Source organism: Gossypium raimondii, chromosome 9, assembly GCF_025698545.1.
Source record: "Gossypium raimondii isolate GPD5lz chromosome 9, ASM2569854v1, whole genome shotgun sequence".
NCBI classification, from domain to species: domain Eukaryota; kingdom Viridiplantae; phylum Streptophyta; class Magnoliopsida; order Malvales; family Malvaceae; genus Gossypium; species Gossypium raimondii.
In genome coordinates this window covers 21,797,571-21,869,659 of record NC_068573.1, presented here as the reverse complement: position 1 = coordinate 21,869,659, position 72,089 = coordinate 21,797,571, and the positions used below count along the sequence as shown (strand labels likewise).

At 33.1% G+C, this 72,089-nt stretch overlaps 1 protein-coding gene and 2 long non-coding RNA genes across 3 annotated transcripts; 1 reads left to right on the top strand and 2 right to left on the bottom strand.

The window, feature by feature from the left end:
• Positions 1–164: 164 nt before the first annotated feature.
• LOC105798688 (cytochrome P450 CYP736A12) lies at positions 165–1,862 on the bottom strand. Its single transcript, XM_012628851.2, has 2 exons — positions 1,141–1,862; positions 165–1,035 (listed from the first exon to the last, which is right to left on the bottom strand). Exons 1-2 carry the CDS (start codon positions 1,828–1,830, stop codon positions 244–246), a joined length of 1,482 nt encoding a protein of 493 aa, XP_012484305.1. The 5' UTR covers positions 1,831–1,862; the 3' UTR covers positions 165–243.
• Positions 1,863–36,352: 34,490 nt separating this feature from the next.
• LOC128032473 (uncharacterized) lies at positions 36,353–39,582 on the bottom strand. The gene is made up of 2 exons (XR_008188668.1): positions 39,279–39,582; positions 36,353–37,435 (listed from the first exon to the last, which is right to left on the bottom strand). It is a non-coding gene; the product is annotated as an uncharacterized LOC128032473 (long non-coding RNA).
• Positions 39,583–39,919: 337 nt separating this feature from the next.
• Positions 39,920–52,902, top strand: LOC128032472 (uncharacterized). Its single transcript, XR_008188667.1, has 2 exons — positions 39,920–40,068; positions 52,268–52,902. It is a non-coding gene; the product is annotated as an uncharacterized LOC128032472 (long non-coding RNA).
• Positions 52,903–72,089: the final 19,187 nt, after the last annotated feature.

Genomic DNA, 72,089 nt, shown 5'->3' with positions numbered 1-72,089 from the left:
CAATAACTTAAGTAATGTAACGTGTTAGAAAATTTAGTTAATTACAAAAAAATCAATTCTATTACCAAAAAAAGTTTGATTATATTTATTTGATTTTGAGAGATTTTATTAATTGTGATGCGTTGCCAATATATATAGTGCGATAATGTATAAAATACATACAATTTTCAAAAGGCCCCAATTTTATTATATGGATACATCCTGTTATATTACAATAGAAATATTATCTTGAAACTTGCATTTCTACATACGATAAATAGGCTTGGCACAAAGATTAGTCTTCCTTGGCACCGAAGTACCAAAGTTCTCGGTCATGTCCAATTCATTTGGCGACATTCCACTAGGCAGCTCCCAATCAAAACAATGCACCAATTGAGCTAGAATAAGTTTAACTGTGATTAACCCTAGTTTCTTCCCTGGGCATACTCTACGGCCTGAACCAAATGGGATGAGTTCAAAATCATGTCCATGAAGTTCTATATTGCTATTAATGAACCTTTCAGGAAAAAACTCTTCAACATTACTGGACCACACATTAGGATCTCTCCCAATTGTCCAAACGTTCACTAAGACCCTTGACTTTTTTGGTATGTAACAACCATCAATAACTATGTCCTCCATTGACTCACGAGGAACTAGTAAAGGTGCAATAGGATGAAGCCTTAAAGTTTCTCTCACAACCATATCTAGGTACTCCAATTTTGGTAAATCAGATTCCTCCACCATTCTTTTCCCGATAACACTTTCTAACTCTTGCTGGAATTTTCGCATTACACTCGGATGCCTTATGAGCTCTGATAATGCCCACTCCAATGTTGCAGCTGAGGTGTCCAAGGAAGCCACAATCATATCTATTGTTATGGCTTTGATGCTATTCCGATCCATTATATCACCATCGGGATTCATTTGCTTATTTAATTCTGTAAGCATCATACCAACAAAATCATCTTGCTTTTGTTGCTGATGGTCGTTAATAATCATCTCAAGGGCTTTGTCAAGTTTTTCACCAAGTGTCCTTGTACGGGCTTTGAGTCCCTACATGGTTGACAATAATCAACACAATTCATTCAATGGTTGTTCGTAATGTTTATGGTTGATTTGTTTTGATATAGTATATTAAAATACACACAAACACAATACCTGTAGGTCAAAAGCACCCAAAAAAGGCACAAAATCTGCAAGATTGAAAGCTCCTGCCAAGTAAGTGAGCTCACCAATAAGGTCCTTGAGGTTAAATTCCTCATACTTCTTCACAGGCCCCAAAATCATCTTCAGAGTCATCTTTTCATTAAGATCCCCCACCTTCTTACTAATGTTAACCACTTCTTTTGCTACTGCAGCTTCTTTCAAAGATTCAATGAAATGCGCTAGCACCTCCTTCCTCGATGGCGCAAATGATTCAATTTTCGATGCATTAAAAAGTTGCTGATTACAAAACTTCCTCACACTGCGCCAATATGGTCCAAGTTCTGTGAATGCTATTCCCTTTTTGCCATTGTAAATTGATTGTAGCACTTGAACTTTTGGTCTACTTGCAAAAACAACATCATGTGTCTTAAGAAACATCTCGGCAACTGGAGGGCTTGAAACGACAACAGTTGGCACAGAGCCTAGCCTTATGGACATTATAGGACCATGTTTTTTGGCCAAGTGGTAAAGGGATCGGTGTGGAAGCCTGCCTAACATGTGGAGGTTCCCAATGATTGGCAAGGGTCGAGGACCAGGAAGGGCTTTCCCTTTTCCTTTGCCTTGTTTCGAGATGTAAAATAGAATGTAAAAGGAGCAAAAAATTACAAGGACTGTAAGAAGAGTTTCCACTGAAGGATCCATTGTTGTTAATCAATTAACCTAATTGATATGCCTCTACTGCATATCCCAATTTATAGATATTTTCTATATTTTTTAATATAAATGGAGAAAAAAGGGCACAACTCCCCCGCCATCATATTTGATTTGAATATTCTTTACTTCTTTCTATCAGAAATTATTTTATAAAACTTTTATCACTTAAGTCATACCACTAACCAATTAAAATAATTTAAGAGTATTTATTTTAGGTTATACATTTCTCTCAACACACCCAATATTTTTTAACATATCAATGTTTTAGACTATTGGTAATGAAATTGAAAAAGGTATGATAAGAGACCAAAAAATACATGAAAGTAGCGTTTCCTTACATGACCCGTAATCAATGACCCATGTATATTTATATAAAAAATTGTTCTTGGGTACCCTAAAACAATCTTGGATGTTGAGTGTTCCACCATAAAAAAATATAAATTAAATTTATACATTAATTTAATTATAATGTGCAATTTGATATATGTTTTTTGTGTAATTATAAACATAAAATTTATATTATATTTTATATATTTTATTTTATTCAATTGTAAACATTTAAATAAATGGATATATACATTTATTTTCATATTAGATTAATACGATTGTTTTTGTATATAACATTCAACATAAAACAGTGCTAATTCAAAGATATTATTAATTATTTTTAAAATCAAATTAAAATTTTATTCAGAAAATCAAAGATAATGTATAACATTACATATTAAATTAAAATTAAAATTCACATATAATTATGATAATATTATGGATAATCAATTAAGGTAAATGATATGCGTCTAACGTCTATCGCCTTTCCCTTTTATTTGTAGATTTATATATCAATTATAACAAATAACTATATAGATTCTTTTCCTGTATATTTTGTATATAAATGGACAGGAAAAAAGAAGGCACAACAAGTCAACAACTCTTCGGCGATCGTATTTAACACAAACCTAGGACGTTGGCTGTTTGACCATAAATTTATAATATTTAGACAGCAGATTATATATATATAATACGTATGTAGAAAAAATTAAACAATGAAGTTGATAGCTATTAACTATAAAGTTTTGCTTTTAAAATGTAGAAAAGCTCCAAATATAACATGTTAAATATTATAAATAATGATTAAAAGATATATCGAATTGTTAAATAAGTATTTTAGTATTTAATGTGATGATTAAGCTTACTGGATGAGCTTGATTAAATTATTAAGTAATTTAAAGGTGGTTGAACTAGGTACGTTTTGAGCCTTGACAAATAGTATGAATGCAAAACTGATTGTTTCGAAATGATATTATATAACATGATTGGTTGATTACTAAATGTTGTTGGTTGTTTGTATAGCATGTGTTATTATGAAATGAAAGTTTGAATGTTTTAATTGTATGTTTTAGCGAGATGCCATGGAATGAATTAATTGAAAGTTGCTATACATACACTGGAAAATTCCTTTTGTAGCATGTTAAATTGCTTTTGAAATGATTATCAAACTGAGGCATGTTAGAATGTCAATGAATTGTTTGTGAAATCAAATTCTTGACAAGTGTTTCCATTAAATGGAAATGAATGATATAATGAAGGCGTTTAAAGTATGGCACTGAAATGTTATTGTAATAGACACATGTACTTGTTATATCTTGCATGACATAATGTATGTGCATAGGGTGGGATATTGTACATGACGGAGGAGTTCCGTGGAGTAACGACAATAGATTAAGCCCGTATTAATGTTGTCAATGCACTGCACCAGGAGTAATGAGGAGAATGATGATTATATCACATAATGATTGGTAGTATAACTTCATTGTTTATAATGGTGGCTTAACTACAATGAGCACAATTCGAAATGTTTGGCATTTGGTACAAGAGTTCTGGGGAACTCGTGGAGTGTAGCAAATGGTTAGGTAGGAATCATTTTTGCATTGTATTATGTCAATTGCACATTCGAATGATAACGTTTTACGCTACGTATTGTGTTTCATTAATTTGTTGATTGCTATTTGTATGAATAATTGAGTGTTCTTACTGTTTTAGACTCACACTGAGCTAGTTAGCTCAACCCTTAGTTTCAAACATTTTAGGTAATGCTCGAGACTAGGAACAGACCCAGCATACGGACATACAACGAACTTCGGGCTAAACATTTATTTTGCTTAAAATTTTATTAAGGTTTATTTGGTTTTTTGGACTATAGAATTATTTGGTCTGTAGTTTCCTAAAAAAAATATTAATTCAAGAAATTGAGCAAAGTTAGAAATCTGGATCTATAATTAGGCACAAGTTAGGGGGTTAGGAGGTATGATTTTATATAATATATAATTTTATAGGACTTTCAATGTAAGTCCAAATTTGACGTGAAAAGGTCACTAAATAGGTACGTATATATATATGAAATATATATTTGTATATGGTTATGTAATGTTTGTGTACGGAAATAAAAATAAATAATATAATGTGGACTCTTATAACATGCAAATTTTATCGATAATGCATATCTATGCATGCACGAACCCGTAAGTGAATTAAGAGATTTATGATATTGTGAGTTTTAATTAGTGCAAAATGATATTATTGGGAAATGCTAAGTGCGAGCTCAATAGTATTGCGAGCCAATTATATTGTGTAATAAAATGTGATTAAATAAATATGTTTGCAATGCAAACACTTGAAACCGTTGGATATTATTGGCATGCCATAGGATTGTGAGTACTCACCCTTTTTATTATGTGTTAGGCATGGTAGCCCGGAGATAGCGTTGCATAGATAAGGGAATGCCGAGCATAGCTCCATTCACCGCAGATAGCGTGGTGTGTTTGGAGAATGTGAGAAAATGTGCTACACTTGCATGGAGATAGCGTATGACTGTATGAGTGGTCTAGTGTTTTTCAGAGATTTGTTTATCTAATGAGTATATAATTTGACTATGTTTCATATTCACGAATTGCCAATATATAATTGTGTTGAGTATGAAAATTGTGTTATATGTGAATTGTTAAAATATGTTTAAATGCTAACATGCCTGGTGTGTATATATTTGTGTTGTATGAATGTGTAATCACTCAGCTTTCCCATGCTCACCCCCTTACTTTCCTTTGCAGATAAATAGTTCCCGAGTTAGCGAGGAGGGTGGCAAATCTGTGATCCATTGCAAGACAATTTTTTTAGAGCATGTGTGTTTAGATTTTAAACTACGAAGTGAAGGCAATATGGGTCGTTCCAAGGGTTTGGTACTAGAATTTGACTTAGACATAGACATTTTAAATAAAATTTTCAACGGGTTGTAAATGGACATTATGGATTGCTACTTCGTTTTTGAGATTTTTTAATGTTATAACCGCTTGCTTGATTGCTTGATTGGATGGTTTTATTACTTCCTTAATGTGATGATAATTAAATGAACTAACAAATTTTTGCAGTTAAGGGAGATTGTCGAGTATTAAGGTACACCACCTTATACCTTCTGATTGTGTGAATTTAATGATTAATTTAGAAAAGCATGCACTTAGGTCTAATTTCCTATACGAAATATTTTTGCAAATGTGTGGTGTGTACGGTTGGTTGGTATGGTTCGTAAAGTTTTAAATGGAGTCACCTCTGTGGCTAATGTGATGTTACGAATTTGGGTCGAACCGTCCCAGTCGGGTTTGGGGTGTCACATTAAGTGGTATCAGAACTAGGTTTACAAAAACTCGAGTAGAGCCTTAATTTTTGAGAAATTAACATTTTTGAAAATATAAACACATTGAGTTTTTTTGAAATTAAAAAAGAGAATTGTTTTAACCTTTTCGACAAACATCACATTGTATGAAAATCAGTCGCAAATGGGGTAGGAACTAGAACACATTGCCTTATTTGAAATTGTATTCTCAAATTTTTTTTTGCCTTGGATCACTTGCCACTTCTCAATTTTCTGTTTTATTTAAATTTATGTAAATAATAGATTGAATGTCTCCTAGATGCAGGCATCTAGCTATTAATGCACCGGTGGGACCATCGTTGGGGCAAGCTGCACCTGGAACTGGTTTCGAGCCCTTGGTTCAAGCGCTGATTGGAGCATTTCAAAGTATAGTTGGTGGGAACCCTGTCCCAACTGCCAGAAGGTTGCCACTCTAACGAGTCCGAGCTTTGGGTGGTAAAGAATTTCGGGGAGCTAAAGGAGCTGATTCAACCATTGCTGAATATTGGTTGGAGAGTGTTGAAAGCATCCTTGAGCGGATGGGATGCTCAGATGGGGAGATGTTGGGTTGAACCTATCCCTACTAAATGGTGAACCTCATTGCTGGTGGAATACGGTAAAGACAGGGACCGCTACTGATTACCTAACTTTGGAGTTCTTTTTGGAGTCTTTTGGAAAAAAGTATTCGGTAGAGCAGTATCTGGATGCTAGAAAATGAGAGGTTTTGGATCTGGTTCAAGGTAGTATGTCTGTGGTTGAGTATGAGTCTGAGTTTGTGCGGCTCGACAGTATGCTTCGGAGATGGTGTTCTCTGAGAAAGAGAGGTGTAAGAGGTTCTGGTTTGGGCTAAATTAGGACATTTGAGTATACCTAGCAGCATAGAGCACTGAAGCCTTCAATGATTTGGTAGAGATGGCTAAGGCCACCAAGACCAATTATATCTGAGTCCGGGAAAATGGTTCCAACCAGTCAAGATCTTCAAAAAAGCCAGGCAAGAGAGGCTGTGATTTCTGGAAGTCTGATATGGGTGCTCAATGAGACTCTCAACTGAGCCAGACTAGATTCTAGAGCACCGCAGTAGTTTTTAAGGATACATCGACTGAGGTAGCGACTTGTGAGCATTGTGGACGTAGGCACTTAAGAGTGTATTGGAGATTTTCGGGGGTGTACCTTCATTATGGGTCAATGGAGCATCGATTACAAGACTGCCCAAAGAGAGTTGAGTTGTCTCAGCCTACCGTACTAGTTAGAGGCCGAGGCCAAGGTCGTGGTCATAAAGAAAGATTGATGGGTCAGAGGATAGTTGCCTATACAGTAGCTGCACCAATTGAATCTCGTGAACCTGTTCGTGTCTATGCTGTGAGGGAGCCGCAGGACCGCGAGACGATGAATGTGATTTCAAGTACATTCATTTTGCAATCATTTTCTATATTTTCATTAGTATATTCAAGTTCCATCCACTCGTATATTGAGACTGATCTGGTTAGTGAGTTGGGGATTCAGTTTGGGTGATTGTTGATTGGTTCTCGAAGAGTGCACATTTTCTAGCAGTGCATACTAATTACTTGATGGAGAGATTAGCTATGTTGTATGTGGCGAAGATAGTCCTCCTTCATGGTGTACCGGTTTTGATCATTTCTGATAGAGATCCACTTTTACCTCGATATTTTAGAGGAGTCTTCAAGGAGCATTGGGTTTGAAGTTTAACTTTAGAATGACTTATCATCCTCGGACAGATGGTCAATCAAAACGAGTAATTCAGATACTCGAGGAAATGTAGCAAAAGTATCATTCTGACCCATCACATACTGTTTCGATAGAGGAGATTGAGGTTCGATCTGGTCTTACCTATGAGGAGGAACCGATCGAGATCCTAGCTCGTGCGGTTAGGGTGTTGCGTAACAAGAGCATACCTTTAGTAAAGGCTTTGTGGCGTAATCACAAGACTAAAGAAGCTACTAGGGAAACCGAGGATGCAATGAGACGTCAGTATCCTTATCTATGTAGCTAGGTTAATTTTGAGGATGAAATTCTTTTTAGAGGGGGAGAGTTGTCACATCTCGAAAATCGGGATAGTAGAATTGGATATTAGATTATAGGTTTGAGAGAAAAATCAGATTTTGTGTCATAGTAACTAAAAAGGATAAAATAAATAATTAGTTAATAATAGTAAAAAATAATAAGAATTAAATAAAATAATTATGGTATCAATAATCGTGGTATTAGTAAAAATAATAATAATAAAGACTAATTTGAGAATAGTGGTTAAACAGGAGGTTAAATGTGTAAAATAAAAATTAGTTGTTAAAAGAGGAGCTATTAGAACAAGGGAGAAATAGGAGAGAACTTAAAGGACAAATAGCCTAGTTTTTAAAAAGAAAAAGTTAGTTAGGCTATAAAAAGCCATTGACATCCCATTTTTCTCCTTTTTCTTTTTTTCATTTTAAAATTTTGTTAGATATAGAATGGAAAGTTTTCTCTCAAAATTTTTCATTTCTTTAGATTTTATTGTCATCCAAACACACCCTATTCTTTCATTTTTTCAAGAAAATCACTCTTTCTTTTCTAATTTCTCACCTAAATTTAGCTCATTTTTTCTCAATTGGTACAAATTCGTGGAGGTTTTCGAGTTAAAGGTAAATATATTATTTTCTTATGTATTAATTTTTATTAGGTGTTTTTAATTTAAAATTTTCATAGACCTAAGCAAGAAAATTAAAGATTCATGGTTTTAAAGCTATCTTTTGCATAAAAGTAGTGAATCTCATAATAAAGAACTAAGAGGTGTTTTTAAAGTGATTTTTAGTATATTTTGACGAGATTAAGAGGTTTACAAATTCAAATTATCAAAATCTTTAACTAATTGCATGAATTAAATGGTTTTCTTTTGAGAATGAGGATGAACAATGTTTTCCGAAAACATATTAATTAAAGAAATTGAGCAAAGTTAGAATTCTAGATATATAGTTAGGCACAAGTTAGGGGGTTAAGAGATAGAAATTAAGGATTTCATTAAATTAAAAAAGAAGAAGAAATTAAGCGAAATAGATTGTATGAAATAAGCCAAATAAGTTAGATTGTTTTTTAATGCTTAGTAATATGTATATTTTTGTGCGAAGTTAAAAACGTTGATGGAACCTCAACAAACCGAGATAAAGGCAAGCAAAAGTTGTTTAGTTCGATGAGCTGTGATGAGCTACAGGTGAGTGCATTGACATGTCGTGTTTTAACATGAATTGCAATATCTAGACAATAAAAGTGAGGCTTGCGAACCCCCAATTATGATTTGCATGCAGTCTTGTTATATACATTATAAATATACGCGTGGATTTTCTATTATACATAAATATGTGTGAATTTTATTATATAATATATATCTATGCGTTTATAGGGTTTTGTTATATAATATATGTATATATGCAAATTTGACGTTACAGGGGTTTCTAAATAGGTATGTGTATATATGAAATAATTAAACATCTTGTTATATAATATATATGCATTTATGATTATATATAGGTTTTAAGGGTATTGTTTCATATAATATATATTTACATAGGGGTTGTATCATATATAATATATATAGGCATGGCTGGTTATACATATAATAAATTATGTGCGTGGGCTTTATTATATATAATATATATACACGTGGTTTTTGTGTTATATATATAATATAATATATATGCCTGGTTCTATTGTATACATTATGTATAATTATGGGTATGATTTTATATAATATATAATTTTACGGGGCTTTCAATGTATGTCTAATTTTGACGTGACAAAGGTCACTAAATATGTACGAATATATATAAAATATATATTTGTATATGGTTATGTAATGTTTGTGTATGAATATAAAATAAATAATATAATGTGGACACTTATAACATGCAAATATAAAATAAATAATATAATGTGGACTCTTATAACATGCAAATTTTATCAATAATGCATATCTATGCATGCACAAAATCGTAAGTGAATTGTGAGATTTATGATATTGCGAGTTTTAATTACTGTAAAATGATATTATTGGGAAATGCTAAGTGCGAGTTCAATAGTAGTGCTAGCCAATTATATTGTGTAATAAAATGTGATTAAATAGATATGTTGACAATGTGAACACTTGAAACAGTTGGATATCATTGGCATGCCATAGGATTGTGAATACTCACCCTTTTTATTATGTGTTGGGCATTGTGGCCAGGAGATAGCATTGGAGAGATAAGGGAATGCCAAGCATAGCTTCATTCACCGTAGATAGCGTGGTGTGTTTGGAGAATGTGGGCAAATGTGCTACAGTTACTTGGAGATTGCGTACGACTTTATGAGTCATATGGTGTGTTTTGGAGATCCAATTATCCAAAGAGTATATAATTTGACTATGTTTCATATTCACGAATTGTCAATATATCACTGTGTTGTGTATGAAAATTGTGTTATATTTGAATTGCTAAAATATGTTTAAATCCTAACAATTTTGGTGTGTATATATATTTGTGTTATATTATCGCGTGTAAATATGTAATGCGAATGTGCAAGTACACACATCAAATCAGGTAATAAAGTTGTAAGAGAGATCATCTCCACAAGGATCAGAATGGATTAAAATGGTTAAGTAAGTGAGATCGTCTCCACAAGGATCAAAATGGATTAAAATGGTTATCACTATGAACTATACTAATTAAGATATAGAAAAATGAACAAAATAACAATTTGATGAGGAATATTAATGTATGAAATATTAAGATCAACTACTAAATAAATTGTTGTGGCAAATCTACGAGACAAAGCTGGGAGGATATATGTTGTTGAAAGGGAAGTTTGGAATTATTCAGATTATATCTTTATAACATAATAATGTCATGGCAAAACCTTAACCAATTTATTATTCAGAGTATAACTATTGCAGACTGCTTCTTTCAAGAGCTAGACTTTAAGTTACCATTCCAAGACTTTGTATGTCTACAAGTCTCAAGAACCATACCTAACACTATCCTTCCTTTCTCTGTACAAAACACAACTCTATGTCTAGAGTGCTACGAGTATTCATTCAAGTACTCACTCGTATCATTCGTTATGATCCAACTCACTTAACCTTTCGAAAATTAAATCAAGTCTAAGAAAATGTCATGCGTTCATCTATGTCTAGAGCTTGCAACATGTATTTATGATAACCCAAATCGAATGAAATAGTAGATCTACTCAAGATAATACTATGGTCATTAAAAGTATAAAAATTCATCCAGTAATTCCAACCCTATGAGATTAGTTCATGGCTTGGGAATTAAAATCCAAAATATCAACATCATTCAACATCATCATCCATAGTTTAAAAATAAAAGAAATCAATTAATTGAATAAAGATAGAACTGCATGAAGCTTTCGCCACACCAGCTTTAACTCCGATGCTACCAATTGTGCAAGACCCAGGTTGAATGCATCATCCCCTTCCTTGCATCTTTGCTCTCTTCTTAAGCTTCTACCCTCTCCCCTTTTTCTTTAAAATTTCGAAGAGATTGTTCTGGAGAGAAAAACTACTCTTCTTCTCTTTCTCTTTCTTCTTTTATAGGGTCGGTCCCCCTATCTCAGCATACACATTTGCTCCCTCTTTTTCAGGTGAATTTATCTGGTACACATACAGCTGGTTGAGAGTGACGAGGATTGAATATTGCATCAGCATCTTCCTGGAACTGTCATAGCATTTTTGTTGACAATCTGTCCAACCTTTTGCCATGGAAATATTTCACTTCATTCACTTCCTCTTTTTTCTCATTGTCTTTGTCCTTCTTGCACCTACTGCATACAACAACCGATTCCTTTCTTTCCATCAATAAAAGTAACATATAATGTAATTCAAGGCACAATCAAAGCTTTATTATGCAGTATTCTAATAATAACCTAGAAATGCAAATTTATCCACTTAAGTACAAGCAATTCATTAAGTTTAAAGGCTTGAGATATAAATGTATGCATGTGTACTCACTGAGCTTTCCCAACTCACCCCCTTTCTTTACCTTGCAGAGAAATAATTCCTTGGTTAGCAAGGAGGGTGGCAAATCGGTGATCCATCGTAAGGCAGTTTTTTTAGAGTATGTGTGTTTAGATTTTAAAATTTGAAGTGAAGGAAATGTTGGTCATTCCAAGGGTTTAGTACTAGAATTAGACTTATACATAGACATTTTAAATAAAATTTTCAACAGGTTGTAAACGAACATTACGAACTGTTTTTTTTTTTTGGAATTTTGAACAGTACAATTGCTTGCTTGATTGGATGGTTTTAACTTGCTTACATGTGATTATAATTAAATGAACTAAAGATTTTTTGCAACTAAGGGATAATGTCGGGTATTAAGGTACGACTTATACCTTCTAATTGTGTGAATGAAATGATTAATTTAGAAAAGCATGCACTTAGGTTTAATTTCCTATATGAAATATTCTGCAAATGCGTGGTGTGTAAGGTTGGTTGGTGTGGTTTGTAAATTTTTAAATGGAGAGTCACCTCAGTGGCTAATGTGATGTTCCAAATTTGAGTCGGATCGTCCCAATTGGGTTTGGGGCATCACAAACCCCCCAAACCCGACTTAGTCTTTATGGCCAAATTTCAAAAGCTACAACCGTCATGAATAAAAAATTTTCCAATCAAGTGCGATAAATTTATTTTATAGAAAAACATAATTTAGTTTTAAAAAATATCGTCATAAAAAATCTTTATTAAAACATGATTAAAATAAATAAATGCTCTTAATAATTTAGGTTATTTCTCATTGATATATTTGATAAGAAAACTTGTCTTGCGTATTTTCAAAAATTATTTTGAAAAATTCTATACCCAAAAGTTTGCAATGGATTAAATAAAACCTTAGAATCTTTTATTTCACAAATTATTTTTGTTTAATAAATCATTCTATGTGTTAAAAACTAGTGATAAAAAATTTAAATTCAAAGTTCATGCATGCACCATAGTTAACATATCAAAGTACTTAAAACATAATTTAAACAATCCCAAAAGAGTTTACATTATTTTAAATTAATCCGAGAACCTCCTCCAATTGTTGCATCCAAGTCCTATCCATGAGTGTTATCTAAAACTTTTAAGAAAACTAAAGGAGTGAGGTAATAAGTTCAGTGTGAGTTTTATATCACGCTAAATAACAAAAATCACTTTAAACAGAACAAAATTATTTCCATTCACATATTAATCAAATATGCAGACTTTTACGCACATGGTTATGTCAATGCAATGTTTTATAAAAATAAATATGAAAAATTTTCAAAACATCCTACCCATCATTTCTACACACCAAAAGGAGTTTTCCATAACTCATCCGTCCAAAACACACCAGCACATATGTGGACAAAGCCACCAAATTTGCAGACAAGCTGCCAAAACATATAATTCTGGTAGAGCCACGAAAATTCCAATCAAGCTGCCAAATCACATGTGTGGATAAACCACCAAATATTGCAGATTATTAAACTGCCACATCTTCCTCATTACAAAATAATCTCAACCCCATGAAATGTGACATGGCATGCAAACTCACTCTTAATTCATTAGGCATGTTAAACATGCAATCATATACAAATAAAATATCAATAGTCATGGTAAACCATGCTTTACAAAATGAACACATATAGGCCATGATGTCACATACCATGAGATTAGAATAAAATCACATTTCAGCAAAAAATAACATAACACAACAAATATTTAAGTTTAAAACAGAAACCTTAAATCCATACATAATATTTTAATAATATTCAAATTTTCATATAAATAACTTGATCAAAGTCATTATTTCCACACATGACACTTGAATAAAACACACACCTTAATCTTATCCAAAACGTCAATCCTAACCCAAACTCGAATACTTCAGCTCCAAATGAGTTGAAACTAAAGTAGTACCTAACAAAATCAGATTGAAAATTAGAATCACTTATGTCCACTTGAAAGATATTGTCCAACAACCAATAAGAAGTAATTTACACTACATACTTTAAAACAACACTTACCCTTAAACCTCTTCCACCAAAATCATAACTTCGATTCCTAAGAGACTATGATTCCCAAATTAAACTTTCAATACAAAATGATCACTTGATTAAAGAATATCAACTTTACTCCAAAAGAAATATCAAAAATAAAACTTCACCTTGTTACTTACACATTTATTTCCAAAGATTATAAAGAATTGCTACTGTTATTGATAATCATGGTTGGTATGAGGATCTAAGTATTGAAGAAAATAAAGTGTAATAGCCCGTTTTTTAGTGATGTCGAAAACAGTGATTTTAGGGCCACCAAATTCTACGAGTGAGTTCGTAAATATTAGTATTTAATATTTACAAGTGAAATATAGTTTTAAAAAGATTTTTGATTTAATAAATTAGGTTATATAAGTGAATTATTAAGTTCAAGTGGTTTGACCCTAAGGTCAAGTGGTTTTAGAAAATGAGGTATCAGAACCTCATTTCTATAAATCAAGTAGTAAATATTTTTCTAAATATTTACGGGGTGTCATTAAGGGTGGTATTGAAGTTTTGTTAAAAAAATTTAACGTTTCGATAGTTAATTAAGTAAAAAGGACTAAATTGTAAAATTTGAAAAAACCAATCGCTATTAGTTTAAAGGTGTTAAATTGATTAATGAATTATAATTGGATGGCCTTAATGGGTAAATTACCCATTCTTAAGTTGGTGGACGGTTAAGGCTTATTTTATTTTAATTTTATGTGTTTTATATGTTATAATAATATTATTAAAAGATAAAAGATAAAATAAAGAAATAAAGTTAATAAAATAAGAAAACAAAAGGGTTTTCTTCTTCATTTCAAATTTTAATCACCGAAAAACCATGGCAAGAAGAACCAAGGTTCGTCCATGCTTCAATTCATGCATGGTAAGCCATTTTTCACCCGTTTCTTTTAATTTTTATGTTTTTGAGATCGTTGCAACTAGGTCCAGCTAGCTCGTACCTTCGATTTTGAAACTGTTAAAGATTTTGAATGTTTTCGCTTATGAACCTTCTGATTTTAGATGTTAAATGATGAATTTGAAATATTAGTTGTTATTTAAAAGTATTTTATTAAGTGATATTTGATGAATTTATCAATTAGGGACTAAATTATTAAAATAATAAAATTTTGAGGATTTGATGTGAAATTGTTGCCATTATGGGCTGATATGGGTACCATGAATGTTTGGTTGTTATAAATTGGCATTAAAAATGGTTAATTTGCATGTTTTGGTCTTGGGACTAAATTGAATAAAAGTAAAATTTTAGGGGAAATTTTGTAAAAATGACTAAATTTCATAAAGTACATTGTTTTACTATCTAAATTAATAGATTCAATGAAATTATTAATTTAGATCAAGATCGGGTGGAAAATTGAGGATAATGAAAAATTACCAAAAAGGCCCTTGTACTTTGACATTTCTACAATGTAGCCGGGTAAGCTCGTAGGTATAGAATTGTACATACCTATAAATATATATAATGTTAATGTTGATTCATGAATGTATATACTTATATATGATGTTTAAAATGTAAGCTGAAAATCAAAATATTATAACTGAATATAAGGTGAGAAAGGATTTATTGGAAAACTATTGAATATTTATGAGATGTGATATATATGCGATTTCAGTATGATTATGAATTGTTACAACATGTGTATCGATAAATATGAAAATGATTAATAGATGATGTTAATCTTTGCGATGGTACATTGATAGTATGAATATATGAATTGGTGCTATATTATATGTACGGAAATGATGAACTGCCTTTGAATGATAAATATGTTTAAAGGAAATGGATTACTTGAAATGCCCGGTTGAATGTAGTAATCACTAGGATATGATTGGCATGCCAATAGGGTTAGAATGCGAGCTTGTACGGGATTTGCAGTTTTCTGCCCCTATGTGCACTTCGATGTCTCTATTTGCACTATGGTTCCCCTGTTTGCACATTTGTGCCCCTATATGCACTTCGATGCCCCTGTTATGGATCTATGATGCCTTTGGTGTGGTGTAGTTACCCGAGTATCCGAGTCAAGTTACAAGTTCGTCGGGCTAATTGTGAATGAAATTTGTAAAATTATTTTAATGTTAAAGCTAATGTATAGACAAGATATTAGTAAATGTTAAATGTTAAATGTTAAATGTTCAATGAATTACTTGATCATATGTTATTATCGTTATATTGATGATTATTCGGTTAAAGATATATGTTTATATACATATACAAATGAGTTTGGGTTGAATTATTATAGTACAGGAAGCATAGGATGAATCATTTTCAATACTAAGCCTATAAGTGCTTCGTAAACGTATAACATGTATGATTAATTTATTCCTTTAGCTTTAATCTTATTTAGTGAAGGTAAGTGATTCCAAAATGACATGTTTATAGGAAAGTTTGAGACGAATGATGAATTACAGAATGGTTATTAGTTAAATGTGAAAAAGTTATGTTTAAATGCACTAGCTTGTGGTTATGGTTGATGTTTATGCTTATGTCTTGTGAGTTATGCAAATGAAACGGGTGAGATTAGGTATGGAAATGATAAGTTCATAGATGTGATGAAATATGATGAAATAAATAGGATTGTTGAGTTAAAAGACTTACTTGTAAGGAAGGAACTTACTTATGTATATGTTAATTTACTAATGTCATGAATAGATATCTTGATTTGTGAATTAAGCTTATGCTAAGTAAATGGAATGGTAAGTAAGTAAATGAAATGGTTCACTATTTTAGGAAAAGGTTGATAATTATGTAATTTAGCTTATAAGACTTTATCATGGTATAAATGGAAAGTTTTTGGGATGTTAATGAACCTATTCATTTGTGAGTTGATAGTTATATAGTTTAATGAATCTTGAAGCATTGGTATAGGTTTATTTATGACTTATAAAGCTCATATTATTAAAAAAATGGAATGTTATGTTTAAAATTTATACGACCTTACTAAGCATTCATTGCTTATTTGGTTGTCTTTCTCTTACTTTTCAGATTATCAGAAACTCGATCGATTTGGAAACTAGTCGGAGATCTATCACACTATCCATCGGCTAAATCGGTAGATTTTGGTGTTTCTAAGTTTTGGTTATAATGGCATGTATAGGTGTTTTGGTTGATGTTTTAGCTATTATGTTTTAGCTTGTAAATTTGGTATCTTGAATGATTGAAATGGTTAATATGTTGATATATGTATAATGCCATAGGATGGATGACTTTGTAGTCTTTATGATGCTTATATGATGGAATTTGAACATGGTCATTTTGGTATGGAAAACTTAGTTGGTATTTATGGCTTATGGTGCTAATTGTTAAATGGTAAATTTGGTACATATAACTGTGGACTTGATATGTATACAAAATGGTAAGTTTTGGCTAAACTAGACATTTGGTTATGCATGTTAGTTGTTGTGATTGAGGTGCCCTTAGGGCATATTGGTTGTATGGATATATGCCATATTGATTTAGCTTGGTTATGCATGTTTTAAGTGCAACTTGAATGCTTATTTATATCTGGAAAATTGATTGTAGGTATGTGGATAAATGGGTGAGAAAAATGTGTTGGAAATGGCCTATTTTTCGTCCACACGACTAGAGACACAAGCGTGTGTCTCAGCCGTCTGTGACACACGGCCAGGCGACACGACTATGTGTCCCCTGTAGCTTACTAAGGGTTGCAAGTCAGGCAGTTACATGTCCTAGCACACGGCCTGGCATATGGGCGTGTGGCTTGGCCGTGTGACCTGAGTTAGAGAGTTACACGGGCACGGACAAAGTTTGCGACACAGCTGTGTGTCCCTACTTTGAATACCTACAGAGCCTGAGACATAGGCATGTGTCTCAGCTGTGTGAGTCACACGACCGTGTGACCCCTGCAGTTTGAAAATTTTCATCTTTTTCGGGAAAATTCTATATGTTCCTGATATAGTCCCGACTTGTTTCTAATGTGTTTTTAGGGCCTCGATGGCTCATATATGGGACAATATCTATGTTACTGCTTGAGTTTGCTATGATTGATATTGCAATATTAAATGTTTAAATTTTTTATATTTTTGAAAAGTAAACTCCGATAATACTCTGTAACCCTATTCCGATGACAGGTACGAGTTAGGGGTGTTACAGAAAGAATAAATCAAATGGAATTATCATGAAATAAAAAATAAGATAAGTACAAATAAATATAAAAGAAGGAGGAATCAAGAATACTTTTGTTTACCAATAGTTGTCAAAGATGGAAAATGATGAAGAACACTTCAAAAATGAATATAGAATTCAACAATATGAAGAAGAAAAGAGTAGGGGAAAGAAATAAATCTATGAGTAGTGAGAATTAAGTTTATTTTGAAAAAAAAAAAGAAAATATAGGTGATATTCGAATGAAGAAATAGGAAAAGATAAGAGCTATAAAAATGGTTTTGAGGTGGTGCAAGGGTGGTGATACAATGGTGCTATAGTGAAGAAATGGTGGTTGGAAGTGATGGTATCAAATTGTTTGAACAAAAATAAAGTAAAGAAAAAAAACTAGCAAGGAGGAGCAACCGATATGGGCTGCACAATGTGGTGATCAATGAGGAGAAAAGATGAGTGAAACATTCAAGAAAATGAGAGATTGAGAGAGAGATGGGACGAAACAAGCATAACCTTCCAACAAGGCATTCAAGTTGGATATAAAAGATGTTAGAAGTTAACATCACTTAACTATAGAAGTTACACCTTTGAAATTAGAATTATGGAGTTACAAAACAATTAAAATGGAAGTTACCATGCACATGGATAGATGGTTTTGCATGGAGAGAAAGACCATCTTTTCTTCAAAAATTAAAACAACATGATAGCATGGAGACTTGGACTTAGTTCAGTAAGGAGTTACTTAAGGTGCTTAACCACTAGGCCACTACACAAGCTTGTAAATGATTTAACAACAACAATTAGAATTTTGATATGTGACATTTATGTTGCTAGTTAAAGCCCAGCTAGGAGAGTCATCCAGATCCAAGCTTGAAGGTGGTTTGATTCCCACAATGCAATTCACAAAACGTTTAAGGACTAAATTAATAAATTTTCCCTAGTTTGATTCTCCATTAACTATCACTAAGCTACGTAAGTTTCTATGCAAGGAACCATATAGTGTAGGCACTTGATAGACATTAAACAATGGGCCACATTTGGCACCTATTAATCCATCCAAAATTTGATCCCCTTACTGTTGGAAAAAATCCAGATTGAAAATGGTTTTCTTGCATAGTGAAAAAAATAAAAATTTGAAATTGGAGTCAGTTTGTGATATTTATAACAACAAACTTTTATTGAAATATACTTCTGCTTTGAGCGAGACGGATACTTTTCATTCTCAGCTATCAACCTAATGATCCTCTTCGCAATTCTTGTACCACGAATTGTTTCAACTGTGGGCTCGAAGAATTTTCTTATAGAAACCAGTAGAATTGTTATTATCCAAAAATAAAATTTATACTTAGAAATAAATTCTAACTATTTTTGGATAGAATAACAATATCTCAAAAGTTGTGTGCAACTTATTGTATTTTTAGCCTTACAAGTACCATCTTTTTATAGGGAGAAGAAGTGAAAACCTATTTGAATTAGTGAAATGCATTTAATGCCTATTTAATAGAAAAAAACAAATCCCCTAGTTGAACTAGGAGAGAAGGGTGGCTACAAGGGTGTGCCTCCCCTTATATTTATTATAATGAAGATTCAAGCCTCTTTTGTATTGTTAGTCCAATTATTTGTGCTTACTGGACTTGTAACCCAATACTTTATAATTTATCCAACCAAGTACATGTTTTTCTATTTCTCAAAATAGATATTATTTATGAAATTAATTTTAATTAACTAATTTTCAAATTAAATAACTTGCTCAACACAATTCTAATTACATTAAAATCATGACAACTTTATCAGAAAAAATCTATTAAGAAATTATATTTAATTTCTACATTCAACGGATTTCATAATGACCAATTAATTTTATTTTATTTTCAAACTTCAATTATTTAATTAAATAATATTTTAAAAAAATTAAACTAATTCTCAAGCCATTTCCATACTAAGTGAGAAACCATGTTCATTTCCGAATATAACATGTCGAAACCATTTTTTTATATTTGAAAAATGGGTATCGATTTTGAGAATGGAAATGGGAGTCACCACCGATCTTTTATTATGGTGTGACCGGTTCACCATTAAAACGATTTTGGTCTGCGAATTTTGAGGAAAAAAATAGGTTCGGGAGTCGGTTATGCACGAGGAAGGGTTAGCACCCTCGTAACGCCTAAAATTGGTACTGAATCAATTGTTGAGTGTCTTAGTGTCGAGGATTAAAAAGATTTTTAAAAAAATCTCAAATGGTGAAATCTGAAAAGGATAATCAAATGTTTAAGTCAAACGAAGAAATCGAGACCCAATACGTTAGGGTACAATTTCTCAAAATCCCCAAACTTCGAATATCGCTTTTATTTTAGGGAAAATCTTCATCTCAAGAAAAATATATGTCATACCCAATGCGTCAGGTCATAACATGTTGAATTCCCGAAAATGATTTTTTGTTTATGCGTTTTGAAAAAATATTTTCGATTATTTAGGATTAATAATGAAAATCGGAACCCAATATGTTAGGGCTCAATTTCCTTGAAAATCTCGAATATCGATTATTGCATTATTTTAAAGCTTTTGAATCGAAAGAACATAATTTTAATGCTTCGGCGAAACCAAAATATATATTTTTAAAAGGTATGTTAAAAAATTAATGTACAATATGAAATGGATACTTTAATTTAAAATGTATATGTATATAGGTATGTATGTAAGTTAAAAGAAATATAATAAAAACATAAGTATGTATATATGCATATAAATATAAAAAGGTTCTAAGAATATACATATATATATGTGAAGTATAAAGTATAAAATATAAATAATATACGAGTTTGTGTATAAAAAAATGCCTATATATATTAATATATAAAAAAACATATGTATGTATATGCACTATAAAATACACAAACTATATATGCAAAAAAGGGATGTATTGTAAAATATAAAGAATATACATACATATTTATGAAAATAACGATATGTATATAAATTATAAGATATGCAAAGTATGGAAGCATGTATATAACTAAATCTAAAATTACAAAAGTGTAAATAATAATAAGCATAATAATAGTAATAACAATATTAAAAACAATAATAATAAAAATAATGATAACATTATTGAAATCAATTAGTTTAATAGCAAAAATATAATAGGAAGGGACTAATTTAAATTGAAAACAGAACTTTGGGGGTCTAAATCGTAAATAAATTAAAAGGAAGGGCCACATCGAATGCGCGCACAGCATGGAGGGACCAGAATGGGAATTATCCCTTTTCTCCGAAACGACGTTCTTCCAGGATGGGCCGAATTGAAATTGCAGAAAATTATGGGGTAAAATAAAAAAAATATAAAACTTGATTAAAAACGTAAACAAAGCCAAAGGACTAGGGTAGTAATTATATCCTAGTCACAAAACATGTGGATCCTCCTGGTAATGGGTCGGGTCACACGCGGGTCGAAGGCCCTAAGGCAAAACGGCGTCGTTTTAGAGCCATTCAAACGGGCCCTAAACAGTGTCGTTTCTTATATCCTGTAAAACCAAATCAAAACCCTAAAAGCCTTCATTCAGACCTCCCTTTTAAGTAGACAAAAAAAAGAAAGAAAAAAAAGCTAGGCCCTTTCGCCCTCCTCTACCGCAGTTTCACCATGAACGGTGGTTGGAGCCTCACCACCAAGGGCTTCTCAGCTCCATTTCGCGCAGATCCAAGAGTGTCCAGGTAAGGGTTCTAAACCCATTTTTTCTTTTGCTTATTGTAGTATGTATATATAAAAAAAAAAGGAAAAATGAAAGAACCACACCAAAAAAACGCAGAGAAAAAATAAAAGGAGAACCACCACCTTCAAAAACTCTTTTTTGTTTTTGTATTTCAATCTCCGTAAAAGAGGGATCTGTTTACAGCATTTGAATCGGCCCTATATAGCCGAATAGAAATCCCATAACCTCTATCTTTTTTCTATTTTCTCTTTCTTTTCTGGTATTTCTGCTTTTTCTTTCCATTCTCTCTGTTGTGTTTTTCGTGTATATTTTCTGTTGCAGGTGTACGGGGCTGCGGACGTGGCGCGTACGGAGGCAAGGGCACACGCGTACGGAGGCTCGTCACGTGCGGAGGGCTGGGGTACGGCGCTGGGAGTCATGGTAGCTAGGGTTTCTGATTCATTTCTGTGTTGGGCTTGTGTTGTTGGGCTAGGTGAATTGGGTTAGATTTTGGGTTTGTAATTTTTGGTTATTGGGCTATTTTTTTATTTTATTATTTTTTATTATCGGGCCGGGCAATATTCGGCCATTACATAACTCATTTCTCTAACTTTATCATTTATATCTAGTTTTGTTCATTTGATTCATCATGCAATTCATTTCCAGTAAATACTTAAGTATATGTATAATGTTGCATACATGACACTTCCTACTACAGAAGCGTAAGGAAACTTTCTCATGTTTGCTCTTTCTTCTGCTATCTTAGGACAGGCCTCTGAAAAAAGATGCAAACTTGATACAGAAGGTTGAGTACCCTTCTTAGAATCAGTCATTGCATAATGTTCCAATATCTTGACTATGTACAAAGCTAGTGAAAATGTTGTCATTTTGTTCTTTTGATCCCTTCGGATTCAAATTCCTAGAACAAAATTAGGTTATCCCAATTTTAACTGATGACAATGTCCCTATATTATTTCCAATGATTAGAATGTCATCAATATATAGAATGAGAAAGAAAACCTTTCCTTCCCCAATACGTTTCAAACACAAGGTTCATCTAAGTTTTTCTCAAATCCTAAAGTTTTGATCACTTGATCAAATCTTTCATTCCATGGGCAGGATGTTTACTTAAGTCCATATATGGATATAAACAATTTACAAACTTTATACTCATTTCCTTTAGCTATATATTCAGTAAGTTGCATCATATAGATGCTCTTTTCAAGATAGTCGTTTAAGAATGTTGTCTTGACGTACATTTTCTAGATCTCATACTTGATAAAAACTGTAATGGATAAAAATATAAGGATTGTATTGAGCATGGAAACCAGAGAGAAGGTTTCTTTATAATTGATACCTTCTTTCTGAGTAAAACATTTGCAACAAGTCTAGCCTTGTAAGTTTCAACTTTTCCATCTACATTTCTTTTCATCTTATAGATCTAGTTACACCTTATGCGTTTTATCCCTTCCGGTAAGTCTAAAAGTTCTCTCACTTAGTTTAAATTCATAGAATCCATCTCAGCTTTCATAATTGTTTCCTAGAGCTTGGAATCAACACTCTGTATCGCTTCATCATATGTGAGTGGGTCATTATCTTCCTGTTCGGTAGACTCAGTGTTTAAAACACTTCTACCAGATTGGAAGAACATAGGCTTGTGAGAGACCCTCCCACTGCGATAAAGCACCTTATGCTGGTAATCGTTTCCAAGTCTACTATTAAGAGTTGGTTCTAAAATCGTTTCTAAAGAGATTTTTGCATTTCTCAAAAGTTTCTCGAGCACTTCTTTACTTAAAGGTATGAAGTCATTCATGTAACTTTCTTCAAGAAAAGTATCATGAGTTGACACTATCATTGTTTGCTCTTTTGGGTTATAAATTAAGAATAATTATTGTTCATTCTATCTCAATAATGTTTTTTATGGACCGATACAATTAACAAATGACCTCTATATTTTACATCAAAATATGCCCATTATAACATAAATACTAAAAGATAAAAATAAATGAGTCTAATTAAACTTATCTTTGGCATTGTTGTTTAGGCCATATAAGTGAGAATCACGTATCAAAGATCCATAAAGATGGATTTTTGGATTCATTTGTTTTCAAACAATTTTATGTTTGTAAGTCTTGCCTGTTAGGTAAAATAACTAAAACCCCTTTTAATAGTAAAAATGAGCAAGAAAGTGGTTTATTGGGTTTAATACATAGTGATTTATGCAGACTAATTAATACACAAGCTAGGGGAAGTTTTTATTACTTCATTACTTTCATTGATGACTTTAGTAGATATGGGTATATTTATCTTATGTACCATAAATTTGAAGCCCTTGAAAAGTTCAATGAATTTAAGAATGAAATACAAAACCAACTAGGCAAAAGTATTAAGGCACTTCGATTATATCGTAGAGGAGAATACTTAAGCTTAGAGTATGATGAGCTTTTGAAAGAATGTAGGATTGTCTCACAACTTACACCTCCCGGTACTCCAAAATAGGAAAGATATAGAATAATCATGATTTGTATCGATTAAGAGCGAAATAGTTAGTATCTTGACTGGGAAAATGAATCTTATCTCTTGTAAAGGAAAATAAACTTAATAAATTAAATTGAATAAAAAAATCTTGAATCGATAATGATTCCAAGAAAAATGAACAAAGTGTTTAAAAAACTAAAAGAAAACTAAATCTAAATCCTACTCCTAAACTAAGAGGGTTTTTGGATATGTCTGAGACAACTTTTTTACATCAAACAGTATGGAATTATTTCTAGAACTATCTGCAGCCAAGATTAGGTCTTCAACACGTCCTCGATCTTCATCTAAGATTAATTGTGCAGACAAAATTATTCTTGAAGGACTTAGGCTCCATACCAATTTCTTAGGTTTCTTGGTCCATTTCTTACTTTAGTGGCTCGAGAAGCTTATGTGATAGTCATCCCTTGATCCTACATCTATTGGGCCTGAAATTTAGCATCTTGTACACTTAAATTGTGACAGACATTTTCTATGTACTAAGTTTCAAAAGAAAATTTCTATTGCATGTTTATTTAAAGATGGCTTAATTGTGAATTTTAGTAGAAGTATTGCAATATTTAGAAATCGTAAACTTATATGTAATGGATGGATGTCAAATAATCTTTATTTTGTCAAACCAAAGATGTACAAACAAGTTGAAATTAAAATTTTGAATAAAAGACTTAAAACATCTCACACTAATGAGTCATACCTTTGACATTTGGGACTTGGTCATATTAACCAAGAAAGAATCACTAGACTTGTGAAAGATGACACTTAAGTTCACTTAAAGAAGTTACTATTCCACAATGTGAATCTTTCTTGAAAGGTAAGATGACTAAGTGATATTTTAAATAAAAAAGAACGAGGGCCATGAAACCTTTAGAACTTGTGCACATTGACGTATGTTGCCCCATGAATGTTAGTGAAAGAGGTGTTTACAAGTATCATGTAACCTTCATTGATTATTATTCTAGATATGACTATCTGTACCTAATGCAATGTAAAAGTGAAACCTTTGATAAATTCAAAGAGTTTCATGCAAAAGTGAAGAAACAATTATGTTTAACCATAAAGGCAGTTCAATCTATTGGAGGTGGGGAATATTTATCAAATGAGTTCTTAGGGTATCTCATAGAGAATGAAATTATATCCCAATTAACCGCGTTTGGCACTCCATAATAGAATGGCATGGCAAAGAGAAGAAATTGAACTTTGTTAGACATGGTTCGTTTGAAGTTAAGCTATTTGAAGCTGTTAATCTTCTTTTGGGGATATGCATTACAAATGACTTGTTATATTCTAAATCATATACCAAATAAAGAAGTATCTAAAACTCTGTATGAATTATGGCATGATAGGAAGCCAAATCTAAATCATTTAAGGATTTGGTGATGCCTAACCCACGTATTGGATAAGGATGCAAGGAAATTGGATTCACAAACGAAATTATGCCTATTTGTGGGATATCCAAAATGAACATATGGTGGTAATTATTTCAAACCAATTTTTTCTAAACAGGAAATTGAAATAATGTTTCTAGTCAAACTAGGCACAAAATAATAATCCTCCAAAATTATATCAAGTCTAGTAGGCAATGATAAAATATGTGTTCCTACAGCTAATGCATCAACTCTTACTCCATTTCTAACTCATAGGTCAACATCTTATTATGCCAAATTCCTACTCCTTTGCAGTCCATATATAGAGGTACAAATATGAGAACCACATCTAGTATCTAATACCCAAGAAGTACATGTTGATAAATTAATATCAATAACAGAAATACATGAAGCAGACGCTCCATTTTCCTTTATGTTCTTAACCTCTTTAAGATAGGAAGGGCAGTTCCTCTTCTAGCATTTGGTTTTACCACAAAAGAAACATTTTCCATCCTCAGTAATTCCTCATTTAGGTTTTAGTGATGCTACCCAAGTTTGAGTCCTCGCTCTTGTATTTTATTTTTAATTCAGAAACCTCTTGGTTAACCCCTTTTGCTGCCCAAAAGGCCTACCTTGCTTAGGAGATTATTTCTTCCATTTTCTTTCTCCTCCTTCCTTCCATACTCCTCATTTTACTCCCTATGTTCCACCTCTTTCCTTTTTCTATCCTTATTTCACTCCCTTCAATTTTTCACCCTTTTTGACTTACCTTTGTCGTACTAGTAACCAAAAAAATAATTAATTATGTTTTCTCTTTCATTTTTCCTCTTCTATCCTCTTTTTCTCTCCTCTTTCACTTCTGCCACCACCTTTCACATTTTACCGCCACACCTCCACCATTAGCCACCGTTGCAACATCAAACCACCACCACTACACCAGCATTATTCCCCTCTCTCCCTCTCCTTTTTGCCACTGCTCCATCGCCGAACCACCGCTGCCGGCACCGTCGCCATTCATTTTTCTTCCTTTTTCCTCCTCTCTTTATTTATTTGGTAAAAAATGAGTCCTTATTATTATTTCATCTATTTTTCAATTTGAAACATTATTGTTTATACTCATCTTTACTTTGTTTTGATTTCTCCATACCTGTCCCTCCTTCATCTACTCAAATTTTTTGTTCTAGCCAATACAGAGTCAGTGAGAAATAGTTTACTCTAATCTCGATTTCTTCTTTATTTTAGCAGGATCTAATCTAATATATATATTGACATATTTTTTTCAATAAATGGTCTAATCAAAATCGCTCAGATGTACGTTAGCGCAAGTGAAACAATTGGATCTTCGTTTGAAGGGTAATAGAGTAAGTTTATCATTCGATTTCATAAGAGGACCATATTGGATTGTATTACTGAAATAAAACATGTGTATCTTTGGTGTTGTACCATAATTTTTTGATCAAATCAAGTTAGATATGATTATATTTGTAACATTGAAGAGTGGAGGATTAAATCTATTATCACGGGATCTTTGTTCCATGTGTGGGTTTTAACCAACTGAACTTGTGTATGATATGTTCGTAAATATTATTTAATTATGATTAATAATAATCGTTTAAATTTGCTCTAAAATATTGGTTAAACGAATACATTAGGTATTCTCCGTGATTGATAAATCCTTTAATAGGATTAACTTCAAGTAAGTGCCTCAGATCTGAAAAATCTTTGTTGCAAAATATGTTATTGTATGACTCAGTAATGTTTTGCATGTTATGTGATATTAAAGCATGCTAATGTACACTGCTACTGAAATTTTAATCCCATGTTAAAATTGTGGGTAATGAAACTAATATTACCAAAAGCATTATTAATTATGTTTACTGTACTATTTTACTGAATGCATGATTATTCATGACATGTTTCTGCCACTGATCGCTTGTTTAATCTTGCCTACTATATTGTTTCTGTTATTGTTTAAGCATGTCATATTGCATTGAGGTTGGGACAAATTTGTAAGGAGGAAGTACTGGAAGCTTGTTTGCATTTTTGGTGGCTTATCCACTTTACTGGCAGTTTATCTGCAATAATGGTAGCTTGTGTACTACACTGGTGGTTTATCCACATTACTTGTAGCTTGTCTACAATACTAGTGGCTTGTCAACATTATTGGTATCTTGTTTACAATTCTGGTCGCTTGTCCATATTACTAGCAATTTATATGTAATACTGGTGGCTTATCCACCGGTGTACCATTTGCTGTATCAGTTCTGGAGAACTCTTATTATGGTGTTTAGTGGAGTTCCTACCTTTCTAGAAATTGTGCATTGACATGATTATGCATGGCATAAATTTTGAATTTTTCACTGTTTATGATATTATGTATAATTACTAGCCTGAGTGTTATATTTTCTGTTTATTCTTGTTTACTAGAGTTAAAACTTACACTGAGCTTATTAGCTTACTGTTTAGTTTCTGATTTGATTTCAGATAACCACCAAGGTTAGGGCTTGGACATGGCTATCGAAGGAGCTTTTCAGATTTTTTCACATTTTAAGTACTAAAAAATTAATTTTAATAATTATTTTGGGGCGATATTAATTTTTATATGGACTATGGCAAGGACTTAATTTTGGAGATTGTTATTTTGATTTGCATGACATTAAGTTTTAAACCGCTTAATCAATATTTAAATGATTATACATGAAAATTTTATTTTTAACAAATATATGATATTATAACTAATTCTCTTTGCAATATTGAAAATAAGTTTTAATAAAATACAACTTAGTTTTTGAAATGATTAATCTTACAAATGAAATTCTAAAGACACTTGACATTTGGAATTAACATGTTTTCACGAAATTAAGTTACCAATTTCCTTAGTTTTAATTAAAACACAAATAGTTTTAAAATATGTTTGAAATTACATAAATTTTTCTGTGTCATTCCAGTGGCTAATGTAGCCTTTCAAATTCGATCACAACATCTAGGTCAGGTTAGGAAGGTTATGGAGAAATTCATCGTCGATCCCTCCTCAACTTGCTTTATCCAAAGCAGCAGTGAAACATCTAAAGGTTGTTTTTCCTTGATCTCACTTACCAAGGTGGGCTTCACTTGCAACTCTGCGAGTAAGCCGCCATCATCAACCTAAATCAGTCTAGCAAATATTGCCTTAAGTTGAATCATTAATCTCCTACTCAGAGCTTCTACCACAACATTGACCTTATCAGGGTGATACTCAACGACACAATCGCAAACCTTCTACAACTTAATCTATCTCCATTGTCTCAAGTTCACCTTATTTTTAGAATGAAGATAATTGACACTCTTATGATTCGTGTAAAAATAATACTTCTCACCATATAGATAATGCCTCCAAATTTTCAACATAAACACCACAATTGCAAGTTCCAAATCATGAGCTGGATAGTTGCACTCATGTGGTTTTAGCTGCCTCGATGTATAAGCAATTACCTTTCCATCTTGCATCAACACACAACCAAGACCAATGTGAGATGCATCACTATACACCACATAATCCTTCCTTGATTCAGGCTGAATCGACACTAGAGCTTGAGTCAACACAGGTTTTAGCTTCTAAAAGCTAGTTTGTTGGTTATTAGTCAACTTAAAAGGAGTATTCTTCTGTAACAAATTTGTTAGGGGAGTAGCAATAAGAGAAAACCCATCAACAAACCTCCGATAATACTCAGCTAACTCTAAGAAACTTTGAATCCCAAAAACATTCTTTCGTTGCTTCCATTCCAAAATAGCCTCAACCTTTTCTGGATCTACACGGATACCTTCCACCGACACTACATGACCCAGAAACATCACTTCATTCAGCTAGAACTCACATTTACTCAACTTTTCATAAATCTTCTTTTCTCTAAGAATCCTCTAAGAATCTGCAGGACAACTCTTAGATGCTCATCATGACCAGTTTCGGTCTTTAAGTAAATTGATTTTTCATTTATAAACAGAATGACAAATTGATCCAAGAATGATTGAAACACCGTATTCATCAGGCCCATGAATGCGACATGGGGATTCGTTACATCAAACAACAAAACTAGGAACTCTTAGTGCCCATACCTAATCCTAAATGCAATTTTAGGCACATCTGACTCTTTCACCTTTAGTTGATAGTATCCAAACATCAGATTATTCTTAGAGAACATAACCACGCCAAGAAATTGATTGAACAAGTCATCAATCCATGGCAAAGGATACTTGTTCAACTGTCGGTAATCAATACACAGCCTCAGTGTTTCGTCCTTCTTCTTAACAAAGAAGATTAAGGCTCCCCATGGTGACACACTAACTCTTATGAACCCTTTGTCCAAGAGCTCCTAAAGTTAGACCTTAGGTTCCTTAAGTTCTTTAGGTTTCATGCGCTAGGGAGCAATAGACACCGGTGCAATTCCAGGATAAACCTCAATTTCGAACTCAACCTCTCAATCAGGATATAATCCTGGTAGTTCCTCAAAAAACAATTGACAACTCCCTTACCGTACGAATACTATCCACAGTCGAATTACTAGTTCTTCCATTCATAACATTAGCCAGATATGCCTCACAACCTTTCTGAACCAGTTTCTTTGCTACCATTGTTCATATCACATTGCACAAATAATCTTTCTGTTCCCCTACCATAACAATTTTCTTCCCATCAGCTGCCTTCAGAGTCACTGACCGCCGCCAGACATGCGAAATCTTTCATTTTTCTCATTTTTACTCAAATCTTTCATTCTAAATCCTTAAAAACTCTTCCCCATTCTTATTTTCTCTCAATCTCCTTATCAAATATTCTCAAATTTCTTTGAAATCTTATTTCGTGTTACTTTATTTTTCTTGTTTATTTTTTCTTTTGCAGGTTTTACACTCTTTTGGTTTGGAAACACGGGACTCTATTGATTCTATCAATGCGCTTAAAACACGATTTAAATGTCCCACTTCTCTTTTGCCTTGCATTTTATATTATCACTTTTGTTATTATTTTTGTTGCTTTACTAGAGCTTTAGTGTTGATTGGTTGTGAATACGGGATAGCCTCTACATTATAGTTAGCTTGTTGAGAATTGATAAACATGCCCCTTAGGACTAAAATGCAACCTAAGTCCCAACTCGAACCACCTTTGTCACCAGAGAATGTTAAGGATAAATTTAAGTCAACAGAGGCCAAGGCCTTTTTCTCAAACATTCAAGGACGAACTTTTATCCTTGAAAGAGGCTTCGACCCCTCATCCTCAAATAGCAGAGACCTTTGGGACTTAGTTCGTTTCCATCATTGGATAAACCTTGTAATGGTGCCGACTACACTTGTCGTAATACCTATAGTTTTGGAGTTTTACTCCAATCTACAATTATTTAAGAAAAATAAGGTGTATGTTTGACACAAGAAGGTCGATATATCCCCTAGAGCAATAAGTGAATATTATGGCATTCCTTATTATGAAACTGATGACCTACAGGCCATGAATTTAAATAATTTTGAAAATATTGATATGGATGCGATTTTATTATTTTTAACAAAGGGGAAGGGCAAAGGAAACAAGAGGGAATAATAATTACCCCCTATCTTTTAAGCAAGCTAAAATGTTTCCCGCTGCTGATATGTTGATGCAGTTCAATTGTACTCGTATCTTACCACTACACAACCCTACACAATAGAAGTGTAGGTTGGGCCACGATGTGCGATATAATGTAAGACTCCCAAAGTTCAAGAAAATAGACATGGACATGTTTGTGAAGAGCCTAGGAGGAAAAAGTATAGAATGGCCCGAAAGATCGAGTGACTCAATCGAGGTCAAGGTGTAACGCCCTCAATTTTGGGCCTAGAAGTATTGGGCCTAGAAGTATTGGGCCTTGAGCTTGGAAAAAAGATAGGAGACTGCTCTTATATATTTTAGTTGTGCAAGTGAGTAACACAGATTGCATGTTTGGTTGAGTGGCTAAGTGATTTGAGCGTATTTTGGAGTGCTTGACAAGCCTGGGTTCAAGGCTGGCCTTTGACAAAATTTTATTTCTTTTGGATCTTAAGGGAACTTGGATGTTAGATTACAGGATTTATAATTATTTGTAGTTGTTTTATGACACAAAGAGAGGGGATGGTCTAGTGGCGAGGTGGCGTGCTGTTTCTAGTAGGGGACTAGAGTTCGAGTCTCACTGCATGCAAATGTGATTATATATTTTGTTCATGAGGAGGCAAGAGTTGGTGTTGGATTTGAACTCTGTTGTTGGAGAGTTTGAATTGGTCTTGTGAGTTAGTTGTGGAAGATATCAATGAGGGATAAGGGGAGAAAATCAAGGAGAGGGGGTGGAGATTTTCAAGGAGTTTGAAGGCTTGAGAAGTTGTGCCGAAATAGGTTTCTTGCTCTTGGAAATTCAGCTAGGGGCTTTTGTTAGGTATATCCAAAGTGTCGGAGTTGTTTTCTTAGCTGGATCTTTTATATGTTGTCATTTGGTCTCTCTTTTTCAGCTTTAGTTTTGCTTCTTTTCTCTAAAAGAAACTGGATATTATTTCTTCTCTGCTTGAAACTTCCTACTCATCTCTTCTTTAATCATTTTCTGCTATAGTCGACCCTCTCTTTTACTTTCATCTCTACTTCTTTTCCAATTCTGTTTTTCCTTTCTCGGTTAGGCCGAATTCTCATACTCTATCCCTCTCAAATCTTTTTGTTCTTCTTGTTTCGGGCCGAATCTTCTTGACTAACTATTGCCAAAATACGTTTGTTTTAGTGGTAAAGGGGTATTGCAACCACTTTATTATTTTATTCTTTTGGCTCTATTAACAAGCTTCGGTTTTCCCTTTTCTTTCTCTTGGGGGCCAAATGTATGGTTGTTTTCTAACAACTTTTGATCTGCCGAATCATGTTAAGAAGGGGAAATCGCCCTTGATCAGCAGTGAGGTTCTAGTATCTGTTAGATCTAGTAAGGTGAGTGTTTGTGGTTTAGTAAATAAAGTTGATGGATTAAGAATATGCGTTAATCTTGTGTTGTGTTTGGTCGAATATACCTAAGCTTTTCTAACCTATTTCTTCATCATCAATTCTGGGTTCTAAAATCTCTAGAAGGGAAGCGAAGGTTTTCGTTAATACGTTGCATAAAGAGATATCAATGGTGGCAAGTAGTAGCCATTCTGAGGGAGGATCAGGAATGGTGCAAGCTGAGAATGGGCACGTAGCCCCTGCCCCTAAATTTAAGCAGCTAAAGTGTCAGCTGTTCGAGATTTTCCGTCGAGGTGCGGCAGGGTGACTGCACCAATCTCTGGATCAAGTGGGCAAACTACAACCGACTGATCTAGTCTTGGGAGAGGTTGATGCCAAAAGGTGTTCCGCTAGCTATCGTGAAAAAGGTGTGTAAGCACACCCACTCTCAACTGCAAATCCACAAAAGCCGAAAAGCCGTGACCACAGCGTTTGAGACCATACTAGCGTACGATCGCTCGAGTGGTAAGCCCAACGTGCGATTCGTGGGCTAATTACTGAAATACCCTCAAAGGGTAAAATTACTGAAATACCTTTGAAGGGTAAAATTATCAAAATACCCTCGAAGGGTAAAATTATCGAAATTCCCTCGAAGGGTAAAAATATCGAAATACCCTCGATGGGTAAAATCATCGAAATACCCCCGAAGGGTAAAATCACCAAAATACCCCTAGAAGGTAAAATGACCGTAATGCCCCTAGAGGGTAAATGACTATTTTTTCCCTTGAGGTTAAATGATTGATCTATCCGTGATTTAAATGACTAAATTGTATGTGATTCAAATGACTGATTTGTTTGTGATTTAAATGACTGATTTGTCTGTGATCAAATGATTGATTTGTCTGTGATTTGTATGACTAATTCTGAGCATGGCAGTGCGCATATACGACATACTACATGGGGTTGGGATATCGTTATGGAGGAAGTACTGTACTAGTGGCTCTGCCACAATCACTGTTACTGGTGCCATGGCCACAAATTTTGATTACTGACAGCTTTGCTGCGATATTGTTGCTTACAGCTTTGCTGCAATGCTGCTGATGGCTTTGTGCCGATCATATTACTGTTACTGATGGTTGTGTACTGATCATATCACTGCTACTAATGGCTTGTGCCAATCATATTACCATTACTAATAGATGTGTGTCGATCATATCACTACTACTGATGGCTTTGTGCCGATCATGTTACCATTATTGATGGTTGTGTGCCGATCATATCATTGCTATTGATGGCTGGTGCCAATCATATTACTGTACTTATGGCTTGTAGCATTCTGTTTATAGCTTATAGTTATCCTATTTACGGCTCTTATCCATTCTGATTACTAGTAGTTTTGTTGCGATACTGATTAGTGCCGCAACTGGTGCTGATTTTGGTATGAGGGCTGGGTGGGTTGAGTTTTTCCCCACATGGTGTGTTGGGTTGGTACGGGTGGTGTGCTGGCTGGATTGGTATGGGTTTGCATACTTGCACCATACTGATACTGTATCAGGCTTAGGCCCACACTATTTTTGCATTGGGCTAAAGCCCACACTATACTGTTACTAAATAGGGCTTAGGCCAGACTGTTACTGCATGTTATATGCTGACTGTTTGATAGGGGATTACACACTGAGTTTTCATAAACTCACCTTTTTGTCTAACTGTACAAGTAATTCCCAACATTAGACGATTCGGAGCTGCGAAGGACTCGGAGAGGGCCACACATCTGCATATGTTTAATTTGTTATGCTTATTTACTTAAGTAATTTGATTTTGACTCGGGCTGTAATATGGCCTCTATAATTTCTAGATTTTAAATTTGGGTTTTGATGTGGTTGTGATTTATATCTGCTAGAAGTAGAACATGGTATTCCAAAATAATAATTGTTTTTTTAACACTACGTTTCCGCACTTCAATTTCTAGATAACACGTTTTCATAAATCATTTGCTTTAAATTAAGCATCCACAACAAAAAGGTTTTGAAGTTAATAACTTTTTAATAAACCTCAATTGAAAATAAACAAACGCAAACTGAGGTTTTATAGAAGTTTTAAATGGCAAGAAGTTTGAAATTTCAAGAAGGGTTTTCAATGAAAACATGGTTTTCGAAAAACACTTCAATGTGACACGCCAGATTCGACCATAACTCCTAGGCTGGGTTTGGGGTGTTACACAAGGAATACGCGGTCAAGCCATAGAAGGAGGATGAGGAAGAAATAAATGATGAGGTCACAAAGGATGACGAATTCATATCTTATCAAAGGAACATTGATAAATATTGGATGATATGATGTATATGAACTACATATTTACAGAATTGATTTAAGGGTATATATTTTTGCTTCTTCATGACTGCTTGGATGAATAAAATTCTACATTATGACATGTTTTTAGCACTACTCAAGACAAGCAATGATTTATGTTTGGGGGTGTGTAAACTCTAAAATATATAGATATTTCAACACACTTTTATGTACAATTTATGCAGATTCTGAGTGAATAAAAAACACTTTATGTGGTTTTTCACTCAATTTCACGATATTTTATTATTTCTATGGGAATGTATTAAGTTTGTGAATTTTATGTTAAATGCATATTAGTTTGCTAAATTTTGGTAATAATTGGGCTAAGGGAATGAATAGAAAAATTTTGGTCATATTTGAGTCTTAGAGAGGTACAGATTGAAAGATTCACAGTGTAGTCACATGGGCTACAAAATGGTGTTCATTCAAAGTTAATTCCAAGGAGGCCCAGTATTCCCCAAATTGGAGGCCAAAACCATTCCAGTTACCCACTTTACCATGAAATGAAATAGCAACATCCACTGCTAAAATTAGTAGTCCCTACCTGACCATTCAACTCTCAAATTTAACAAATTTGGCCCCAATATACATAAAATAAAATCAACATGTTTTTCCTCGGATTAAGCATTCAAACGTCCACCTACTGCTAAAAATTGTAGTAAAAAAACCACCATCTTTTGACCATTCATTGGCCAACCACATAAGGATGATATTAAGCTAAATTCCTTGTTAAAATTAGCAAGGAATCAACCACTCCTCCATCATACATGGGATGGCACAAAAAATTAAGGAAATCAAGGAACCATCCACCCATTTCTCCCTTAGGCAAAGGACGACACACTCATAGAGATTTTGGGAGTATTTAATTGCTATTTTTAGTGTAGGAGGTTAAGCACCATCAAGTATAAATAGGGCAAGCATTACACCAATTTTTCTACACCAGCTCTCAAAAACTAAAAGCATTAAGTGTTATATTGCCTTGTCCATCGCTTGCTACACATTTGATTTCCACAAAATAAGGCAAACACTTAACGAAATAAGAGCAGGTAGGAGGATGACTTGAAGACGTCTAGATGATTCTAGCTTAAAAGACGTGGAGGAGAGCCACCATGGGAAGCCACAAGGAGAAGTCGTAGACAACCCCTGCAATCACTTTTTTCCTGTGTCGAGAGACAAGATTGCATCTCATCTTTATGTTTTCAATTTGAAATTTTATGACTTAATTTTGTTTATTCAAAATGGATATGAATCTTGGTTTGAATTAATGTTTTTTTTGTTCTCTGAATATTTTGTGCAAATGATTTTTTCATTCATTTAAGTTTAATTCATGATTACACTTGTAAATTTATGGCCAACATTTGTAGGTTAATGAGTTAACTGTTTAATTTGAGAAGAGGTAATGGTTAATTGACAAAATACCTAAATGGTGCATATCATGTCGATATCTAAAGATAATTGTTGTATGCATGAACTATGTAAATGCCCGAGAGGGTGATTTCTAGGTTAGTTTTTGACATAGGCATATGCTAATTAACTTAGGGACATAATAGGACTTCGAGAGAAGCCTACGCCTTACATAAGATGGGTTTAATGAATTTTCATATTTCCATGATCATCTGTTATATTCTTTTTATGAATACCAATAAACTCTTATTAAGTGACATATTTATTTTAGTCTATTCATGTTGTGTTATATTAAATCTTTGGTTTATTTCTTGTTGTGATTATTTTCTGCAAGGTATGTTGTTTTTTATGGGTCTTTGAATTCTAATTACATTTCTTAATTTAATTTTGCGACTCTCATCAACAATATTCTCTTTTATTTGTTCCTTCAAAATTGATTAAACTTGACTTTCAAAATAATACACACAATAGTTCTTGTGGAAATGATACTCTTTACTTACTACTTATTACTTGTACGACTGTATACTCTTCCACGTAATCACATGACACAATTGGATAAGTGGATCTCCAAAACACTCCATATGACTCAAGGAGTCGAACACTATCTCCATATAAGTGTAGCACGAATGTTCACACTCTTCAAACACACCATGGAATCTATGGTGAATGGAGCTATGCTCAACATTCCCTTTTCTCTCCAACAATATCTCTGAGCTACAATACCATAACATAGAGTAGAAAGGGTGAGTACTCACAATCCTATGGCATGCCAATGATATTTAGCGGTTTCAAGCATTCACAATACCAACATATGATTTGTTTTCATGACATTCACAATACATAGTATAATACGGCTCAGAATACAACAGAGCTTGCAAAAACATGGATTCACTTATATTACATGGGTTCAAACATAACACATTTAAGCTTACATGAAACATTTAAGATTGTATAAAACATTCGGCTCACATAAATAGTTAAGCTTACATGAAATATTTAAGCTCGCATAAAACGTTCAACTCGCATAAAATATTTGAAAGCAGGGTTCGCATGTATCACATGTGGGCTTGCACAATATATAGGCTCGCATGATACTACTGTTCACATGACATATCTAAGGTCACACACTTATAAGGTCACTCACTTTTATAGAGTTCGTACAATACATTTATAGGGTTCGTACAATACATTTATATGGTTCACACAATACTTTTATTGTGTTTGCATATTATAGGCTCACATAAAATATGTAAACCTTACACACATTGTAACAAGGTTTGTAGATCATAAATTAAAGCTAGCATAACATATAGCAGGGCTCAGACGAAATTGTTACAAGGTTTGAATGCCTTACATAGACTTTCTTGAACATGTGAACCAGTGTTTAAGTGAGTTATACAAGAACACTCATCTGTGGTTTGCCGCTGATTGTCGAGCCCACACCACTTTTTGTTCGCCCTTATCCTTGCTCATGGATAGTCCCTTGTGAACAGAGGCTTCACACATAACTTAATACATACATGCTATTATTGTTCACAACAAAATAGCTATCCTAGAACATAACAGCAATTCGCCACTCCCTCAAACTGGCGAGCTCAATTCGCGCAACTCTAAACTACAAGTTACTTCATTCTAACTCAATCAAATCCTCAATTTTCACTTCCTAACATTAGATCTAATGATTAATTACATATCTAAGCCACTAATTTTACTCAATTTCACTAGTTAACATCTTTAGTAAAATCACATTTGTCTTCAATCTCATGGAAGAAAAATCATTTGATTCATTTAATCTCTTTAAGGATTTGTTAAATCAAGTTTATAAACCTCTTAATTACTGTAAAATGAGTTAAAAATTGTTGTAAAAACCATCAGTTAGCTCATTATTGCGAGATCCACCATTTTTATACAAAATCAAGCTTTAAAACATAGATCCTATGATTTCTTGATTAGATCTATAAAACACAATTAAAATCGCATATTAAATGTTTAAACAATAAGAAATCAAAAGGCTTACTTTTAATTTGAATATCACCATGAAATTAGATAAATTTGAGCAAAAAGAATCTAAGCGTTAGTAGAAAATGGAAAGAGAAAGAGCGAATTTCTTTTGATAATAAGGAGAAAAAATGTGTTTCAATGCTAAGAAAATAAAAAGGATGAAGGGAATTTTGAGAGAATACTCTTAATTTGATTTCTAACCAAATTTTTAACTGGTTGAAAGTATGAAAGGAAGGGATGGTGGATGGTCTTATATAGCCAACCAATTTCTAAATTTTGGGCTATTTACCCTTAAGCCCCCTCATTCTTTCTCTCTTATTCTAGTCCCCATTTCAATTAAATCTCTTAATTTACACATTAGACCTCTACTTTAATGATTGCTCCAATTTAACCCCCACTAATATATTTTTATTAACCCGATTATTATTGCCTAATTAATTATTTTATTTTAATTTCTACGACACTAATCTCATTATCTCACTCAAGCCCATGATTTAATTACCTGTGTTTCGGGGTGTGACAAGAAAAATATTTGAAAAGTCAATTATCAATCCGTGAATCGAAAAATTGTGATTTCCCTTAGATGAATATTTATCAATCCTTGAATTCTTTTAAATTTCACTATTTTGATTGCATTTTTTGTCATTTGTTTTTATTTGAGTTTGAACTATAGAAACCCCCCTCAATTCTATTCTCATTTATTTTCTAGGAATTACTCTAATCCCACTTCTTGTAGATTCGACCTTGCCCACCACTCTACAAAAAAATGTTTTTCTTTCTTTTGGAGCAAGAGATATTTTTGGGTGGTCTCGACAGCCTACCAACAATGTCAATTCATGTAAAAATTCCACAGCCATATCTATGTCTACATCGGTGTCATTATCCTTAAACCTTATTTTGTTCGTGTTTAGATCTTCAATAGAACATGACTCAACCTTGTCACTATCACAAAGAGAGTTAGCCATAGGTTTTGCCAAAAACCTTTTAATCAATTTATATTTGCATCAAATGATATTTAAAATAAATCATATATTTAAACATAATAAAATGATCATAATTATAATTACATTGAAAGCATTTTATACCTAATGCAATCATTTTGACAACTTGAAATTATATAGATATTTACAACACCTTCTAACTAAAAATTCATGCAAATTATGAGTATTTTGATAATAAATTTTGTAGTTTTTTCCAAATTTGTAAAGTATGAAAAAATTAAAGATAAATTTGTAATCTTACTTATTTACATGCTAATTTGACATATTTTTGTCGATTTGACGCAGTTTGGTGCAATAGAAGAAAAGTTAGTCTTGAAGCTAACCTATTCAATACTCGATGTTGTAGCATTCTTGTAGCAGAGGCCATGAACATGTGGGTTGATGGTTGATCAACATGGATGTCCTAAATCCATCTGTTGGACTCTTAGATTAATTTTGACCCAGCTTGCAGTTGGACCACTGAAGTGGAGAAGCCTGGTGCTAAATTTGAAGCCCAAACCATCCACTAGTGAGTAAAGAGCCCAATTCGGCTATGGGAAGTCCAACCGTACATAAAAAAATTAATTTAGAAACCAAAGACTTGGTAAAATGTCACTAATCCGCCACAACAATTTTGCCATGTGACTGTTCAACTTCTTCCCATGAATCAAGCATGAGCTAGCTAAATTTAGTAAAATCATCCACCTTCCTTCCTTAACACAAGGGGTCAACCATGCATGAGAGAAAAAAGGTGGATTATCATGCTAAAATTAGCAAACTCAATGGGCTCCTCACTAGTCAAATAGAGAGGCATTCGCTCTCCATTTCACAAGGGGTCGACCATGCATGAGAGAAAAAATGGGGGATTATCATGCTAAAAATAGCATAATCAATGAGCTCCTCACTAGTATAAATAAAGAGGCATTTGTTCTCCATTTCACTCATCCCTCACTCACCATCTCTTCTCTCATTCTCTCTCGTTTCACTTCCATTTGAGAGAGTATCTGCAAGGTTTTGAGAGTAGCCACTTTAGGCAATATTGAGAGCTTTTAAGCTTAGTAGTCACGACAAGAAGAATAAAACAAAGGAGGAGTAAAGTAAGTTCTGCCACGGAGATCCACCAGAAATGGCTTAGTAATTCTCTTTCCCTTCAATCTTTATTTTTTTTTCAATTCAAGAAACTTGATTGCAATTAAGTTTTATGTTTTTAATATAATCATGATTGCTTAATTTTGTTGGTTATAGAATGATTTAATTTTCGTAGTTTTAATTATTTAATTACGCTAAATATGTTTTGTGCGTTTGATTTGTTTACTATTGCAAGTAAAATCATGAATATGTTTCTCATGCATTATGAATGAAGGAAAACAACTGAATTAATTATTAATCCGAACAAGATTTTAATTAATTGACATAGTACTTGCATGGTGTGTGTTTAATCATTCAGGATTAAATTAGTAATAATACCAAAAATATTATTACCTTATATAACCTTGTATGATGTTTGCTTATGAAATTGTTAGTTTATTAAACATAGACATCTGCTAGATAGACATAGTAATTAAATAAGCTTAACATTATAACTTAATTAAATAAGGTTAGTAAATTATCAATTTGCCACGGAATTTTCGTAAAATCTCTTAACAGTGTTTAAATAATTTTATGTTAGGAAGGAAAATTATTCTAACACATGCATGCTATTGTGATTAAGTCCGTTTGTTTACATGTAAAAGATTTTACGGAAAATGTTTTCTGCATTTTCCTGTGTTTGTTTCACAGAAAACAGCTTGGTCAATGGAAAATGACTTACAGGTCAACAGAAAATAAGCTTTTTTCCTTGTAAAATGACTTACCCTTTTGAGAAGCGTAAGTTATTTTCTGGAAAAGAGTTCCTCAATAGATAGTTTTACTTTTATATAAAAATTAACTTAAATCAAGTTTAATATTATTATATTGATAATAAAATTTATTTTTATTTTTAAAAATATTTAAAATATTTAAAATATTAATATAAAATATTTTATTTTTAATATTATTAAACATAGGTATTTAATAAATTATTAATATAATTTATTATTTTAATAAATTATTTAATATTTAAATTTTATTTTAATAGTAAATTTTAAAATAATAATTTTAAATAATACTATTCACATATTATTGAAAATATCAATATTAATATTTTAATACTAAATATTTATTACAATTATAAATATATTAGTAATAAATGTTTTGTAGTATAAATGTTAAAATATGTCATAAGTCTATATACTCTTCAGAAATTTACAATTTAGTTTCTCTACTTTTATTTTCAAGAATTTAGTCCTCTACTTTCCAGATTTGAAAACCAAGTCCAATCACGACATTGTTGATTTTTTTTTTTGTCAATTTTGTTAATGTCACATTTTTAAATAAAAAAGTACTCAACTGGTAGTCATGTAACTAAAAATGATTGTTGCAATGAACCTAAATTTAACAAAATATTTTTAATATATGTAAAAACAATGTAAAATATAAAATTATAGATATAAAATAAACTCAATTAAATATTGAAAAAATAAAAAAATTTCAAATGTATGTTTGTTTAATTGAAAATGACTTTTATGAAATATTTTTAAAGAACCTGTCAAACACAAGAAAATATTTTACACAGATTCATCCAAACACCAGAAAATATTAGCTTTTCCAAAAAAATAAGTCATTTTCAAGATATCATTTTTCGGAAGCCACTTTCAGTGAAACAAACAGAGCCTTAAAAACTTGCATACTTATTTCTTCTGTGTTTATTTTAATTTTGAGCATACTTAGGTTAGTTTTAGTGTACTTAGAAAATTCATTACACTTTAATTTATATCATCGCCATCCAATTTGTTAAGTATTAATTTTATAATTTTGATTCGCATAAACAATCTTTGTGGAGATGTTAACTCTTACTTACTACTTTATTACTTGTCAATAATCGTATATATTTACACATCAATCAAATTATTTGAGACACATTTGTAATTTAATTTACTAAAAATTAATATTTTTCAAGAGGATTGTTTTAATTAAACATTTTAATTAACGAAACAATATTTTCAATTATTATAACTATTTAAAAGTATGCATTAATTTTTTTTTGGCAAATAGCTTAAGAAAGTGCTAAAAGCCTAGAACATGCAAAAAGATACAGAGAAGAAAGCATCTTGCTTAACTGCTGTCTTTCTAAACCGTTGGATAGCAATAATTTCTCCGATTATATTCCTAATTATATTAACATTTTAAAATAAAAACTCTTAAATTTAGTCACTAAAATCCAAGTGCTTGTGAAAGGGAAGGCCACATTTCAATTTTGGGAGGCTGACTAAATACTTAGTATAATTAAAAGAAGAACTAAAACTAATAAATGAAAATCGTTTTCATGTGAAAAAAAGTCAAATTCAAATAAAATACCAAAGATTGCAGGATAAAACTGCAGTCGGCCAAGTTTGAATGCACTTTCGTCTAGTAAATATATGTCCATTTTTTATACAAGTAAATAAATAACTTAAATGTCTCTATCTTTTGCTCTAAATCGCATGTCGAATAATGGTCAAGACTGCAAGTTTGAAACTTAGGGAAGGATTTTACGTAATACTATAATTTTTATTTAATTTGTAAATTATTATTATTTTTATTCATGATTTTGACACTTGAATGAATCACAGATTTCAGTAATTTCAAATGGCATTAATTTAAAATATATATATATAGTTGAAGAACCCAACACATATTTTATTTTTAAACATGATATTATTAAAAAAATTACCATAAGCTTTAAATATGGAACATAAAATAGAGATTAAAGATACCAAAAATTTAAAGACACAACATAACTTCAAAATAGATTTTCTCTATTGCATGCTTATAAAATTGTATTTTCTATCAAATATTTTATTTTATTTTAAAGAAATCTAGGATTTTTTTTGTTTAACAAAGATTGAGTTTTGAAAACATTTTAAAATTTTGAATTTATTTTCAACATAATATATTTAATTTTTAATAAATTTGTGAAAAGTATAACAGAAAAACTGAAAATGAACAACTCATAAAAGACATGATCAATTTTGAGAAATAAAATAGAAGGATTAAATTTGCATAATAAATACAAAAATATATTCTTTGAGTTTAAATTTTTTAAAATTAAAATTGTCAAGTTTAGATTTAGTATAATTAAAAGATGATTAAAACTTATAAGAAAAATCGTTTTGATGGCATGAGAGTTTGGGTTCAACCCTAACAATCTAATTCTATCCCCAATTATAAAAAAATCGTTTAACTGGTAAGAATTTGAAATTCAAAGTAAAATATCAAGATACCGAGATAAATCTGCAATCCTTGAAGTTTGAATGCAATTTGTTTTCTTTATTTTTGAAAGTAAGTTTGAATGCGTATGGTAAATATATAATCATACTTTTATTCAAGTAAATAAATAAAGTTAGAATATGCTATAAGTCTATACTTTTGAAATTTTGGAACTTTTTTAGAAATGTAATTCCCTACTTTTAAAATTTCATAATTTTATATTCAATTGTTAACACTATTAAATTTGTTGTTGTTTTGAAATGAAAAAAAATACTCACTTGGTAGTCATGTAACTAAAAAATGATGTTGTAATGAAGTTGAATTTAACAAAAAATTAGCAGTATTAATAGTTAGATAGGGATAGACAAAAAAGGAAAAAAAATTGAAACAACGATTTGAGAAAAAAACTGAATAGTTGAATGAATTCATTGAAAGAAAATTTTGTTATTGGTTCATTCTCTAAAGGGAAGGAAAGCAAGCTAAGAAGAAAAAGTTTAATGCTTCGGGTCCACCAAAAGTGGATAGGAAGAAGGCTAGGAAGCCTAAAGACTTATAAAAGTCCAAGTTTTTCTTCTATAGTAAGAAAGGACACTTCAAAGCTAACTGCAAAGAGTGGAAGGACTACATAGCCTCAAACGGTAAAAGTATGGATGTCACACCTGGTTTCTTTTAAGTCCTGAAATTAGGAATAAGTGGGGGTTAAATTGAAAGGAACTGTAAGTTAGCGGCCTCTATTGAAAAATCAGGAAAAGTTAGTGATTAAATGGACATATTGAGATCCAATTCTGCTTGGGTTGGATTAAAACCAACTGGTTCCTTAGTGGGAGACAAAATTACCAACGAATGGTTTCTATAGGGTTGATAACCGAGCGCGAAGGACTATAAATAGCTACGGGTTGAAAAAACTCTCTTCATCTCTTATTCATTTTCTTCTTTTCTTTATCCTCATCTTGGGTTATTCCAAATAAGAGATAGCTACGGGAAGCCCTGCATGGAGAATTGACCATGATGAGGTTTGAGTCAAAAATATAAAGAATCCAGTAAGCTGGGAGGGTTCTAAATCCTTCAGTATATGTAAGATTAAGGAAATGAAGTTAAGGATTTTCTAAAACTTTTTAAGGGTTCTACATGTTTCTAGAAACTGGGTTTTTAAGTAGGAATACTAAGTTTAACTAATGAATTTGGTTATAATACTTAGCTACCAGGAGAATGGAAGCTTTAGTGCTCGAAAAAGCTAAGATGAGGAGGTAAAGAAGCATCAGATAAGTTAATATACTCCATTTTTGGGATGTTGTATGGCTAGCATGAATCTGTGTTGAGTCCCGAATGAATTCTATAATGATTTATGATCTTTGTTGTTTGAGAATACTATGTATGGACAAGGTAGAGTAAGTAATTGAGTATCTTCAAGTGTTTCGGTATGCATAAAGTGGTTGTGGTAATACACATCTAAGTTTGATGTGCTCCATATCATTATGTTTATGTGATCATATGTTTGTGTCTGCGTGCTTATAAATTGTAGAGTACGGAGGGAAAAGTATTGACGGTTTAGATAAAGTTAGGATTGGGCAGATGATCTGAGAACTGTTGTTTCCGTTTACCATCATTTGGGATTTGTTGGGTGCAAATTGTGATATGCGAAGTTGCAGGCATTACGAATGGACACTACAGTGTTCAAGCATCAAGGTTAGAAATGGCGAAAAGGAAGAATGGGTGGATGGATATGGAAATGGAATTTTTATTGGATTCCGCAATCCGATGTTGCTGAGTGCAAACTGTGATACACAAAGCTCTAGACCTTACAAGGGGACACTATGATGTTCGAGAATCAAGGTTAAGTATGAAACAAAATGATATCGATTGCTCTTTCAGAGAAACACGGTAATGACAATAATTAGGTTCCATAAAGCAACACTGAGATGGTAATTAGCAGGCGCTATAAAGCGATACCACGACAGCGTTAAGGTCTTTCGGGGCGACATCGTGGAAACAGATATAAAGCCGTTTGAGGCAACACCTCAAAGAGTTTTAAGGTGTTAGACCATAACTCATCTATGGCAACCAGCTGAGTCTGCTAGGGCATTAAACATGGCGTCGAGTAATAAACACGAGGTAGTCTACAAGGACATTAAACATAAGATTGTATTGTGTAAGACCGTAGCTTAACTATGGAAGCATATGGAGTCCACCGGGACAATAAACACGGAGTAGTTCGCCATGATGTTAAATATGGGGTTAAGTTGTGAAAGACCACAACCCTACTATCGCAAAGTATGGTACTCCATCGGGATAATAAATACAGGGTAGTCCGTCGAGACAGTACATACGAAGTGCATCGCCAGGATAGAAATCATGGAAAATCACGCAAACTAGGAAAAAGAGTTAGAAGAAAAATGTAAGTGTTGGCAAGTGATATCTAGCCAGCGGGTTTGAAGAGTCTGCCAAGAATAGAAAAAGTAATTGAAATGAGAAAAAGTATGCCGAAATAGTAATCATGGAAGCCAGTAGGGTACACAGGTGGTAACCAAGCAAGATCCAAATATGGGAATGACGTGCCAGTAATGCATAGGATATAGGCACACAAAAGAATATTTATTTTGGGATCTTAGAGATGAATGTGTAATTAAGAACTGCCAAATAAGTACTAATAAGGAATATGTAAATGACAGATATGTCGTCAAGACTATTCCTCTTTTGAGAGGAATCCATTGCGAGTGTAACCACCATAATGTTAGTTTTGAAGGGAACCATTATATAAAAGAAACGGTAAATTTGAATTGTTGTTGAGAAAACAGTCTGTTGGATGCTATAGACCAAATAGTTCTCCACAGATGGACATGTCTCTCCTTGAAAAGCAAGAATCATAATTAGGGTGGATTACAAGGGAGTGATAACCAACATTTCAGCCTAAGTGTAGGCAGCGAAAGGAAGGTAAAGCAAGACAAAGTCTGCCAGTGTAACATAGGTCATTAAGGGTAACCACATTTGAGGAATGGCGATAAATGTACCAGAACTATTATATGATAAGAGAATAAAAAAAATGACACCATGTAATGGGAAATCTATTGAGGATAGAGCGTATGGTCGAACCTACACTTAGGTATGAAGATGGGGGTAACATCTCGACAAGTCCTGAGGTTAAGAAATATTGATACGGGTTACATGGAAATAATAGTTCATCCAAAAGCATGTAGTTAAAGTAAGAATCCACCGAGATGAAAAATACCTAGAAACCATAAAAAATCTATCAATAGGTCAAAAGCTCATCTAGGAACTTATAGTATCTGCGGTCGAACCGCAAATAAAAAAAGGTGTAAGTTGTAAAGGAGCTTGCCATACCAAATAAGGCATGATCACCTAAGTAAAATAGGATGTAGCGTGTTTGTCGTTTCTCTTTAAAACCTCAGTACGAAAGGTCTTAGCTATATGTATATGTACTACGCAAGAAACTTACTAAGTTCCTTTGAACTTACAAAATTTTTGGCCCATGTTGTAAGACTATTTTAGTGAACAAGGTGCTCGAGGAAGGACTAAGCCAAACCCTATCAAATCAGGGAAGATCGTCAGTTAGGTGTCATGCACATAGAACGAGGTACCTTTAGAGGCTTCGCCTCGGGGTCGAATATATTCTATTTAAATAGTTTCCTTAGAATTTAAAATTTGACTTACTAAACTTTTATTTTTAATTTAAGGTTCTCGTTGTAGGAAATATTTATTATCAAGTGCTAAATTCTGTATTTTAAATTTTTGATTTAAAATTTTGGTGTTTAACCCAAATTGGTCCATTTGTGGCACTCCATACCTACATTCAACAAAAAGGTTGGGTGAGGGTGTTACAATATTAGTGGTATCAGAGCATGGTTTAGTCAGTCGTCTAGACTAATAATTGGAAATAGTACCCTTTATGTCCATGATGTTTGATCTGGCTAGGTCCTCCAAGTCTTTATTTTTATTATTTTATTACGCGATTTATGTAGGTATATGCCTAAGTTGGCAGACAAAAAAAAAGTAAAAACAAACAAACTAGGAAAGAAGATAACAAAAAATGATAAATAAGTAAAGTGATTGAAAGTACAAGTGATGTTGAAGAAAAAAATTCATTTGAGAAAAAATAAAAGAAAAATAAAGTATTTTTATCCAAAAAATGAGTTGTCACCTCAATAGTGTCTTTGCTTCCTTTTGGCTAATCTTTTAAAAAAGTAAAAATGATCACGTCTGATTCTTGAAAATGAGAAAGCAGTTGAATTCCTTCTATCAATCTCCTAATAGGAATTAAAGGAGTGGAAATGTCGAATTCAAGGATGATGCTGGTAAGTCTACATGTATAATTAGAGTTGTGAGATTCACATAGAAGGACCCATGGCAGTGGGTATACTTATCCTCAAGTTTGAAATTTCATGAGGAAGACCTTTGTGTTAGGTTTGAATGGGGATTAGATGAGAGAGTTGAGGAGGAAGGTACGCTTGCATGTTGAATTTGGTATCTGCCTGAGGCTACGTGTCTCCCCATTTGGCAACTGCACCTTTTCATCGGGTGCAACTTCCACCAACCCCTTTTTCTTTTGCAAAACTTTAGAGTATTTGAATTTAGGCCCCAAAGTAGGGAGAGCATAGATAAACCCTCAAATTTGGTCAAAAGATGTTATAGTAGAAGGTGAGCGATGCTGACATGGTCTCCCCACAATGTTATAGTAGGAGTTGTAATTAGCAGGTCCAAGAAAGGAAAAGGCAGGTTGAGGAAAAGGATTTCCCAAATTCTTGAGGCAGATTCTTGTCATGTCTTTGCCTAACCTTAGGCGGAGGAGATGCATATTCTTCTACGTTAAACCTTCCTCTCAAAGAGAAGAAAATTCCTATCTCATCCAAAGGAAGGGTATGGTAAGATATGAGAGGGATGGTAGTAGAGAAAGATGCCCCAAAAAAGGGTTCTGGTGTAGTCAATTGTGTCACCTAGCCGATATCCCTCTCAAACCACCCCTAAAGCAAAAACAAGATAAGGTAACTGGATTTCGTAGATAGTTAGGGGATCCACCATATCATGTTTGGTGAATGTGCCCCTGTAAGTTAAGGTCCCTCACCCTACATGCGTCGTTTGTTTAACTTTACCTAGTGAATAGGAAGGTAGAGAAACAGAGAGAGTTTATCTTTGAAATTTTGGTAATGAGAGTACAAGGAAACGACACCCATTATTTTAATTTTATGAGAAAAAGAAGGATAGGAAGAAGAAAAGTTAGGAATGATAAATGAACTGGTCAAGCTAAGGGTTTGTAGACTTATGTACTTCCCCCTTGATGTTGGTGTTTTTTATAACCAGGAGTGTGTGGGGGGATTTATGTAAAATTTAATGAATGGTAAAAAACTGTTGAAGTCCTTCATTGTATGTAGGACACCTATTAGCAGCTGGAAAATTTAATGAATGTTCCAACTGTTACCCATTAGAGTGTAACCCTCAAGAAAATAGAGCAAGTCCTACGTCTATTTAGTGACGACCCTTTTGAGTAGGGCTGATAAGCCTTTGTTACCATTGGAATAGAACTCCAAAAACATAGTGGGGACTCTGGTACATCGCCAAGGTAGTAGTGAAAATATTTCTTGGGCAAGTTTAGCTGCTTTATGACAAGAAGGAATTTACCCATTAGTTGGGCAAAGTTAGCGTATAAACAAATCTAGGAATTGTAGGATTATCCATCAGGATTAAAATCAAGAGAATACTGGTCAAGTGATGATCGACTTAGAGCATTCGCAAAATTAAGATTGTGAAGAGAATCTATAGATTTGAGTGTATCCAACAAAGGAAAGGTCAAGTACCCTCCAACGAGCTAGTATCTATATTTTTTTATGTGTTGAGGGATCTACAAATCGAGAAAAGTAGGTAAAATGTGAATGTATGAAAGGTGATTACCTTTTGAACCATGTGAGGGCAAATATGGGGAAGAGTTTCCCTGAGTCCACCTTTTAGGTTGAGTGTGAAAGGAAATTTTGAAGACAGAAATTATTTTAGGGTAAGAGAGTTGTCACTCTTGATTTTATTTAAGTATAAAAATTAGGAATAACTGGGAGTTCAATTGAATGAAACCGTAAGTTGGCGGCCTTTACTGAAAAATCAATAAAAGTTAGTGATTGACTGGACATGGTTAAGATCCAATTCTGGTTCTTTCGGATTAAAACCAGCTAGATCATTACTGCAAGACAATTATTATCAATTGATGGTTTCTATAGGGTTGATAACCAAGTGCAAAGGGCTATAAATAGTTGGGAAATGACTTTCGAGTGAAAATTTCTTCTTATCTCTGATTCATTTTCTTCTTTTCTTCATCCTTTCTTGGGTTGCTCCAAAGAAGAGATAGTTACAAGAAGCTCTGCATGGAGCGGTGATCATGACATTTGAGCTAGAAAGTAGATAATCCAATAAGTTAAGGTTTTAAGTCATTCGGTATATGCAAGATTAAAGAAATAAAGTTAAGGGATTTTAGAAACCTTTTTAGCGGTTCTGCATGTTTCTAGAAAGTCACTTTTTAAGCTGGAATGCTAGTTTTAACTTATAAATTTGGATATAATGCTTAGCTACCAGGAGAATGGAAGCTCTAGCATTCAGAAAAGCTAAGTTGATGAGGCAAAGAGGCATCAAGTTAGTTTCTATACTCTATTTTTGAGATGTTGTATGGTTGGCATGAATCTGTGTTGAGTCCTAAATGAATTTTATGATGATGTATGATCTCCATTGTTTGAGAATACTATGTATGTAGAAGGTTGAGTAAGTAATTTAATATCTGCAAGTGTGTCACTATGCATAGAATAGTTGTGGTAATACACATCTATGTTTGGCATGCTTCATGTTATTATGTTTATGTTGTCATATGCCTGTGCTTGCGTGCTTATAAATTCTGGAGTACGGAGGGAAAAGTATTAACAAGTTAGATGAAGTTAGGATTGGGTGGATGGTCTGGGAAATATAGCTTCTGTTTATCACCATTCAGGATTTGCTGGGTGCAAACCATGATGTGTGAAGATTCAGGCCTTACGGAGAACATACTGTGGAGTTCGAGCGTCAAGGTTAGAAATGGTGAATTAGAGGAATGGGTGGATGGATAGGGAAATGGAGTTTTTGTTAAATTTTGTAATCTAGTGTTGCTGAGTGCAAATCTTGATGTGCGATGCTCCGGTCCTTGCGAAATGGACACTACAATATTTGAGCATCAAGGTTATATATGAAACGAAATTGTATTAGCTAGTCCTTTGTGGTGACACCATGACAACGGTAGTTAGATTCTATAGAGCGACACCATGATAACAGTCAACATGCTCTATAGGGAAACACCATGACAGCCATAAAGTCCTTCGTGGTGACTGCGTGGAAACAATCATAAGGTTATTCAAGGTGACACCTCAAAGAGTTTTAAGGTGTAAGATCACAACTCGACTATGACAACCAACAAAGTTAGCCAGGACTTTTAACATGGGGTTTGTGTAAGACCATAGCTCGATTATGGTAGCATATGAAGTCCATCGGGACAATAAGCATGGGATAGTCTGCCAGGACATTAAACATGGAGTTATATTGTGTAAGACCATATCTCGATTATGGCAACATATGGAGTCTGTTGGGACAATAAACACGGGGTAGCCTGCAAGGACATTAAACATGGGTTATATTGTGTAAGACCATAGCTCGGCTATGGCAGCATATGAATTTTTTCGGGACAATAAACACGGGGAAGTTTGCCAGGATGTTAAACATGGGTTTACGTTGTAAAAGACCACAACTCAGCCATTGCATAGTATGGTAGTCCGTCGGATCAATAAATATAGGTTAGTCCGCTAGGACAACAAATAGGGGGTTGATCGCCATGATAGAAATCGTGGAAAATCACGCAAACCAGGAAAAAGGGTTGGAAGAAAAATGTTAGTGTTGGCAAGTGATATCTAGTAGTAGGTTTGAGGAGTTCACGAAGAATGCCAAAAGTAACTGAAATGAGAAAAGGTCTGCCGAGATAGTAATCATAGAAGTGGATAAGGTACAAAGGTGGTAACCTAGCAATATCTAGATGTGGGAATGACATGCCAATAAGGCCTAGGATATAAACAAAGAAAAGAATATTTATTTAGGGATTGTAGATACGAATCCGCCATTAAGAACCACCAAAGAGGTACTAATAAGGGATATGAGAATGATAGATATGTCTATCAAGACTATTCCTCTTTAAAAGGAATCTATTACGAGTGTAACCACCATAATGTTAGTTTCGAAAGGAACCGTCATAAAAGGGAAATGCTAAATTCAAATGGTTGTTGAAATAGCAGTCTACTGGATGCTATAGACCAAAACGATTCTTCATAGATGGACATTTCTCTCCTTGAAAAGCAAGGTATCATAATTAGGGTAGATTACAAGGGAGTGATCCAAACAACATTTTAGTCGAGTGTAAGGGAGTGAAAGGAAGGTGAAGCAAGACTGAGTCTACCAGTGAAGTGTGGGTCTTTAAGGGTAGCCACATTGAAGACATGGCGATAAATACACCATAACTATTATGGATAAGAGAATCGAAAAAATGACACTATGTAATGGGAGCTCTATTGAGGATAAAGCGTACGGTAAAACCTACAATTAGGTATGAAGATAGGGGTAACATCTCGACAATTCTAGAGATTTAGAAATATTGATAAAGGTTACATGGAAATGATGGTTCATTTCCAAAAGCATGTAGGTAAAGTAAGAATCCGCCAAGATGAAAAACACCTAGAAACTATAAAAAATCTATCGACATGTCAAAAGTTTGTCCAGGAACTTATAGTATTATCGGTCGAACCGCAAATAAATAAAGGAAAAGGTTTTAAGGGAGCCTTCCATTCCAAATAAGGCATGATCACCTAAGTAAAATAGGGTGTAGCATGTTTGTTTCCTTTCTATTTAAAACCTTAGTACGAGGGGCTTAGTTATAGGTATATGAACTACGCAAGAAACTCACTAAGTTCCTTTGAACTTACAAAAGTTTTGGCCCATGTTGTAGGACTATTTTGGTGAACAAGGAGCACGAAGAAGGACTAAGCCAAACCGCATTGAACTAGGGAATATCGTCAGTTAGGTGTCATGCACATAGAATGGGGTACCTTTAGAGGCTTCGCCTCCGGATCGATTATATTGTATTTAAATAGTTTCCTTAGAATTTGAAAAATTGAGTTAGTAAACTTTTATTTTTAATTTGATGTTCCTATTGTAGGAAATATTTATATTAAGTGCTAAAGTTTGTATTTTAAATTTCTGATTTAAAATTTTGGTGTTTAACCCATACTGGTCCATTTGAAGCACTCCATACCAAGGTTCAACGAACGACTCAGGTTAGGGTGTTACTTTGGAACTCTTGGTCATTGAAGGTTGTTTAGTGGAAGACTCAATAGACTAATGGGTCATTGATTCTGGAATCACTAATCATGTTTGTGTTTCTATGCAAAGGTTCAAGGAAATGAAAGATATTAGGTATAAGAATCTCTCATTATGAACCGGAGATGGGAGCAATGTGGGGACAAAAGCAGTGGGAGAAGTATATCTTTATTATGATACTTTTATGAAGACTATTTTGAAAGAAATTTTCTATGTATCAAACTTAATCTCTATTGCATGTTTATTTAAAGACGATTTTACCATGACTTTCAATAGTACTAATGGGATTTATAGAAATCGATCTCTTATCTCTAATGAATAGATGCAAAATAATATTTATTTCATCAAACGAAAGATATACTCACTGCTATAAATAGAACTTATGAAAAAGAAACCCAAAACTTTTCACTCGAATGAGGCGTACTTATGGCATTTAAGACTTGGCTGTATTAACCAAGACAACATCAATAAACTTGTGAAAGGTGGCACTTTAAGTTCGCTTAAGGAAGTACATCTCCCACAATATGAATCTTGCTTGGAAAGTGACCTACCACAAATTGTAGTGGCAGTTTAGGTATATTTCGGCACTTAACGAGATTGTTTTTAAGTTGTTTCGTGTAATTATTATATTTTCAGTTTTATTATCTTAGAGTTAAATTATCGCAAACGAAGCATTTTTACGCATGATTTTAGTTAGTTGACATATTGGGCCAATATCGGCCTTAAGGTAGTTTTAACGAGTTAATTGAGTGTGCAAGACACTTATTTTTAGGCCCCAAAGCATCAAGAACAACAACTGTTACATTCCAAAATTCTAGTTGTTGTTGTTATTTCATAAATAAGCATTTGAAGTGGTCTAATGGTTAAGCACCTTAATTAACTACTAAGTGAACCAAGTTCAAGTCCCCATGTTCTCTCTGTTTTTTTTAAAAAATTTTATTTAAATGATGGTCAACTTAGCCATGCAAACCATGCATAGATGTAACTCTCTTTTCAATTTTGTAATATCTTTTATTTTTTCAAAGCTATTCATATCATGTCTTGAAACTCCCATGTTTATTCCATCATCAATTCATTCTAACTCCCCTATCTCCTCATGAATGAGATGTTGGGAGTTTGAATTTTGATTTTGAATTGGGTAGCCAGTGTTGCCATCCCATAGTAAGCATTTTGGATAAAAACATTTTTTTATTTTCCATTAAATTCTCTTTTTTTCTCCTCCATATCCACCACTGTAAGCCATGCTCCTTTGGAAGTTCTCCATCATATTTGTTTCATTTTACTATTTTTGTTTGTTGTTCAACTCTTCTCCTCCACCATTCCACCACCTTTGGTCACCCATAACCACCATACCACCACCACGAGAACCACCTTGTGCCACCACTCTTCTTCATCTTTCATTTTCTATATCCACATTGTTCATTTTTCTTTCTCTTCTCCTCTCTTGATTTAATTACTTGGTTATTCTTCTTCTTCTATTCAATATCATTTCAAATCTTCTCCATATACAACCACCATGCACCATCGTTTTTCGTTTTTTACCATCATCAAAAATTACTTGGCTATTCTTCTTCTTCTATTCAATATCATTTCGAATCTTCTCCATAGACAACCACCGTGCACCATCTTTTGTCATTTTTTACCACCATCATAAACCACTGTATTTTTCTATTACTTCTCTTTTCTCTTTTTCTTTCACCTTATTATTTCATGTTAATCTCTACTTCTTTTGATTTATTCATTCTTTTCTTCTGATTTTTATATCCTCACACTAATCTAGATCATCAACATTTGTAGCAAATCTTCTCTAACTATTGCAAATAAAAGAGTAAGTGTTGATGTAAATTATGGAGAAAGGTTGAATAATCTTTTAATCAAGTATTTGTTTTGGATTAAAAGTTTGATTAGAGAATCATAGTCCTTTTGGTGTTCTAAGAGAGTGTTTTGGTTAAAGGAAATTAAGGGTAAGTGTTTGTTACAAGTATGAAGAGCAAGTTGGTTTGTAGTCAATTTCACCTTTGGGTTATAAGTTATTTCTAATTTTCAATATCATTTCATTAGGTACTAAACAAGTTCTTATTGATTGGATCTGAAGAATTCAAAATCAATTTAGGATTTATGATTTGGACAATTTAAGGTGTGCATTTATACAAGTTAAATACCTAAGGAATTGGCTATAAATTAGCGATCTATTATACAAATGAAAACATAAATGATTTTGTTATTTCAAGTGAGTGACTTTGTGATTAAAAGGTAAGTTATTCTTACTTGAGTTTTTATGATAAGATGTGATAAATATTTGTATGTATTTAAAAATACTTTCTAATCTCATATTGTGCAAAAATCATGGCTATTTGATTATCATGATAACATGGACTACCATGGATATTGAAACTTATATGTACATGAAAGCATGGTTATCATGTCTACTGATTTGCTATGTGATTTGTTTGCCATGATGCATTACATGGGGTTAGGACATGTGTAAGGAGGAAGATGTGGCAGTAATAATTTGTAAATTTGATGGTTTATCCACAACCTACATTTTTTGGCAGCTTGTCTACGAATTTGGTAGCTTCATCCATATATATATTGGTGTTTTTTGGATGGATGAGTTCTAGAGAACTCCTTTTGGTGTGTAGCGGTGATTGGTAGGATGTTTGAAAAGAAATTGCATAATGGTTTTATCAAAATTGCATTGCCATAATCATGTGCATAAAAGCTATAATTTTGTATATTGTGTATATGTTTATTGATATTTAATTTGTTATAAAATTCACACTAAGCTTTTTAGCTTACTCTTTAGTTTTCATAAACTTTTAAGATGATTCACGAGAGTAGGACTTGGATTCAGCATATAGAGGGTTCTCTCGGATGAAATATTTTATAAAATGGTTAATAAACTTTTGGGTTGTTATTTTGACATTGGACATTGGACTATTTATGGGTTGTTTTTACTAATAATTTATAAACTATCATTCATGCATGATAGATGAACTTATAAATATTTTAAATTGTTGTTATCAAATATTTTAAGGATTTTATTTATTTTTAATAAACTTATAAATTTAAGTTTTTTCTTTAAGTATTTTCAAAGTCATTTGCCAAATATTTTACCAAAATCATTTTTAAGAAATAATTAAAATTGATGTTGTAATTTCTTTGTTCTAATGATATTAGATGATAGTTAGATAAAATAACGAACTTTTCAATATTTATGTTTTAATAAATGTTTTTTAAAAAACTAAATTATTTAGTATTTAAATTTTAAGTTTTCACAAAAATGACTTTAACAGAGATGTTTTTAACAGGTAAAAGTTTTTCAACAGATTTAATATGGCTTCTGAAATTTGGCCATAATGTCTAGGCCGAGTTTTGGGGGTTACAATAGCCGAGTCACAACACAGTAGAACCAACTCTAGAATTCACATTCAAAGTTGAGTATCACAACACACACTAGCCTGTGTCGCGACACAAGTCTAACGGAGGGCAAAAATTCATTAAGGGTGTTTTCGTCTGCACAAACAATATTTAGATTAATTAAGGATTGCAATTGACCTAATTGAACAGCTGACTTTGCCTATAAGTAGTAAGCTTATGCTAAGCTATAGGGGTCACTATTTTGGAGGCCACAAATTAGGATTTAGGAGTAGATTTAGTTTTAGTTAGATTTTAAATTTGGTTTCTTTTCCTTTTCAAAACATTTTATTTTCGTGTTGTTGTACTTGGATTCAATTTGATCCAAGACTTTGTTTTTAAGTATTTTTTATATTTTTCTTTCACTTCTTGATTGTCAACGATGATATCTCACTAGTTGTTAAAGGATTTTGCAGATCCGAGCACATCCAGTTTATCAAACTAATCAATTTCTATCCTTCTATCGTTTAATTTAATTTGTATGTTTTGCATGATTAATTTAGTTATGATGAAGATGGTAATTGAATCGATAAGTGGATAAGTCTTTTAGGGTAATTAACAAGCGGATGTGGGAGTGATTAATGGAAAATGAGAGTTTTTCGTACGAACTAGTTGGTATAAATTATGTATGCTTGAACCCTAGAATTGCTATCGTAGGAAGTAATCTAGGATAAAAAAGGTCAAAAGATAAGTTTACCGAGCAAATCGTAATTTATGTCAATCAAGAAAGTGAGGTTAGAAGATAAGTGAGTACTGGTCGATTAATTAATTAGTAGAGACAAAAAGGTTATATTGGTTAGTTAATAACTAATTCATTAAACAAACCCGAGTTTTGATGATAATTACAACCACAGAAGCGAGTTAATCTTTTGTCTGTTAATTGAGATTTTTTTTATTGATTTATTTCTTCCTAGTTATTTTATTTTATTTCATAATATTAATTTTATTATTCTTGTTTATCGTAATATGTTATTTTTATTACTGTTTAGATCTATTATTGTAGAAATAATTGTAATTTTAATCCATCTTCCATTGGGTACGATCCTCGGAATACTTACCGATGTTCCGTCTAACACTTGTATATTACAATTTGACATATTCACTTGTAGATACCACACTTTAATTATATATTTTATTTGCACGATTTTTACTCTAAACGTTTGCACGTTTGGAGACTATCAAAAGGTAAAATTATTATGTGGTATTATAATGCAAAAGGTACAAAGGTCATTCAATCATTAGAACTTGTGCGCATTGACGTATGTTCTTATGAACATTAATGCGCAAGGTGGTTACACACAAACACAATACCTGTAGGTCAAAAGCACCCAAAAAAGGCACAAAATCTGCAAGATTGAAAGCTCCTGCCAGGTTAGTAAGCTCTTCAATAAGCTCCTTGAGGTTCAATTCCTCATACTTCTTAAGAGGCCCCAAAATCATTTCAGAGTCATCTTTTCAATAAGATCCCCCACTTTCTTACTAATGTTAACCACTTCCTTAGCTACTGCAGCTTCTTTCAAAGGTTCAATGAAATGCGTTAGCACCTCATTCCTCGATGGTGCAAATGATTCAATTTTCGATGCATTAAAAAGTTGTTGATTACAAAACTTCCTCACATTGCGCCAATATGGTCCATGTTCTGTGAAAGCTATTCCCTTTTTGCCATTGTAAATTGATTGTAGCATTTGAAGTTTTGGTCTACTTCATGTGTCTTAAGAAACATCTCGGCAATTGGAGGGGATGAAACAACAACAGTTGGCACAAAGCCTAGCCTTATGGACATTATAGGACCATTTTTTTGGCCAAATGGTAAGGGGATCGGTGTGGAAGCATGCCTAACATGCCGAGGTTCCCAATGATTGGCAAGGGTCGAGGACTAGGAAGGGCTTTCCCTTTTCCTTTGCCTTGTTTTGAGATGTAAAATAGAATGTAAAAGGAGCAAAAAAATTGCAAGGACTGCAGGAAGAGTTTCTACTAATTGATATGCCTTTATTGCATATCCCTATTTGTTTATACATTTAAATATCGGGAATAACTTACATTAGGATGATCCTAAAAGTTTTTAGGCACCGATAGAATTTTGTCACAACATCAAATTTTAAAGAAATTAAATTATTATTATACACTAAAATATCGAGAAATTATATTATGTATCCTTCCCACCACATTATCTATGGTCCCTTTCAACAAATTTTTTCATGTCATTGACACATAATTTTGACAATTTTTTACTTTGAAGCCTGAATCTAGAATCCTGAACCCCAAACTTGAACCTATAACCCCAAATCCTTAAACACTTAACCCAAACCCTAAACCCTTCAACTTTAAACTCAAACTCTAAACATTGAATCTTTAAAGCCTCAACCTGAATCTTGAATCCCAAACCCCAAAACCAAAACCAAACCTCAAACCTTAAATTTTGAATCCAAACCCTGAACCTTAGGATTCAAGGTTCGAGGTTCACGATTCAAGGTAAAATAATTACCAAAATTATGTGCCAATGACATGAAAAAAATTGCACAAAAATTACTATTTTTTTAAAAAAATTGACTGCACAGAAATAAAAGATATTAACTTATGAAAAAATGATTAAAATTTGTAAAAAATGTTTGTTTATAATTTTAAAAATAATTATTTTAGATAATTTAATTAAATTTAAATTAAGTTGGAGAAGGTATTAGATATACATGAGTGTATAATAATACTTTATTATCTTTAAAATTTAATGACGTGGCACTATTTTATTGGTGCCTAAAACTATACTTTTAGGATCATCATAATATAATTTATTCCTTTATATTTCAACTATAACATTTTTTATTATTTTTATAGATATTTTCTATATGTTTAAATATAAATGGAGAAAAAGGGCAGAACTCGCCCACCATCAATTTGATTTGAATCTTTACTGCTGACTATCATAAATTATTTTATAAAAATTTATCACTTAAGTCATACCCTAACCAATTAAAATAATTTGACTATTTATTTTAGGTTATACTTTTCTCTCGACACACCCAATATTTTTTAACATATCAATGTTTTAGACTGTTGGTAATGAAATTGAAAAAAGGGTGTGATAAGAGACAATAAAAAATTCCATGACATGACCCTTAATAATGACCCATTTATATTTATAAAATACTATTCTTGGGTACCCTAAAATAATCTTGGATGTTGAGTGTTTCACCGTAAAAAAATTATACATTAATTTAATTTTAATGTGTAATTTAATACATAATTTTTTGTGTAAATATAAATATAAAACTAATACTATATTACATATATTTAATTTTGTTCAATTATACGCATTTAAATAAATAGATATATATTTTTTCATATTAAATTAATAAGATTGCTTATTTGTATAAATTGTAACGTAAAGTAATGCTAATTCAACGATATAATTAGTTATTTTTAAAATCAAATCAAAACTTTATACGTAAAGTTATACAAAATCAAAGATAATATATGACATTACATATTAAATTAAAATTAAAATTCACATATAATTTTGATAATATTATGGATAATTAATTAAGGTAAATAATATGCGTCTAATGTCTATCGCCACCCCATTTTATTTATAGATTTATATATCAATTATAACAAATAACTATATAGATTTTTTTCCTGTATATTTTATATATAAATGGTCAGGAAAAAATAAGGCACAACAAGTCAACAACTCTTTGGCGATCGTATTTAATACAAACCTAGGACGTTGGCTGTTTCACCATAAATTTGTCATATTTAGACAGCAGATTATATATATATATATATATAACGTCCGTAGAAAAAATTAAACAATGAAGTTGGTCGCTATTGACTATAAAGTTTTGCTTTGAAAATGTAGAAAAGCTCCAAATATAACATGTTAAATATTATAAATAATGATTAAAAAGATATATCGAATTGTAAAATCATAATATTGAAAAAATTGTTACTTAATGAAAAAATGAAGTCAAATAAAATAAAATATTTTAAAAATAATTAATTATTGAGATAACTAGTTTTGTATCTTGTACAATGCACATGAATTATTTTTTTTCTGTTTTATTTTTATAGAAAGCGATGAACGAAGCATATTACAACAGTCTTATCCTTTCAACTATCCTGCCCTCTCTATCATACTCTAAGATCTGTTCCAAAGCTATCGGTGGAGCCTCAATTGCTTGACAACCTAACACGAGATTCGTTGATAGATGCGCTAAACAATCATTCGCTCGATTTCCCTATTTAAAGATGTGCTCATTTTTTACCAGCCATGCTCGGTTCAACAATCTAGCCACTATTCTACCAATTTCGCTAGCGATACCATGTTCATTGTTATCCCTCAGGGCCTTGACAACAGATAAACTATCATATTCCAAAATAATTCTGTGGTAGCCTAACAACTAGGCCATCTCCAAACCATCATGAATCCCCCACCATTCTACTTCCTCCACTGTGGTGCATCCAATGCTCTGAGTTAATCCAGCCAACGAGTTGCCACGATGATCATGCAACAAATCACTTGCACTAGTGTAGCTAGTACACCTACTCACAGCTCCATCTTTATATAGTGTCACCCAACCCATTGAAGGCGGAAACCCTTTAATCATTCTTCCTTCAGTGCGGTGGTCTGAGTACCATTTGCATCAATCATACCTTATGTACAGCTCCATACTTCGAATCAACGTCAACTAGCTCTCCAAATGTCCTCCACCTCATCGAGAATCGAGTCAAATATTAGCTTATTCTTGTGATTCCAAAAGCACTAGTAGATCATTCCAAAGTGAACACCCTAGTCCCCGCCTTCAACAACAAAATATAATGGGTTATAAAGATTTACCAGTACTTATTCTTCTAATTCAGACTAAAAAAACTCCAATAATTCTTCTTTGAAATTATCACCTAGGTCTAAACACACACGACCTCTATGTTGAATCTAATGCCCTAAGTGTAATATAATTGTCTTTGTAAACTTTTACTTTTCGAACCAATTGGTTTAACAAAATTTTCATTGATTATGTTACTATTTCTTGTATATAGTCCTCAACAAATTTTGCACACAAAACAAAATGGAAGCGAATATTAGCTCACTGGGTATTACATGTTCAAATTGCAATACGAAAAGACAACTTGTATTAGTAGATAACCTAAACATGTACTTAGTCTAACAAAAAATGAGCAAACTGATTGAAAGACTAATATGTCGTTTATCAAGTCCAATTGGGTAGATGCTTTGTCTTGAGCATCAAAAAGGATGATTGCCAAAAGATGGAGACATAATGTGATTGACTGGACTAACATTGCATTGGACTTGACCCAAGTAGAATATATTCTAGATTCATTTATAGATTTATTCACTTTTGTCGTCCATAGTGCATCATACCTTAATCTTGAGTGAATGATGGACTATGAATGTGTGATTATATACTTTGATTTAAATAAAAGCCTAAGTTCAAATAGATAAGGAACCAGAAGCCTAAGTACATGACTTTTGTAGTATGTAGCATCATTAAAAGTAGTGGACTTCGTAACCCAACTAAAGGGTAAATATTCTCTCATAAGCATTACATGATAGATGAAAAGTAAATATGGCCATGGTTCATTTGTTTTTGTGATAAATGACTTGATTACTATTTGATAGTAATTGACTTTCATGATGGAAGATGTAATGATTACCATGAGATAAAATAGAATCATATTGGGAGAATGAATTTATCCCAAAGAGATTAAGGTATCCTTTGAGGGCAACACACTTATGACAAGGTCATTGGACGATCACTTATTAAGTAGCATTCGTAATGGTATGTAACTAGGGAGATCTCAATCATGATACTAAAGTGGAATGATTTTATGACTAAATAAGTTTATAATTAATAGGCGACAAACTAGAACTTAATTACAAATTATTGAAGCCCTAATTATATATGTTCAGTTGGTCCCTCCGCTTCCTCGTTAAAACCAGAAATGAATTGCATGTAGAACCAAATGGATAAAAATGAATTGAAATGATGCAATAAGAAAAATGGACCGCATTTACAAATGAATGTGTTTTCTTGCTAAGTACAAAAAAGACAGGAGAATCAATTTAAAGTTTTTGAATTATTATTTAATAATTATAATTAAATAATTGAAGTTCAAAAATATAGTTAAATTAATTACTCATTATGCATCCGTTAGATGAGAAAATTAAATATATTTCCTCATAGATTCTTTTATGGTAAAGTTGCTATGACTTTAATAGAATTAGAATTAAGACAAAAAATAATTTAATTAAGAAATTAATTAAATAAATTGAATAAATAATATTTATTTTTGGGGAATAGAAAACAAATATTGAGTTATATTAAATTATAAAGTATTGGAGTAAAAGTCCATGAAGCATATATAATTGGACCCAATAAATGAGAGGCTCAATTCCTTTCAAAAAAGAATAGAGGGGCAACAACTCTAGTACTATTTACTAGGGTGTGTCACCCACCCCTCTTTTAGTGAGACTAGGAGAGTGTTTTAAATTTAAATAATATTATTTTACAAGGGCTTGTTAAACTAGGATTCTTGTATCTCTCCCTATAAATAGATAACACTAGTTGACCTAAAATAACAAGTTTCATTAGTTTCCATATACCGTTATTTTCCCAGAAAGTAGTGATAATTTATTAACTTAGAATAAATTATATTTTCTAAGAAGTATGATATTTGCCATTTTTTTAGAGAAATCACTTTCCTCATGAAAATAATTACGTGGTTTCTTTTTCTATGTTCGGTTTTGTTGCTCGAGCCCACACATGGTACATGGTACAATTCAGGGCACATATCTACCACGATTCATTGTGGAAAATTAGAGTCCTTTTGGCACTAACGAGCTTTTATTCTAGTAGTTTTATGCTTATTTATTACATTTTCATTTTTATTAGCTTAGATTCATTTTGTTACAAAATAAGCGTTTTTACACACTTTTCAGTATCTTGACAACCCGTTAGGCCAATTCGGGCCTTGGGAATGACTAATAGGCCATTTGAGTGTGTAGGATGTCCTTTTAGGTCAAGGAGCATAAGGGACGACAGCCGTGTCGTGATACAAGGAGGTCTGTATCGCAACACAAAACAATGAAGCTGCCAAGGCTGAAAACCATCCCACGTTGTGATGAGGGATTTTCCTATGTCACGACGACACAAAAAAATTGGGAAGAAAATATTCATAGTGACGTTGTGACAAGGAGTTTCCCGACATCATGACAAATAATTGGAAATATTCAACAGTATTTAGACGACCATTTAGGGTTATTTTCCCTAATCAAACCTTAATCACTTCAAGGGCATTTTAAACAACTAGCACCCTAATGTATGCCTATACTTACAACTTTATAACCACATTAGAGGGAATTAGATTGGTTAGACATATACTTAAACAAAGACTTTTATTTACTTCATTTTTATTTAGTTTTTTTTTATGTTCGCTTAGTTGGGATCTTTTCTATTCCAATGTGAAGACGTTTGTGAGCAGAGATTGTTCCGAAACCACACGTCGATTATTTATCAATGAGAATTCTCTTTTCCTTTACTCTTTTATTCCATTATTTATCTTTTGTTAGCCTGATCAACTAATGCTTGCATGAATATTGGGATAAAATATTGTGTGTATTTTATATCTTGTATGTTTCTGTTATGGATTTGATTTATTAATTAAGTAATTATTTACCTAAAATTGGGTTTTTATACAATAGTACTTAGTATAGTAGGGAGTGACGCCCCTAGTAGATTATCGAGACAGGTGAGACCGAAAGGATGACTTGGGTGGTAATCCTTAGTGAAGAAACCGAAAGGGTATTATTAGCTAAGGATAGTAAATAACTCAATTGGTGGTAATTAGTAATTTAATTGATAACTGGGGATTTAATAAAGACTATGCGGGGAACTCACATCGTTGACACTAGGAATAGGATATTCCATTAGGTAATTTTTAGGTTAATTAATATAATTAGTTTAATTAATTTTTTAATTATGCATCAACACTATTGATTTGTGATTCAATTAGATTAATAATAATTTTTTGTAAGTAATTTAATAATAAAAATTTCCAATCTATAATCCTTTAGGTACGACCCTCAGAATACTTGTAACATCACAAATTTTTGGTTTAAAGGATGTAAATTTTTTTCAAGGATAAGTAGTTGGCTTAGTGGTTAAAAGAAAATAAGGAGCCAGTGTGATTAGATCAAGTACTCGAGTTTGATTCCGTTCCATTGTAAAATAGTTTAATTTTGCTAATTGTTCTCTTTCCCCCTATTTTTGTGCCACCCAAGCTTAGTAACTTAGGTATAAATACCACTTTTTCAGTTACTTTTCAGCCTTTAGTCCTTTTTTTTCAACCCTAGCCGCTCCTCTCTCATTTTTCTCTCAAGTTTTCTTCCTTTCTCTAAGATTTCACCATCATTGTGCCTCCCACATTTTCTAAGCCTTTACCCTTGTTTTTCAAGCCACTTTGCTTGTTATTTTACCCCTTAATTCAACCATTTTTCCTGCCCTAAATCCATCACTAAGCCGCCCTTATTAGCTCATTAATTGTTCATCGTCTCCCCCTTTCCCTAGTTTGAGTTAATATCGCTAAGTCCTATTTTTCTTTCTCTATTGTTGTGCTTTGGCCACTATTTTTGGCCACTATTTTTACAGCCAATAAATCATCATTCCAGCCCTTAAATTTTTTCTTTTTTGCTCTCCAAATATCACTCTTTGTGCTGCCCCAGATCTGTCTTTTCTGTCGTCTCAAGTGGTGTTGCCTCCTCGTTAGAGCACCATTATTTTAGGGATGTCATTTCTCTTCAATTTTCACCCCCAATATTTTAATTTTCTGGATTATTCCCTCTATTTGGATCTGATTTAGATGTTCCTAATTTAGTAATTAACCAAGACGATCATCCGACAACTCTGATCTAGGTAATGGGTAGTGCAAAGTGTAGATTTGGGCGAGATCTTTCACTGTTTTGCTTTGTTAATAATTTTTGCTTTGTTCAATTGCTTTTGAGTCTGAATAGGGGTTTATGGTTATTGATTTTTTGGGTATTAGTTATGTTTAGGTGCTGATTTAAGCGTATTGAAGTACAAATATTTTATTCGCACTCGTGTTTCGTATAAATACAATGTAAGTTCACTTGATAATTCGAATTTGAAATTTCATGTTTGTAACGCTGCTTAGGCCAAACCCCTTTGGGTGTTTTAAGGTTGGTCATTAATCGTATATTATCTTATTAAGTGCTGATTTTGGATATAGGCTCATCTAAGGCTTAGGAGCAAAAATGCGGATTTTACAATTTAGTGCTTGATTTTCAAAATTAAGGTGTGGGTTCTAACTTACTAAAATAAACGTTAAATAAGTATTTTTAGTATTTAATGTGATAACTCAGCTTGTTGGATGAGCTTGATTAAATTACAAAGTAATTTAAAGGTGGTTGAACTAGGTACGTTTCGAGCCCTAACAAATAGTATGAATGCAAAATTGATTGTTTCAAAATGATATGATATAACATGATTGGTTGATTACTAAATGTTGTTGGTTGTTTGTATAACATGTGTTATTATGGAATGAAAGTTTGAAAGTTTTAATTTTATTCTTTAGTGAGACGCCATTTAATGAATTAATTGAAAGTTGCTATACGTATACTGAATAATTGCTTTTATAGCATGTTAAATTTCTTTTTAAATGATTATCAAACTGAGGCATGTTAGAATGTCAATGAATTGTTTGTGAAATCAAATGCTTGATAAGTGTTTCCACTAAATGGAACTAAAGTATATATTGAAGGCGTGTAAAGCATGGCATTGAAATGTTATTATAATGGACACATGTACTTGTTGTATCTTGCAAGACATAATGCATGTGCATGGGGTGGGATATTGTGGATAACTGAGGAGTTCCGTGAAGTAACACTGACGGATTAAGTCCACGTTAATGTTGTCAATGCACTACATTGGGAGTAATGAGGAGAATGACGATTATATCGCATAATGATTGGCAGTATAAATCTATTGTTTATAATGGTGGTTTAACCAGAACGAGTACAACTCGAAATGTTTAGAGTTTGGTAGACGGGTTCTGGGAAACCCATGGAGTGTAGCGAATGGTTAGGTAGGAATCATTTTTGAATTGTGTTATGTCCATGGCATATTCGAATGATAACATTTTATGCTACGTATTGTGTTGCATTAATTTGTTGATTACTATTTCTATGAATAATTGAGTGTTTTTACTGTTTTAGACTCACACTGAGCTAGTTAGCTCAACCTTTAGTTTCAAACATCTTATGTAATGCTTGAGACTAGGACCAGACCCAACATATGGACATACAACGGACTTCAGGCTAAACATTTATTTTGCTTAAAATTTTATTAAGGTTTATTTGGTTTTTTTTTACTGTAAAATTATTTTGTTTGTGGTTTGGGTTTTTCTTCATTTTGGGGTTGTATGCAAGCATACTCATTTCATTGATTGGAATTAAAGAGGCATTTTGAAATATGACAATGCATAATACTTGAATTAACTAAAATCTATTATAAACTAAGTTTTCTGTTGTAACAAAAGTTGTTAGAATTTTTTTGGATGAAATGATACGTAACATGTTTTCCAAAAACCTTGCTATCTTTAAGAAAATGACTTAAGGACGGTTGACTTATAAAATGAATACTTTCCAAATTAATACAAGAGCAAACTATGGTTTTTCTTAAAAGAGAGTAACTAATGTTTTCAAAGTACGGTAAGGTCATTTAGTCACACCAGTGGCTCATATGGTCTTCACAATTCGACCATAATGTCTAGGTCGAGTTAGGGAGGTTACATTTAGTGGTATAAGAGCCTAGGTTAAAAACCTTGGATTGAATTTTATTCATTTTAAAAATGAGTCTGCATGCATGCATTCATGAAAATGGGATATTTTGGGGAAAAACAAACTACAGAGTTTTGAATAATACTTGTACAAAAGAAGCAACGAATTTTGATGTTTCGATGTCGTGGCCATAAAGATAATACTGAAACTTTAGACAAACACTAGCGATTATTACATAAAACTTTAAATAAAAGAACTCTATTAAAATGTGAAAAGAAATTTAATACATAAGAAAACTGAAAACTTTCTACCTTTGAATTGTAGATCTCATAAGAATTCATAATAAACACTCGTGGGATGTTAACTCGTGGTATGAGAGGCTATAGAGGGTGACTCTATTTGCTCCAGTGGAGTCATCTACGTCTTCAGAGCCTGCGCAAAATAATGACCTGAATGAAACTAAGTGAACCCACTGTTGAGGGTGGGAATGTGGATAATTGAATCTATGATAATGAACATGTTGGGGATGATGTAGTAATTCTGGCTTTGATAAAGGCCTTACAGAGGGTTGCTAGAGGGCCCAAATTTGTTATGGAAGTTTTGGGTCGATTTCTGAGAGGCTCCACTTAAATGGGGCAGAGTTGTTCAGGGGTATTGTTGGAACTACGCCTACAGTGGCTGAATAATTGTTGGAGACCAGTGAGAGTATATTGGATGATTTAGACTGTACCCCTAAGAAGAAATTTAAGGCTGTTGTATCCTTGTTGAGGGATGAGGCATACAAGTGGTGAAAATCAGTGGTTAAGGGTATGCTGCCAAAGAGTATAGATTGGGTATATTTTCAGGATGCTTTTTAGAGTAAGTTTGTGGGTACTCGTTATGTTAAGGCATGATGGTTAGAGTTTATAGAACTAATTCAAGGTGACATGACAGTTTCTGAATATGAGGTGGAGTTTTTGAGGTTGACCCACTATAGACCTAGTATGGTGGCATCCAAACAGGATAAGAGCTTCCATTTTCAAGAGGGTCTGAGGTAGGACCTGAAGGTTCAGGTGGCTCCACATAAGGAGAGAGTATTTTAGGCTCTGGTCAAGAAGACCAAGATTATTAAGGAGATTAAGCGCATGGAGCGTGAAAAGAAGGGTAAATAGAAATATCAGCCTAAGACAGAGGTTGGCTCTATTGGCCCAAATCTTCATCCTGTTAAGTGGGCCATAAAGGCTAGGCCACTGCAGAATATAGTAGCAATTGGTCCTAAAGATGGACAGATTCAGGTATGTCAGTACTTTGAGAGGTGCCACCCAGGTGAGTATTGTAGAAGAATAGGTGTCTGCTTGATTTGTGGCTTGATAGAGCATAGAATTAAGAATTGTACTCATCAGGTTGATTAGATGACAGCTTTGGTTCGGAATCAGGGACCGACTAGGGGACAAAATTAGAAGGGTAGTCAAGTTGTGCAAAGGGGCCATAATCAAAATTGAAACGAGAAGGATATTTAGGGATAAAAAGCATTGATTTAGGGTGTGAATCGGGTCGAAACGAGACAGCCTGCTTGTAAACCCCTAAACCCGGTCTAGATGTTATGGTCGAATCTTGAAGATCACATTGCCCATATTGATAGCGCAAAAAATCATTTAGCTATTTTTTCTTAAAAATTATCGTTGCTAAAAAAGTCCTCGTTGAGAAAACCAAATTTTGTTTGAAATTGTTTATCATGGATTTCCTTTATTATTTGATTCACCTCTTCTGTGTCGGCACATCTCAACAGGGTTTGGTCACGTCCTCTTTTGTACAAAAACTGACCGTCCAAGAAGAAACCCATAACTAACCTCCTAATTATTCATTTACCATTTTCTCAGGTGCAATCCGGGTATTGTTAGTATTGCAAATACCACCAAATGTCAACATACCATGGTTTCCCATCTGTCCCTGATTCTACTCCCGTGCAGTAAGCTGGCGAGTCCTTGACCCTTTGCTGTATAGGTTGCACTTTTATTTTAGATCTTACTTTGAACATAGCGGCTAGAGTAGCTAATGCATCTGCTAACTGGTTTTCTTCTCTTAGCAAATGAAAAAATTGGACATCGTCAAACTCTTTGATCAATTCATGCACATATGTTTGATAGTGAGTCAATTTCGAATCCCTTGTTTCCCATTATCCTCTTAATTGGTAAATAACTAACACTGAGTCACCAAAAACTTTTAAAACCCTGATCTTTTTCACATTGGTGATCTGAAGTGCCAAAATGCATGCCTTATACTCAGTTATATTGTTCGTATAGGTGAACATTAGTTTAGCTGTAGTGAGAAAATAGTAGCCACTTGGAGAGATTGGTACTGCCCCAATCCCATGCCCAATCATGTAGGATGCTCCATTGAAATACACCCTCCAAATTTCTTCTTTGTACTTCGAAATTGACATGATCTCTACATCTAGGAAATCAAAACTCATGGGCTAGTATTCCTCTTTTGTACAATCCGACAAAAATTCTGTGACTATGCTTCCTTTTATTGCCTTTTGAGACACATAGATGATGTCATACTCAAACAATACCACTTGCCAAAGAGCAAGTCATCCTAACAATGATGGGGTCTCGAAAATGTACTTCAAAGGGTCCAACTTTGTGATAAGGAAGGTGGTATGATACAACATGTATTGCCTTGTCGACACCCGACCCATCCTAAAGCGCAACACATGTTTTCCATATGGGAATACTTGGCTTCATATTCTATGAAATTCTTGCTTAGATATTAAATTGCGTGCTATTTCTTGTTTGAATCATCTCATTTCCCTAGAACACAACCAATAAAATTATCCAGTACTACCAAATACAAAATCAAAGGTCTTCCTAACACCGGGGGCATCAAAATTGGTGGCTTAGCCAAATACTCTTTTACTTTCTTGAATGTTTTTTGATAATCTTCAGTCCATTCACCATCACTATCCTTACGTAAGAGCTTGAAGATGGGTTCACATTTATCCATCAACTGTGAAATGAAACGAGACACGTAATTTAACCGTTCCAAAAAACCTTTTACCTCTTTTTGAGTTTTAAGGAGTGTCAAATCTTGAATTTCTTGAACCTTGTCCGGATCTATTTAATTCCCCGTTCACTCACTACAAAACCCAACAGCTTCCCCGACTTTACTCCAAAAGTACATTTTTCTTGATTCAATCTCAATTTATGTTTCCTTAATCTTTCAAATAGTTTGCGAAGGTTTTCCACATGACTTTCCTCTCTAGCAGGCTTTTTTATCATCTCGTCAACATGAACTTCAATCTCTTTATGCATCATGTCATGAAACAGTCTCACCATTGCTCGTTGATAGGTGGCCCCAGCATTTTTCAGACCAAACGGCATGACCCTGTACAAAAATTTCCCCTAGTCATGATGAATGTGGTCTTTTCCATGTCCTCTTTCGCCATTTTGATTTGATTATACCCCAAGATCCATCCATGAAAGAGAAAACACAATATTTAGAAGTGTTATCCATTAGTGTGTCTATATGAGGTAATAAAAAATTAACCTTATGGTTGGCTCAGTTCAAATCTCTATAATCGATACACACTCTGACTTTCCCATCCTTTTTAGGCACTGGTACAATATTTGCCACCCACTCCGGCCATTTAGCTACTTCCAGAAATCTCACATCGAATTATTTCTTAACTTCTTCTTTAATCGTCAACAGCATCTCAGGTTTCATCCTTCTCAACTTCTGGTATACGAGCTTATAGTCTGATTTCAAAGGTAGCTATTGTTCCACGATATTGTTGTCAAAACCCAGCATATCTTGGTATGACCATGCAAACACATCTGAGAACTCAATGAGTAGATCCTTCAATAATTGACTTTGCTCTAGCATGAGAGTGTTTCAATCCTTATTTCCTTTCTTACCTCATCATCACCCAGATTGATTAAATTTGTTCCCTCCAAGTGGGGTTCTATAAGCTTCTTTTCTTATTCAACTAGCCTCAAAAATTGCTCTGGTACACATTTCTCTTCTTTTGTCCCATGATCATTATAATGAACATAATTATGAGAATTTGATTCAAAAATGTCATTTGGATATTTATTAGTTCATGCTGTATATCCCTGAAATAATTATGAGTATGCATATTGGTATATGAATGAAAAAGATTGAATGAATAAAAGTGACTAAGGACATTATTCAAAACTGATTTCATTACAGAGAAAACATTTTACATGGATTTTTGAAGGAAATTAAATTAACTGAACAATATTAAACTTTGATATAAAAAATCTTAAAAAATAACTTCATCTCGGAGGACTCAAGGATAGCAGGTAATAGTATGAGCTCGCAGTTGTCAAAGGCAGAAGGGTCGTAGCGAACCCAGTCTCTTGACATTGGCACCCTATTGCCAATCATGTTTAGATCCACTACATCTCCATTAATCATTAACTTGACCGGGGTCCTTTCCGGGTCCTCGAATCCCACTAAGAAAAAGGTCTCAGATAGTGGAGGATAAATTAAAGAGGTTCCACCACCTTCTTTCCAACCATGCGGGACAACCTCTTTGCTCTCTACTCTTTACACACCCTCTCGACATCCTACCTTGTGGGCTTATATCCCAACCCTCTTGTATCCTTCTTAGTGGGAACAAAAATGGGTTCTGAGATACCTTGTAGGTCTTTTCGCAAACCTAAGTGGATTTTCCAACCCTTTCCTAATGTCTAAGAAAATAACATCTTCGTTGTTCGTGGCACATGAGGCTTAGAGGCTCGCGTTCTCTTTACCATATAAGATGCAGTGGCCAACTTAAAGGTCTAGAAAGGACTCTCTGTTGCATCATCATCCACTTCTATGAAAAGAGAATTTGGCAAGTTAGATACCAATAGGTCCTCTTTGCGTTGCACGATGCACAAATTCTGATCGACTACAAATTTCAATCTTTGGTACAATGATGATATACCGCCCCAGCTGAATGAATCTAGGGGTATCCCAACAGCATACTGGAAGAAAGCATTATACCCCTCACCTGAAAGTGAATAAGGAAATTAACGACTCCTACCAATAAGGGAATCTCTATTTCACCAATCATGCTTCTTTTGGTGCCATCAAAAGCTCGCACCACTAAAAGGCTTGATACCATGTACAAGGTGTCCATGGGAAGCTTGGACAATGTTGACAAAGGTAGGACGTTGATCGATGACCCATTATCGATCAAGACCCTGAACATGGAATAGGCTTTACACTTTACTAA

Bases quoted from the DNA above. Each gene is read 5' to 3' on its own strand.
- LOC105798688 (XM_012628851.2), bottom strand. From the start codon at position 1,830: ATGGATCCTTCAGTGGAAACTCTTCTTACAGTCCTTGTAATTTTTTGC. The intron at 1,036-1,140 runs GTATTGTGTTTG...TCAACCATGTAG, and splicing joins TGGGTGCTTTTGACCTACAG to GGACTCAAAGCCCGTACAAG.